This window comes from Thamnophis sirtalis, unplaced genomic scaffold, assembly GCF_051295495.1.
Source record: "Thamnophis sirtalis isolate CommonGarterSnake01/CBP01778 unplaced genomic scaffold, rThaSir2_p1.2 scaffold_4, whole genome shotgun sequence".
Taxonomy (NCBI): Eukaryota; Metazoa; Chordata; class Lepidosauria; order Squamata; family Natricidae; genus Thamnophis; species Thamnophis sirtalis.
In genome coordinates, this window is record NW_028261384.1 from 96,708,954 (window position 1) to 96,781,042 (window position 72,089).

General features: G+C 43.0%; 1 protein-coding gene across 1 annotated transcript; it reads right to left on the minus strand.

Annotated features, from left to right (window-relative positions):
* Nucleotides 1–17,447: 17,447 nt before the first annotated feature.
* LOC106537608 (keratin, type I cytoskeletal 17) lies at nucleotides 17,448–57,646 on the minus strand. The gene is made up of 9 exons (XM_087711873.1): nucleotides 57,407–57,646; nucleotides 54,769–54,897; nucleotides 31,983–32,065; nucleotides 30,252–30,408; nucleotides 28,121–28,282; nucleotides 26,163–26,288; nucleotides 25,390–25,598; nucleotides 22,003–22,025; nucleotides 17,448–18,090 (listed from the first exon to the last, which is right to left on the minus strand). The coding sequence occupies exons 1-9, from the start codon at nucleotides 57,644–57,646 to the stop codon at nucleotides 17,999–18,001; spliced, it is 1,221 nt and encodes a 406-aa protein (XP_087567999.1). The 3' UTR covers nucleotides 17,448–17,998.
* Between the last annotated feature and the right edge of the window lie 14,443 nt (nucleotides 57,647–72,089).

Genomic DNA, 72,089 nt, shown 5'->3' on the forward strand with positions numbered 1-72,089 from the left:
CAAATTGCCTTGCCAACTGTTACTCCTCTTTTGTAGAGCAAAAAGGCTTGGATTGCAATGTGTCAAAAGGACTATTGGACACAGAGATACAAGCAAAACAGAAGTAAATCTATCAGCTGGAAATTAGTTAGGTATAATTTGTCATGCTTTCTACTTTATAGTAAACCTAAGACAAAGCTGAAAAATATATTGCAGCCCATATTTTCTGGTACTTTGATCTCAACAATTCCGCTACCTGCTGGGAGATATAGTCCAGCAATATCTGATAGGCCACAAAATTTCTCAGCCCTGTACCGAGATGACCTATTGATTCATTGCAGAAAAGATCAAATGCCCTCAAAGTTCAACCCTGGTGCAATATAACTAGGATGTAATTCGCAATTCGCAATTTAATGGGTTTATATGCCGCCCAATCCCGGGGGACTCAGGGCGGCTTACAAATATGAATGAAATAAAATAACACACAGGGGGAGAATACAAACAGTACAAACAGTATTAAAAACACAACATACATCCGGTTTAATTGGTGGTTGAACCTGATTTGAATCAGCAACCCCAGGCCTGCCGGAACAGCCAGGTTTTGGTGGCTTTTTGGAAGGCCGCAAGGGTGGGAAGGGTCTGGATCTCTGTTGGTAGCTCATTCCACAGAGCCAGAGCAGCTACAGAAAAGGCTCTCCCCCAAGTGGTTGCCAGTCGGCATTGTCCAGCCGACGGCACCCGGAGGAGGCCTAACCTGTGAGTTCTTATCGGACATTGGGAGGTGTGTAGCAGGAGTATGTACCCCATACTGTTGAAATAACAGAAGAAAAGATTCATGCAAAGAACCTGCTGAGAAAATAGAACTAAGCACAGACCAGTATTAGTCAACTAATCATTATTTTACCCCAAAATAGACATGATTTAAAAGAGAAATGAACCTTAACTACAAGACAGAATGGAGCTCAAATCACTGTTGTATATGCTTAACAAGAGCTCTTTGGTATAGGGCTATTGATGTCATGCTTGGACCTTTGGCCATGAGTTACTAGCCTCTACATGGCTCATACTGTCAACCTAAAAACTTGGCAGCAACCCTGAGAAATGTCTTCATTTCAATGGAGCTGAATGCCATGCACATAGAAGATCTCCCCAACATCTTCTGACACTTACTATATGCCCCTTCTCAAGTAGATACATTTTGGTCCATACCATTCATACACCTACAGACCCTTCAGTTTCTTTGCCTTGTACATAAATCCATTACTAGATGTGGGTATTTAAACTATAGATTAATTAGGTTCAGTACCTAGCTATTTCCAGGAGGAGAAGATGCAATGGTGACTTGTATGCCAGGCAAAAAGATAAGAGATTTTTAGAAAGCTGAAGGCCCTTTACATTGATTGTCAAGAACTTCATTGCCCTACTTTATATTCTGCAAGTGTGCTGAAATTATAACTTCTCAAGTAGCTTAAGTGTGGGGGAAGTAATCTAAGCATCTTAGGTCATTCCTGGAATATCAGGGCAAAACCTGGTGAGAAATGAAACAGGGCAGTTTGGCTAGAGAGTTGTAAAAACAATGCAATCAATTTTTATTTTTTATTTTTTGCAATCCATAATGTTGCAGAGATACACGTTCTCCATGTTCTTGCTACTTTTCTGCTCTAACCTCTATTAGGATTGGCATTTAAGGTGAACTTTGTGCTATGTGCACAATTACCTTGGCTATGGGTTTATCTGATGATGGCAGCTACACCTGAGGAGCTGCTTATCATTTACAGCCTTATGTAGCACTGCTTTAAAGCATTATGGGAAGTTTCCATGGCAGACAGTTTCCAGATCAAACAGCTATTGCAAGAGGCCCAAACCTAGTAGGATCTTGGACTCCAAGATCAGGCATATCTTTAGCTGGTTCCAGATAAAATATTTCTCACATTTTAACAAAGTAGACCACAGTTAGACTATCTGTTGACCTAAATAGTCACCCACAGCTCAGGCTCTTCTTACAAAAATGCCTGCGCTGCAAGTTGCTTCCTTATATGGTTAAAATCATGGTTCATTCTCTAAAGGGTGCGGCACATCACTCAGGTTTATACAATATCGCTTTCCATCTGTCTAATCACCTTGGCAAGACCTGAAAGAGAAGGAACACCCTGGGCAGGGCTCTGGAATCCTCTTCCAGAGAAAGCACCCAACTCTTCCCATTAATCAGTGACTAAGCTGGGGCATTGCTGCAAAAACCAACGTGTCAGCTAAACCTAGAGACTACCTCTTTGCCAGAAATGTGCCATCATTAAAATTCACTGTCCATCTTTGGGAACATGACCGTCTACTTTGGAAATCAATAAATGAGGAGCCATGGTGGTCAGGAATGGTTTGACTGGCAATTCTTCCCTAATGCTGGAACATGTTGTCCCTGCTTATAGAAAACAAGCATGTTGGAAAGAAAGTTGAGTTATGCCTTTCTCTTGTGGAAGGATGATTTCTGGTACATACATTTCTATTTTTTTAAAAATATGAAATTGCAATCAGGTTGCAATTTTATTTTCCTGAATTCTGAAATGATGCAGCAGAAATATAAGTTTACTTCTACAGTGAAAACTAGCGGCCTATCCTGTATTTCCTAAAGCATCAGCATCTTTCAGATCCATGTATTTCTTTTCTTAGAAAGTAGTAGACAACATCGACAAAACAATACATCAATCAAAGGGTTTTTTTTTCTTTTCCTTTCTTCCTTCTTTTCTTCCCAGCTTCCTTTTGTATTGTTGTTAATTCTCAACAGGCTCTTGATATTTTACTCTTTGTAATTTGCCTGTTAAATCTGCATATAGACAGTTTCTGCACTTTAAAGAAAATAGATGCTTAAATTCCCCAGAAAGTTATTTCCTTTTCTAAATCCTCCAAACTGAAATAAAAAAAAGATCACTCCACTTCCTCTGGATGTTAACTATCTTGTAAATGTTGCATGCAGAATCCTTTGCCCAGTAATGGTATCCTCTTATCTTCACTGCCGGTTCGGTAGCAGGAACGCATATGCAGAATCTCCTTGATGAAATCTGAGTGGGTGGGCGGATCCTAGTGCCACTGCCACTACCGGTTCGGCTGAACCGGTGCGAACCGGCAAAATACCACCTCTGCCTTTGCCACAACTGGAGGTCTTCTATGATTCTGCAGTGCAATGAGCAACTCTATAAAATCAGGCCCATTCCTAATAATCTACTGGGTTTAGAGAATGGGGCTAGCAATTAGTTTAAAGAATGGTCATGTCTCTGCACAGGTCAACCTCATTACATTACAGTGTGATCTAAGTTGCTCTGCATTAGAGATGGAGATGAAATATCTTTGATGGCAGATTAATCAGATTGACTTCATTTGTATTTCCTCAACTAAAACGTGAACTGGAATGGAATTTTCAGCAATGTTGTCTGGGAGTGGGGAGCACAAAAAGGTACATATTAAGGTTAATTGCATAAAAAGGCCAGGAAAGGTATTGGTTCCTATATATACATGAAAAATCTATGTACAATACTGAATACAATGTTTTTTGCAAACCTAATAGAAATTGCAAACTGCCAAGGAAGTAGGAATGAACTATTGGTTTTAAAGACTTGAAATCTTATAGAAAGTTAAAGATGCATTCAAGCTGACTACTCAAATATTGCCTTGGCACAATGTTTTGTTTCTATTCTCCACAAACCTGAGTTGGAGATATTTAAACCACAGATATCACCTTCATCTATTAATCTTTAACAGAATTTGCACTTTCATTCTTCACATCTGAAGAGGGGGAAGTATTTATTTCTTTATTGCTAAATTTATACCTGGACTTTTCCCTGGAAGTTCAAAGAAGCATATGTGGGAACTCTCCTCATTTTCTCTCCATCCAAGAATACTGGGTGTAGGAAAGGATAGAGTGGCTGGCCCAAAGATACTTTGCAGATTCTGTGATTGAGTAGAAGCGCCTTCAGTCCATGGGTGAGCTTCTATGGGCTCACCTGGATTCGGGAGAACCTGTAGCTAATGGTTTGGCCAGTTTGAAGAACCTCCAAATGCCATTCCCAGCTGGCCCCTTCCACCCCACCCCACCCTGCCCTCCCAGGAGCATCTCTCATTTTGGATGCAAGATAAGTGCAGGGCCCACACAGAGGCTCAGGGAGGGAGGGAAATGGGCCTCCCATTTCCGTCCTCCGGAGGGCCTCCAGAGCCTGGGGGAAGCAGTTTTCATCCTCCCAGAGGCTCAAGGAAAGCCTTCAGAGCCTGGGGAAGGGAAAAATGTCCCACCCCTACTGTGGTGCAGGAAGTCACCATGGCCATGCCGACCATGGCCACTTCCACCCAGCCACTGGGCAGAGAACCTATTGCTGAAATTTGCTGAAACCCTGTTTCAGTCCAATTTCCAAGCTCCCAATTGAAAGTACTAACTAACTGGTTCTTTGTTACCCTGTTTCCCCGAAAACAAGACCTCCCCAAAAATATTGTAACACAGCAACAGCCATGAGGTGACCACGCTCACTGCCTCCTGCAACTCAAAATTAATAAGACCTCCCCGAAAATAAGGTCAAGTGCTTATTTCAGGGGTCAAAAGAAAACAATACCCTGTCTTATTTTGGGGAAAACATGGTAGATGTGACCAGTACACATCTATTCTTCTTGTCAAGTACAGGCCACCAGGTTCATTGAGAAAATAGATGAGCTTCACTGCAGTACACAAGATCAGTTGCATGGGCCTATTAGCCCTGGTGATCTTGAATATATAAAACTCTGGTGGGATTCCAGGTAAGTTACTTTTGCAGCTGCCTATACTTTAGTTCAAATGAAGTGGATACTTTAAACAGCTGTTTCTGGCACCATGAAATGTGAAATTGAGCCAAGGTGGCGCAGTGGTTAAATGCAGCACTGCAGGCTACTGCTAGATCAGCAGGTCAGCGGTTCAAATCTCACCGGCTCAGGGTTGACTCAGCCTTCCATCCTTCCAAGGTGGGTAAAATGAGGACCCAGATTGTTGGGGGCAATATGCTGACTCTCTGTAAACCGCTTAGAGAGGCCTGAAAGGCCTATGAAGCGGTATATAAGTCTACTGCTATTGCTACTGCTATTGAAATGTCAACAAATGGTTCGTTACCAACAGTTTAGAGGATTTTCCCTGTCTATGGTGCCAAACTAACTTGGGATACTGAGCCTCTTGTCATGGTGCTAGAAGGGAGTATCTACCATTCCAAGCAACACACTCTTTTGAACAGTCCTCTATTGGGAAGAAGAACAATGCTAAAAAAAAAAAAAAGCCTGCTTAGAACAAGAGCTTACATTTTAGCCAGAACCATTTTGCTGCCAAGGCTGAAGAACAAGGTGATATCCTGCCTTCCTATTCATGTACATAAGCCAACCAGTCTGCAACCTATCCTTATCTGTAGTGGGTTGGGAGAATAAGCTTTGGAGACAGAAGGAAGAACCAGAGTCTAGACAATGGTCAGACACAAAAAAGAAAAAAAACCTGAGTCTGGGGCAGGAATGTAACACAAGTAAAGAGCTCAGACAAGACCCTCCCTAGTTCTCCAAGGTAAAGGGGGGGGAGGCAAGAAACACATTCAGACCTGCAAGATTCTGTTACGATAAAAGTAGTATTGACCTATATGACATTGGATTCCTACTACCAGCAACTTGATGGGCTGATAGTTGGTGACATACTAGCATTATCCAAATCCTTTGCCAAAACAAGATAATTTAGGGGAGACGGGGCAAATCACATGGCACAAACCAAACTCTCTTCTAAAGCATTGCCCCTGTCTTCCCCCATCTGCCCTCCTGGCAGCTATTCCCATTATACCTAATGGTAGGACTGCCCCAGGTCTAAAGGAAAGGAAATGTTCTTTTTTCCTTGGCCTGCTCCCTTTGTACAACTTATAGCCATTGTGGACAAGGGGCCCAGGAGAGATAAAAGCAATGGGGCTACCTCTTGACCTTATAAACAAGAAGGAGCCTGTACCTCCAAAGGCTTTGTCTCTTTGTTCTTTGTCTCCAGTGAGATATTTCACTGACAAAGCAGAATCCAGGGTGTGTCTCAGTCTGCAGCTTTGGTTCCAACCCTCACCGGTTCCTGCAGGGCTTGGCAAAGAGGGTGGAAAACAGGGAGAGCGAGAAACTGATTCTGCTCCCACCCACAGTGCTTAGGCGCCCTCGGGGCTAAACAGCAGCAGCTTTTCAAACATAGACTTTGGGCGAGTTGTGTGCAAACAGCAACCGTGCCCAACGCCCAGAGGAACCTTGCCACACCCCGCCCTTTTCTTAAGGGCCCTTTCAAAGGGTTTAATCCACTGGAAACCTGTCAAGGAGGCTCCATTACCTGTTTCCCTCCTGCATTTTCTGTGCACAGCACTTGAATTTTGCAAAACAACAGCTCCATAGGGCAGTTATAATGAGGGTCGGGAAGATGGCAGAATTCACTAAATCAGAATCAGAGGACTGTGTTTTCTATCATTTAAAGTTTGGTTACTTTCAGCATAGCTTTGTTCAATCATTAGAACATATCCTTATAATTAGCAATATTAATAGCATTATTCATTAATTATATAGCAGTATAGACTTTGGGTCATATTAAACTTGTTGACAGGAGACCTCTTTGTATTATACTGTATGTTATAGTAAAGGTCTCCAAAGATCTTCTGAAAGGCATCTTCCTAGGGTTTTTTTTAATGTGCATAGCAGAATCCATGGCTCATTCTGCTAGGATAGCCCAGGATTTTTGCCCTAAAGTTGGCTACCCTAATAGTACTGCTGCTCAGCCGATCAAAATACCAAGGGATATGCAGTACACCAGAATAAAATAGTACATTTCTCACCATTTTCATGTTCTTTCATTGGCCTAGATTGAACAACATCCTAAACAAATCCAGGTTCATGGAGCCCAATTGCTGTACTCATTTATGTGCAAATGAACTATTTGATTGCTTGATTCATGCAACATGCTGAACATTGGCTGGGTTCCTACAAGTCAATGACCCACAAATTACTAACTGCATTTTAGCTTCATCTAGGATGTGACATGTTTGTGGGTGACTAAAACAGGGTTGTTTGCAGTTAGTACTTGGATGGGATATACCAAAAATGCCAGGACTTTGGGCTATATTAGGACCCCAAAAAATACCCAGAGGAAGGCAGTGGCAAAGTATTTTTGAACTAATGCCCAGAAAAATGCATGCACATATGCTGTTGCCAGAACATAGAATAACAGAGTTGGAAGAGACCTTGGAGGTCTTCTAGTCCAATTATCTGCTGGAGCCAGAAACCCTTACCATATTCCAGGCAAATGACTATTCAATCTCTTCTGGAAAACCTCCAGGGAGGGAGCACCCACATCTTCTAGAGGCAAGCCGTTCCACCAATTATTTGTTCTCACTACCAGGAAATTGATCCTTAATTCTAGGTTTGGTTTTTCTTTAACAATCTTCCACCAATTACTTCTTGTTCTGCCTTCAGGTGCTTTGGAGAATAGGTTGACTTCCTCTTCTCTATAAATCTCTCAAGCATTGGAATATTGCTGTCATATCATCCCTAGTCCTTCTCTTTGTTAGACTAGAGATACCTAATTCCCACAACCACTATTTGGTTTAGTCTCCAGGCCTCTTATCATCTTCGTTGCTCTTCTCTTCATTCTTTCTAGAGTCTCAGCATCTTTTTTGTATTGTGGTGACCACAGAAGGGCACAGTATTCCATGTGTGGCCTCACTAGCACAGTATAAAGTGGTACCATCACTTCACATGATCTTGACACTATCCCTCTGTTTCTGCAGCCTAGGAATGCATTGGGGTTTTTGGCAACTGCAGCACATTATTGGGCTCATACTTAAGTAGTTGTCCATAGGGCACCTAGATCCTTCTTATAATCACTACTGTTGAGTCAGGTACCATCTATTCTACATCTGTGTGCTTGATTTTTATTGTCTAGATACCTTGTCTACCTTGCTTTTTTTTAAAAAAAATAGTAAATTGTCTTTTGTTCAAAAGGACCCAGTGTGGAAGTCTCTCAAGATTCTTATGAATCTTGAGCCTATCTCTAAAATGTTGGCTATTTGTCCCTAACTTAATGTAGCCTGCAAATATGATGAGTTTCCCTTCTATTCCCTCATCTAAACCATTTATGAAGATGTTGAAGAGTACTAGGCCTAAGACAGAATGTTGAGGAATCCTTTTAGAAGTTTGTGCAAAGTCAATCTATGTTTTAGTTTTCCCCAACTTCGTCTCTTCCAAATGTGTAGAACTTCATCACCCGAACAGCATATTCAGTTTATGGGAGTTAAAAACAAATGCAATACAGGGCTTCATGTATGTTCATACAGATTGCATTCAGACTGCCATTCACTTTGCATTCTGCCACATTGGGGATCTCATTACCAGCCAGTGAGGTGGGTAAGAAGTTGGGTGAAAGCAGATAGATAGATGGGTTAAATATCACAAGAATCAACTTGAGATAAATTAGATTTCTGTGAATGTTGCCAAATTTTTCTGAGCCTGTTTCTATCTGGTCTCAGTGGATAATATGGAGAACTAACAATTGTAATCGGGAAAAGAAAGTAGAAGACAATGACCACAGCAAAAACTAAGGAAATGTCAATTTAAATACATTACAGTACTAAACTGCATTGTGTACTTAAGTGATTCATGAATATCTTTTTATTCACTTTTATGTATATTGGTCTGGAAGTATTTAATGTTGGTTTACTTCAATGTCTTCAAGCCATTTTGAAACCATCAATAAACTGTAATATATCAAAGTTTGGGAGAAATAAATGATAGGCAAGTTCTGCATTGTTCTCTAAATAGATTCCACACTAGAACAAAACTAGGATGGAAGCCCTTACCCTTTTTGCTGTTAAGCTAGGTTTCAGTGAGCATGCATAATTTTATGGGGAAACATTTAACTATGCACACTCCCAACAGGAATATTCAAACATGCAAAAATCCATCCAGAGTGAAGTAGTACTGTACTTTGTGTGTTGTAAAACATTTTATCTCAGTGTGTAGATCTGCAACCTTAATATGTATTTAGAAATATATTTAGAAATATATTCTGCAATGTGCTGACAATAAAGCAAACTGTCAATGCAAATATTAATTTGCAAGGTTGTTCCTTTCTGCCTAGGAGTTGCAGCTTGGGTCCCACACCCATTACCCGGGTTCCCTGTCCATGTTCAATTGCAAAAGGAAATCCTGGCAAGCAGGAACAAGCCTGCCTTTGGAAATGCCCTCAGCAATTCCCTTTTTTCTGGGTTGGGTTTCTGATGCCAAAGTTTTGTCTCAGAAGCACAAACTGTCAATTATACATTGCACTGGAGATGAAAAGCCTTCACTGTGGTTGATCTGATATTATGCTTTCCTTATGTACCCCATTTCTTTGAAAATAAGTCCTTCCCGGATAATAAGCCCAATCTGGCTTTTGAGCTCATGCTCTAAAATAAGCCCTCCCCTGAAAATAAGCCCTCCCTTGAAAATAAGCCCTCCTCTAAATATTTAAATGCATGTGCAGCTGGTCCCCACCATTTCCTGGAGGAAAAGAGGAGAACATGCCCCATGCGCCCCAAATGCATCTGCCATCCACATGGAATGGCCTCATGGAGTCCGCTCCTCCAAATCCTAGCTATCGTGCCCCTTCTCTTAGTGGAGGCAAGAAAAAGAGCTGCAGGCCCAGTGACTCTAGGGCTGGCAAGAGTACACCAGAAACAGAGACAGAATTTCCAGCTCTCTCTAGATCAGCTGATCCACGGGCCGAGTTAAGAGGCCTGCAGCACCTCAAAAATAATAAGACCTCCCTGAAAATAAGGCCAAATGTTTATTTGGGGGGTCAAAACAAAAAAAAAGACCCAATCTTATTTTTGAGGAAACAGGGTATTTAGCAAAGGCACTCATGAGAACTTCCCTTTCATTCTTGACCAGTGAAGACTGTGTAGAAAATACCACCATTTTTTTAATGAGACCTCCTCCATCCTTCCACATATAGACACATATTTTAAGGTTAAAGATTTCTTGCATCTACAACCAGTTCAGGGGTCATAGCAGAAATAACCACAGATAGTCCTCAACATACAACCATAAATGAACCTGCCCATTATAGTCATATCCCACAAACCAAGACTGAGCCAATTTTACAACCTATTTTGCAGCAGCAATTAAGCAAATGAGATCATTAAGGGAACTAATTGTAAGTCAAGGGCAACCTGTATTTGCAAATATCACAAAATCAGCACAAGGACCTCTGTTTCCAACAGCATCTTTTTACTGGGGTTTCACAAAAGTTGAGAAAAGGGGGGGTTCCTCCTACTTCACTAGATTACATTTATAGAGTGAACTACAGTGCTGGACTGAAGTAGAAATCACAACTCAGTGAGATGTACTCTGTGTACAGAAACTGCAGCTGCTATGGAAAGGTGCAATCCCTTATCTGAGGTAGTAGGATAAAGAACTGCATTGTCTTGGTTCATTGGGGTTTTTCCCCCTTATGGGAGAAGTGCAAACTAGTACAATCATCTGTTCAGGCAAAGAGGGTTCAGCACTTTTCAAGGTTGAGTCTGAAGTCCCACATATTCAGAAATATGGTCTGAGTGCTGAATTGGAGGGGTTTCCCCCGCCCAAACAGGCTACATTCCCAGGTACCTCCATTGCTGGGAATAATTGTGCTTATTTGATTTCACCGATGCAGAAGGATGGTGATTTCCAGAATGTTGGACATCCATTTTAAATGATTAGGGATGAAACAAATAATCTTTTCATATATTTTTTCTGTCTGATTTTAATTTTATGATTCAAGTCAATGTTTGATGCCTGGGGACTTCCTGGACAAGTCCCTGCAATTTTCTTTGCAAAATTTTCAGAAGTGGTTTGCCATTGCCTGCTTTCTAGGCCTGAAAGAGAGTGTCTGGCTCAAGATTACTCAGCTGGGTTGGTGTCTATGATAAGATTCACAGTCTCCTGGTTTCTCACCTCATACCTTAAACCATTATGTTTTTAACTGGCTCCACATGTTTATGATGTTATGTTTATCATCAGGAAATTTGTTTCCTTTATCCTCAAATCCTTGGTGGATTGGAAGTCATAAGGTGATCACCAAAGTTATGGCTTTCATATAAGATGGGCATTCTCCGTTTGCCTTGTATCATCTTTGTACTTTTTAACTTCTTCTCCCTAATTTCTTAGAGCCAAAACAGTAGATATTTGGAACTAGGGGGGCATTCTGTCAAGATATTCTGAAATAGGGTTCTCCAACCTTGGCAACTTTAAGTCTTGTGGACTTCAACTCCCAGAGTTCCGCAGCCAGCTGGCTGAGGAACTTTGGGAGTTAAAGCCCACAAGTCTTAAAGTTGCCAAGGTTGGAGAACCCTGCTCTGGAAGATGCACTCATGAAGGACAATTGGTTGGAAGAGTACATCCCTCCCGGACACATATGTATTGTTCCAGAGTCAGTTCTGTGCTTTCTGATGCCATGATAAGCTGAGCCCATTTATTTCCAGTTCAGTTACGGCACAACCAAAGATCTTGCAAGTCTGTTTTTTTTTTAATCCAAACATTGTAGTTCCACAAAACCTAGAAATAGACCATTTTCTTGCCTCCTGGGAATCTTATTTCACTTCTAAATTGAGATTTAGCCAAGGAGGAATGCTAACAAGGCATTCACATTTCACTATTCTTTTAAACTGTGGGAGTGAAAGTATCAAGGTAAATTTCCCTCATTTTAGCAATGATGATGACCATAATGATGAGCCTGATGACCACAAATAATGAAAGAACAACAGAGATTTAGATGGGACAGTTGCCACTCTTTAATGCTCTCTCACTGGTGAGCTGGAGGATTCATATGCAATTCCCATATTTTCAAGGGACTGGGAGAAACATTGTTGGTTTGTTTGAAAGTGTTCCTCCGAATTTGGGTCATGAAAAAGGTGCAATATGGGAAATGACTATGGATTTACTTGGAATAGGATTCCATCATGTTTAAGGGAGATTACACCCAGGTAGGTATTAATGGGATTCATGAAATTTGTGCTTTCATGGTTCTTGCAGATAATCTATTCCTCTATAAGCCACTAACCTCTCCCTTGCTCCTTTGTGGTTATGGCTGGACTTAGAGGTTATGCTGTTCTGACAAAAGACAAACCTCTTGACTAAGATTAATAAAAAATGAAAGAGAAACCTACAATTTATCCTTGCTTCCTAATACAATTAACATACCATACAAGATCTCTTTTTCTCTGTCAAAAATTAGAATAGCATTAGGGCATCTAAAAATCTCCAAAGTCAATGAATTCTTATCTCCTAGTCATCTCAGATTACACGTACAGGGAGCTGGTGTAATGATTATGGTGTTGGCCTAAAAACCAGGAGCCTGTGAATTCTAGTCCTATCTTAGACATGAAAGCTGGCTGGCTGATTTTTGGCCAGTCACTTTCTCTCAGTGCAACCCATTTCACAGGATTTTGTTGTGGGAAACAGTTATAGAACTTGTTATAGTTATAACAAGTTATAGAAGCAACATAACAATGTAACAAAATATTTTCTACCAGCATCAATGTGATAAATATTAATTGGCTTCTTGAAAGACAAAAAATATTATAAAATGTTTATGAATGGAAAGGGATAACCATGTTCTTATTTAATTACAAGATGGGCAAACTGTCTTTTCAAATGTCTGATTAATTGTAATAATCTCTCCATAGTCTGCAGCCTCTCTGCCTTCTCATTGTCCCTTTGGCTCACAAGGAAAATACTATGAAGGAATATCTAAAATTTAGCTTTTCAAATTACAAACATGGGCAATCAAAGAGACTCCAACATTAATAGAAAGATGTGCAGCTATAACCATCACACCTGCAAGATTCCTGTTGCCTTCTCCAACAATTAAATAAACTCAAGAACACCACCACGGAAAATTCCAAAGAAATTCTCAAAGCACTGTGAATAAAATAAAAAACCACATGTCTTTTGAGCATATGAAAAACATTTCTAAGAAATTGCCAGGCAGATTCATAAAAATCCTAATTCTGCAACAGTTAGAGAGGGGCCTAGAAACAGAAATCTTAAATGTGTAAATCCTCTTTCTCAATATCCCCAGTTAAGGAGATACAAAATTCTAGAGATACCTCACTTTATTTAATGTTTTTTTTTCTGTCAGGACCCCCAGATTGAATTGCAAATGGATAATAGTAAGTAATAATACCCTGTTTCCCCAAAAATAAGATCTCCCTGGATAATAAGCCCAATCAAGCTTTTGAGCGCATGCGCTAAAATAAGCCCTCCCAAAAAAATAAGCCCTCCCCAAAATATTGCAACACAGCAGCAGCCATGAGGAGACCACGCTCACCACCTCCTGTACCTCAAAAATAATAAGACCTCCCCAAAAATAAGGCCAAGTACTTATTTCAGGAGTCAACAGAAAATAAGACCCTGTCTTATATTCGGGGAAACACAGTAATAATGATAATGGTTGAAGAAACTAGGTAATAATTGTTTCTGAATCAGAGCAGACTTTAGTCTAATCTGGCCGTGAATTAATTCACTTCATGCATTGTGACAGTAGTTTGTTAAATATATTCTTAACTATGTTGCTCCCCTAACTGGAGAACAGTGCAAAATGTAGCTTAGGTCATTTCTCCTAATGTATAGGCTGCACTGCCACCTGGTGATGATGCACGGAACGATTTTCAGCCAGACAACACATATTTTTCAGTAGGAACAGGCTATATCAAATTGCATCAAAATGGCTATGGTAGTTGTGTTTCTTGTTCTCACATTGCATGTACTAACTTAGCAATTGATGTGAACCATTTCTAATTTTCCCTCCTGAGATCAGATTCTATTTCATATTTTTGAGAAGAAATAAAAATCCCTGAATACCCTTGCATATGATTATGGTCTTCAAGAATAATTGCCTAGATTTAAGGCTACAAATAAATCCAGAGAAGACTGTACAAGTGCAAGGGTTAATTTTAACAATTTAAATTATCCTTTCTGATATTTAAAGCATCAGCATTTAAGTACCAACGATGATCTGATAATACAGCCTCTACCGCCATCTTGTGGCTGGAAGTGGTTAGATGTAAGCAAGTTTATATCAGTTGATTTGCTCAGTTTAAAAGACAACTATATCTGACTCTACCTCAAACCTAATTTGACAGTAAAACACATTCAACATTCAATGCCTTCCTGGAAGTGTTCATTGCACAATCAAAAAATTGTTTTCATAATTTTGTCCTTTGAAGATATAAAAGGTGAATAGATATATGGAAAATACCAAATCAGACAATCTATCCAATCTAATATCATGTATTATATTGTTTTTTAACCTCATGCCCTCCATATATAGTGAAAACACAATTCCCAGAATTACCAGCAAGCAGCTGTAATTCAATTGCAATAGGTAGTAGCCATTTGAAAAGTCTGGTGTAGTCAGAATGCAGTGACTTACTTACCATGAGGCAATCCATATTTCCTGTCACCTACAAACTGAGACCCTTTTAGCCAAGGATTAAAGCTGGGATCTTCTGCATGCAAAGATGCACCTAACTCCTGAGCTACAGACCTCCCAAATAAATGCACAGTGGCAATCTACATAGAGTCAATGGGTTAAAATACCAATTGTCAGCACTTCTTCATTGAGTAATTAGGAAAGAAAACCACGAGACTCCATTGATAGAAATCAAATGTACTTTTACTAATTATAAATGATCAGAAGTGTAGCAAAGCGAAGACTGATTATTTAGGCGCGAAAGCGAGTGATATATAGAATAACCCATTCCCCACCCCTTGGCATCCCAGTTGCAGTCCAATCATAATTCTCCCAAGTGTCAGGTGTGAGATAACGTCGAAAGGCATCACCAAGATGGAATGTAAGTGCCGTTGGCCTTGGCGGGAACCTCCTCCGCATGCGCAGTCAGACAGGCAGCAGAACTCCAGAACCTTCCTCCAGCACAATTAGTAATCCCCTCCCAAATCCCATGCCCCCCCTCCCCGTTTCAATGGCAGCTGAAGCAGCAGCAAAGCAGAGGCTGACACCAATTGTTCAATAGGTAGAAAACCATGACAGATGCTACTCAAGTTTACAGGCTTGTGAGAGGCCCTATTCTTAGAGCTCTACTAGTTGATTTCCATGACTTCCTTTCCCACATAGCATCACCCAGTTAGTCAGAAAAACAACCACCTTTTACATTAACAGAAGGAGAGAGTTGGAAGGGACCTTAGTCGTCTTCTAGTCCAACTTCCTGTCCAAGCAGAAACCCTACACCAGGGGTGTCAAACTTGTGACCCACAGGCCGGATGCGTCATGTGCTGGTCACACCCATCCTCCATTTAGCGAGGGGAATTGCGATATGTCACACAACATGTCATCGCGATTTTGACACTCGAGCCCTATATCATTTCAGACAAACGATTGTCCAATCTCTTCTCTAAAACTTCCAGTGTTGGAGCAGCCAAACCTCATTCCATTGTTCCATCAGGAAATTTCTCCTTATTTCTAGATTGCTTCTCTGCTTCTACCCTCTCTTCTTGTGTGGAAAGTTTGGGCTTAGGCAAGGATGTGTGAATTTTATTCGTATTGCCCAGAAGACAGGTTGCTGATAAACTATTAGTTGAGCTATTACTGAACACAGGTCTACTGGTCTTCTGGAAGTCTGTCAGACTTGTATCGAATCTTAACCCAACTGACATTATATGAGGTAGAGAACTAACATTTCACCCTGGCCCATCCCATTTTTAAGTGAGATGTATTCATCTCCTGGTCTCTTGATTTAGCCAGGGATACTAGCAAAACTTTGTCACTTTTACCTTAGCTCCCAATTAAAGGTAGCAAGAAAATGGCAGCGAATGGCTGTAATCAGCAATACATGGATGCACTCCACAGAGTATACAGCATTGTCCAGTGGTGGGTTCCAGATCCCGTTGAAACCAGTACGGTGCAACGGAGCCCGGCGTCCTCCACATAAACGCAGCATGCGCATGCGTCCTTACCTCCTGCGACGCTCCGCGATGCTCCAACTGCTCAGCAGAGCGTCGTGCAGGTGCCATACACTCTGTGCGCGGAAGCCCCGAAGAGCTCAAATACAGGCAAGGATGACTGGCAGATGGGCGGGTAGGCCCTCCGGAGCACCATATTGGGATGGTATCTGGTTCCCCCGTGCAGGCACCTGTAACCCACCACTGGTTAGAGTAGGAAAAGTCAGACTGCCTCTCTCCCAAAGTAACAAAAAAAAGCAGAAAGCAGAACCATGCAAAACTCCTTGTTGGTAGAAGCAGCAGAAAATTGGCAAACCATCATTTGGAACATTTTTCCCAGTTTTAAAAAAACACTAGCAGGTTAGTTTTTTCCAGACGAGACAAGTCAGTTGGTTTTTGAAGACAATTGTTTTAAACAATTTATTTTTAGAGTGAAATAAAAAATAATCATACTGTACATCACCAACAGAAGAAAAAACTTAATTAAGACAAAAAACCTAAATCATGGGCTGTAGTGACTAAAATTGACTAAATATGACAAAATAGAGTGGGGGGGAAGGGACAAATAACTGAAAAAAGATCCATATAATTGCTGTAAATAATATAAAATTAATCCTTAAACTAATCATTAAATTGTTAAATCATTATCGTTAAATCTACATAATGCAGCAATTCCTGTGTCATTGTCTCATTTTTAGACTTTTCAAAATGAAGCTCATATCCTGGAGCCACTTTTTAAAATCAGGAAAGTAAAATACTTTCCAAACATGTAAAATTATCCACCTTGCCATAACTCAGACTTGGTAAACCAAAGCTTTTCATGAAACAATAAAATCTGTTTTAGGAATATACTTCAGAATATAATGATGTTCTTAACTATAATATATTTTCCCATAATTATAATAACATACAGTATATAGTAATTTGAAGGCAAAGCAAAGATACAAGTAGAGAAGACCAAATCATTGATTTTCAAACTTCTTATAACACCATTATAAAAATTTAATGTCCGTCCCTTTTTAAGCATTTTTAGTGTATCGAATAAACAGGAAATAATGTTTTCTGATTATTTCATTTCATTTTTAAATCATACCTTTTATTTCTTAATACCTGAATTCATTGATTCTCCAAAAGTAAATATTCCAATGTTTCATGATTCAGATTATGTAGATAGGTCTCCACTTACGACCACAATTGAATCCAAAATTTCTGTTGCTAAGCAAGACAGTTATTTAGTGACTTTATTTTGCCACAGTTGTTAAATGAATGACTGCAAGTGATAAATTAGTAACACAATTGTTAAGTGATTCTGGATTCCCCCTGACCTCAGAAGGTCACAAAAGATGATCACATGACCCCAGAACACTGCAACCATCATAAACATAAGTAGCTTCCAAGGGTCTAATTTTTTAATCATGTGACCATGGTGATGCTGTAAGGGTCATAAGCAGAGGTGGGTTCCTACCAATTCGGTCCAGTTTGGCAAATAGGTAGTAACCCCAGTGGACACGTAACCATACCAGTTCTATGATCGGCGGTGCCATCTTGATTTTCTGTTCTGCACATGCTCAGAACAATCTTCATTTTAAAAATGTAATTTTTATTCAATGGTGTGCGCATGCACAGATCATTTTAAATGAAAATGCGTACGCACCCGGAGAAATTCCTTTTACTACCGAACTTGTAGTAATGGTGGCTGGAACCCACCCCTGGTCATAAGAGTGAAAAAATGATCATTGATCAATTTTTTCAGTGCCATCATAAGAAGGCACGTCATGGTGCATTGTGGTTTTTAGTGTGATCCAAGACATAGTTAGCAGATTATGCAACAGAATCTGAGGGAGGGTGTGGAAATTAAACTTTAAAGACTTCAAATAATTCCAAAAGTCACAATCAATAGATACCTAGGCAAAAAAAATATGAAAGTCTCATCTATTTGCAGGCCAACAAAAAAAACCTCATCCAGAGCTTCTATTCTCTTCCCCTCTTCCTCATCATCGCCATCATCATTGTGCTGCCAACATTGCTAAAGGGAAGGCAGCATCTTTCAAAGCTGGTGCTCCTCCACACGGGATGACACCACCTTGCCATCCACCCGTTCTTCAATGATCATCTTCTCCCATCGGCTTACCAAAGGTTCTGCAAGGAGTGACAAAAGGCACTGTATGAGGGATGGAGGGCCGGGAGAGAGAGAGCATGGAGTAGCTAAGGTGCTAGGGAATGGATAAATCACAAAAGGGCACCTTTTAGATTGCTATTATATATACAAATACGAACCAGAGCTGTCAAATGACATTTCAGTTAAATAATTGTTTTATTTTTTTATATTTCACATTTTTGAACTACCCATCCCACTCAGAGAGTTAGTGTTTATGTCTTCAACTTGAACTACTGGAATTTTTACGTATTAAGAATCACACTTCATACAGGGTCTGCTTTACACTGTTTCAATCTTGTTGAATTTAACCATAGTATATCACACCTTTATTCTGCCAGAGAGGCTTAACCTTTATGGAACCAAATCTATTTCAAATGTTCACCGTCTAGAGAACGGCTGTCAAACTTGTAGCCCACAGGCTGGATGAGTCATGCTCTGGCCATACCCACTATTGGTTTAGCAAAGGGAGGAAGTCGCAATACGTCATGTGACGACACCATGACGATGCAAGTTTGACACTCCCGAACTAGAGCCACCCTATTTATCCTATTGAATTTCCCCATTACTAACTCTGTATTCTCAACCCAGTTGAAATGAAACACCAGCCTCTTTCCCAATGAATCTATATAGCTGTACATGCTATGGAGCCCCAACTTTTTCCATATAGCTGTCAATCCATATTTATGATATCAGGATGCAAAAACTACATTGTACAGGTAAGAGGTGATAGCATTACTAGCTATCGATTTGCTGGATATTAGACTAGATTTTCTCTAGTTCTAATGCAAAGAATCCCTTATTTTTTCATTGAATAAAATGCATCCTCAACATATAATCTGTATCAAAGGTAGATACAAATCTTTTGATATATCCCTAAGGGAATTTGCAATGATTTCTGACTATTATTTTTTTATTTAGACATATCATTTTCTATAACAACAACAATAACAAGCCTTAGCCACAAACTGCATGAAGGCGAAAATTCAACATGTTATCACCAACAGCAAATGTTGCCTCTGTAATGAGAAAGACGAGACAATCGACCACTTGATCAGTGGGTGCAGCAAAATTTCACAAACCGACTACCTACAACGCCATGACCGTATTGCTAAGATCATTCACTGGAAATTGTGCCAAAAGTTTGGATTTGAGTAAAGCAAAAACTACTGGGACCATCAGGTTGAGACGGTTTTAGAGAATGAGAAAGTCAAGATCTTGTGGGACTTCAGAATTCAGACTGACAGGCACTTGGCCCACAACACACAACAATAGTTGAAAAGAAAAAAGTATGGTTCGTTGACATTGCAATACCTGGGGTTGCACAAATTGAAGATAAACAGCAAGAAAAAATCACAAAGTACCGGGACTTGCAAATTGAAGTTGAGCAACTGTGGAAAAAGAAATTGTGTGTTGTCCCGATTGTAATTGGAGCCCTTGGAGCAATACCTAAAGGGCTACCTCGCTATTTGGAAATTCTAAATTTATCAGACTTGAACATTCTGATTCTACAAAAAAACACCTTACTTGGAACAACTTATATTCTCCGATGTTACCTTAACAGTTCCTAGGTCCTTGGTTAGGACTCGAGCTGTTGAGCTACCAACCAGCCCCAAAGGCTGTGAATCTCACCAAAGATTAACCACATATAATTACTACTACTACTACTACTACTACTACTACTACTACTACTACTACTACTACTACATATTCTCATCTAAATTAGAAAAAAAGGAATTTTAATACAGGGTTAATAATTGAACTTTGAACTTTAATAAGATTTGTATGCTGTCACTCCCTTGGGACTCTGGGTGGCTCACAACAAAGTAAAAAACATTTAAAATATTTAAAATATTTTAAAAATACAATGTTAAAAAATTAATACAACATCCATTCCATCAGGTGGGGCTAGAAATTAATCAACAGCCCCAGGCCTGCCGGAACAGCCAGGTCTTGGTCGCTTTACGGAAGCCCGGGAGAGTGGTGAGGGTCCGGATCTCTGCGGGTAGCTCATTCCTCAAGGCCAGTGCAGCTACAGAGAAGGCCCTCCCTCGGGGAGCCGCCAGCCAGCACTGTGTGATCTTATTGGTCGTTGGGAGGTGAATGGCAGGAGGCGGTCTCTCAGGTAGCCAGGTCCAATACCATGTAGGGCTTTAAAAGTAACAACTAGCACCTTGAAGCGGGTCCGGAGACCAATGGGAAGCCAGTGCAGCTCGCGGAAGATAGATGCAACATGGGTGTATCTAGGTACACCCATTATCGCTCACGCAGCTGCATTCTGGACCAGCTGTAGTCTTCGGACACTCTTCAGGGGCAGCCCCATGTAGAGTGTGTTACAGTAATCCAGTCTTGAGGTGACGAGGGCGTGAGTGACCATTCGAAGTGCCTCCCGGTCCAGATAGGGCCGCAACTGGTGCACCAGGCGAATCTGGGCAAAGCTGACAAATGGTGTTCTAACATCAGCTGTGGATCCAGGAGGACACCCAAATTGCAAGCCCAATTGACAGACTCCAAGTTAAAAAAAAATGTAGACAGTGGTTGTAGTACTCCAATAAATGTTGTCATCAAAACTCTTTAATTCTATACCCGTGCCTTTTGCACCCGGTTCTATTTTTTTTAAAAAAAAACTACAAATTGAAATTTGTTATCTTTGTTATCTTTATCCTCATAACGATGGCTCTACTTCTTGGCAATTATAATAACTCTATGATGGTCAAAGACAATATGATAATAGAAAAGTTTTAAAAGCTATAGTCTCTGAAGACTATATCCCACAGTTAAAATTATCCCATTATAATGTTTTTGAAGACTGACACAGAGATGCTTTATTTATGTCCCCTACTGATTTTTCCCCCAGTCGTTTGAAGAACGTGTTTCATTACTCCACATATATCATACATACTAATTTTTACCACTTATTTAGTATATTTCAATTTAGACTCCTTTCAAAGATGGTGCCTGCCCTGCACTTCATTGAGAATTGAATCATAATCCATACAAGATGTGTTCACATTGCAGTTTATCAAACAAATACTGTGTCTATCAAATTATTTGTTAAAATAACAATATCACATATTTATATACCACTTCACTGCCCTCTTTAAGCTGTTTACAGAGTCAGCATATTGTCCCCAATAATCTGGGTCCGCATTTTACCAATCCCAGAAGGGTGGAAGTATGAGTCAATCCTGAGCCTGTAAGAATCAAACTGCTGGCAGTTAGCAGAATTAGCTTGCAATACTGCATTTTTAATCAGTGAGCCTCTACAACTAATAATCATCATCAGTAGCAAATAATCATAGGAAGTACAATTTTGTGTCAATGCTGAGATCTTTAGAGGATTCTTTCTATAGGAGACATGATAATTAAGTAAGACTGAAACTAATTTAAATTTAGAATGTAAGTATACCCACTAATGCAGGATCTGCTAAAGATGAGTTGAGCATAACAATGTCCAGTAAAAAGTCATTGTTAATTTTTTTACAGTGTGTGATGTAAAAGCAATACTGAATAAAACTTGAAGTCCAACACATCTGGAGGACACCAAGTTAAGGAATGCTGAGAAACGCAGAAGTGGAAACTGAAAGTATAACTTGCACCATTGACCATGCTAACTGGGTTTGATGGGAACTTGAGTACAACTTTGGAAAACCATAGGTTTCCTGCCACTGGTTAAGGAGAGGTAAACTGAGACATCCAAACCATTGCAAGACTCATTCAACTCTAGAGAAGATTCAGTGAATAAATGAAGTTTTCTTGTTAATGTTTTTCTTGTTATAGGCCTGTAGAAGAGTCTCTGTCTAAAACTGCTGCACAATTATGCACTGATTTTCATTTTGCATGTATGAATGTAGATTCCCTAAAGAGAAGCCTGAATATCAAATTAGTTAGCATACCTGGAGAAGTCGGTGGTTCAAACCTAAAAAAGAAACAAAAGAACACCAGGTCTATAAACAAGATTCTGATTTACCAAATTGTCTAATAAAGAGTTCAGGTATAATGTTCAGTTCCTACTTGAATCCCCTTCCATTTTACAAAGAAATAGTTCATGTTGGCCTAGTATTTTGGAAGTTGCAGTTTCAATATAAGTGAAAGGCTCCAAGCTAGAAAAAGTTGGCTTACATTCACATTACAATCAGTAACAATCTTTTTACAGGATGCCTCTAGAAAACCTTAATTCTTTGCATCGTCCCTTAGTATGTCTAGAAAATACACATTTCTTTTATTGCAAGATTTTTTTTATTTTTATTTTATTTTGCTAATGAACTCAATATGCACCAATGTAGTTACAGAGCAATAATCACTTATTTTCATGGTCTGGTATTATGTAAGATACTAATGATTTGCACAGTGTTTTCTTTAGCTAAAAAAAAAAAACATGCACTGAATGTAAAAGAAGGCCAGGAATGCATGTATCTAAATCAAGCAACAGTTCTACACTTACATCAGATCCCAAGGACATACTGTGCAGCATCTCATAAGAGTGTTAGCCATGTTCAAGCAGAGCTGTGAGAGAGCAGGCTGCTTAGAAAAATGAATGGCACCTGTGCTGCTTTCGTCTCTTCCCATTAAGCCCTCCCACCACCACCAGCAGCACAGAAAATTATCTATAAAAGCTGTGCTGTGAAACAGCTGAAGATACACGGGGGCGGGGAGAGAAGGAGGAGCATTTGTGTGCGTGGAAATAAAGCAACCTAAAGCAGTCAGAAAGGAATGTTCTTATCTAGCAGCATGTACAAAGAGTAATAGCAGGAACTGCAATAGCAGAAGGAAGAGTAGCGGTGGGAAAGATAGTGAGTAATGAATGTGAGAGCTTGTATGGGTTGTCTAGGGTTGCCTATTCTTTTGGTGTTTGAGCCAACCAAATTAGGTATAGATTAAAAGAATTTGTCATAGGGACGATAAAAGTTGGATGTCCAAAACAAGATGAGATATCCAACATAAGAGGGTATCCTCACCGGTGGAATTGGCTCAAACTCAAGGAGTTAATTAAGTACTCTGTACCAAAAGAAAATAAACCTTAACTACAAAAGGAAGAGAGTTTGGTCCTTGCAGACCTCAGACTTTGCAGATAATAACTAACATCCTGACTTCAGAAACCAGACTCCTCACTAGAATCTACTACACCAAACTAAGATTGGGGTGGGGGGGAATAGACCAACAAAAGTTCTCCCTTAGGCACAGAAGAGGCTACTGCTTTGGTAGGGAAATGTATCTACTTCATGAAATTAAGCAAAGAAGAAATTAGGCCAGCCAGAAAAGGGGTTAGGCTCAGATATTTGAAACAACAGAAAGAGGAAAAGTTTGTTAATTAAAAAAGAGAAAGAAGAGCAGCTTTGGAGTGAGAAAGAGGAAAAGTTGACAAAAATGGGAAGAGTGAGAGGCAAGAAAATAATTTAGAGAACTGATAAACTTAAAGGAATCCAGTCACTAGAAGGGCATGTTCATATCTAGAATTTTCAGAACATGCTGAGAGGGAAAGTGGTCACAAAGATATAAAAATCCCTAATTTAAGAGAGGAAGAAGACATAGAAGCCTGTTTTACTATATTTTGTTATATATAAAAGTTGCTACCTCCTACAAATGACATTGAAACTGAGATTGACTGAGTGACCAGGTTTAACAGGAAAAGTTATAAAGGCCTATAATAGTCTTTCAGCTAGGGAAGTAATTGATTTGAGGTATGTAGGTGCAATATAATTCTTTATAGGTGAGGTTTAGGAGCTACGCATATGAAAAACATGAAGGATCTGTAAATTGTGAGCAAGATTGGAAGAAAGTATTTGAAGCCAGATGAAAGGTGCAAAGAATAAAAGAGTAAAAAGTTATTTTAGAACAGTTTCTATATGTGCAAGGTCCATATTTTCTTGCATTATATTTTACTTTTATTTATTTATTAGATTGATATCCTGACTTTTTCAAAGAGCTCAAGGCTTTCATTGCGGATAACATTTCCTCTCCAAGCTTTTCCCATAAAAATAATTCTCCCAGTGGCAACTGAACTGAACAATGTGATGGTTCAAAACTATCCACTGGGTTTCCATGGATGAGAGGTGATCTTGAAGCTGGGTTTTCCCAATCCTAGTTCAGCAATTGAACCACATTGTCTGGCATGCTAATCTTACAGTAGCCAACCAGATTTCATGGAGAAGCTCAGAGAAAACATGAATATCATACTTTCCAGTTTAATTTCTCTAGTCACTCATATGTTGAAGACTATACTTGAAACAATATGTAATTATCATGACTAGTAGCCATCAATGGTTTGTTTTCCAGGAATTTATCTAATTCCCCTTTGAAGTTACTCATAACTATTATCCAGCTCTGTTGCCTCCCCATTGCTTGGTCTTTAAAAAAAAATCTAAAGTCTCTCAAACTTCCAGCTCTTCTTCATAGGGGACTTAATCCAGCCTATAATTACTTCGGAAGCCTTATTTATGTATTTGTCATTTAATTATGTATTGACAAATAGTCAACTACAGTGGGACCTCGGGTCACGAATGCTTCTGACTATGGTCAAATCAGGTGCCAAAGAAAAAAATCCACTAAATGTTTTACTCTGGTCACAAACACATCCTCGGGTAACGATCAAACACAGCCACAGCGATTTCCCCTTCTGCACCTTTTCTTGTGTGTGATCGCGCAAGTGCAATCACTCTTGCTTCCAGTCACGACCAAATCGGATGCTGACTGAACAGATTACGGTCATGACTGGAGGTCCCACTGTACTTAGGAATCTGGTTTAGAAAATAGAAAAATAATGCAACAATTAAATATACTATTCAAATAACTTGAACAAAAATATGTTCCATCATTTCCAGCTTTCTCTTTCTAAGTTGCATTCCATGTGGGTTCAAATAATAAATTTATACAACACATACAGTAAGGACTTTAATACCATGTAGGGTCAACTACTGATCAAAGTTGAGCAAAGATATTTTTCTGTTCCATGCCACATTCAGACAACTAGTTTTCCTCCAGGAAATTCTACTTCATCCCTCTAACTCACCACCAAGTTTCCTTACTCATTCAGCTGTCAACCAGCAATCCATGGCTGTCAGTGAATGGAGGAGAAAAAGATCCCTCTTAGACATCATTTGTTTAAAAATCAATTCTTCGTATTCATTCAGTCCTTTCCAAATCTCCTGATATTTTCCAGTTGAGTGCAAATGTCGCTGTTTGAGTTATATAAATATCAGCACTCCCCTCCCCCTAAACTGTGGGAATAGAAATAAATGGATCAACAAGCTGAACAGATGGCACTCATCCTCCCCACTCCTTACCCTTCAAGAAGACAGTGGTAGGTTGCTATCTCCTGTTTCAGTCTGTTTTTAATATCCATCAGTCGCTTGTAATCCTCATCTTGGTTCTGGGCATCCGACTTCAGTTGCAGCAGCTCTGCCTCCCGGGCAGCCACAAGGTTACGTAACTGTGACAACTCCAACCCATAATGGGATTGCACCTCAGCCAGGGTCCCCTCAAGAGCTCCTTTCTAGGAACAAAAGAAAGGTTTCTGTTTTCATTTTTCTGAAGATGTTAAATCTAAATATGCTCTGCAGGACCCAGGAAAAGCAGAGGGTATATGGAGAGAATAGAAACTTGAGTCCAGCTTGCAAACATGACTTGCCTTCAAGGAGCCTACACAAAATGTTTCAATGAGGATACTGGCTGATGGTGTCCAGAGTAACCTGTCTTAGTTTGTTTTTAATAAAATAATTTGGAAGCTTGCCTATTACAAGGAAAGTATCTTGCACATAATCTTTATTTAAAGGAACCTTTCAAGGCATCTTAAAATACAAAAAGGGGAAGCCTGCCAGTGTCATGCTTGGAGAAATGACAGACAGCACCTTATGCCTTCTAAGTGGTAAAGTTTATGAAAATGTTCATAACCTGCTGTAAAACGTCCAAATATGTCAATCAGTCCCCAATATTGAGGCATTCCTTCTTTGGCCCATGAGGCTACTAAGTTCATACTAATCTTTAGGTCAGTAAAACTCCTTCTGCATTTGAGGCTTTTAGCATCTAATCCACAAATTTGAAAATGACTGGAACCGACCATGCTCCAAAGAGATTGCAGCTCAATCTCCAAAGCCTGGCTCAGCCGCTTCAGCTCCACCATCTTCATCTGAGCACTCTGTAGAGCTTCAGTGCTGACAGAAACCTCCCGATTGAGTGCATCGCACTGTGAAAAAGAGAAGTTACCCATTAGATATCCAGACCACATTATCTCCCATAGGGAGAATGGGAAATTGCTATTATCATTTGTGTATGAACAGGTGTGGATATGCTCACATTGCTCACTTGTTCAGCGGTTTCACTCTAACAATTAAAAAACTTTTAACCAGGATTCATATAGGTTATATTTGATCAGAGACCTCTGTTGACTTTCAATAAAACAGAATCCAATATCATGTGCAGACCTTGGCTAGTGACATTTATTCATTCAATTATCTTGAATTATAAGCTCTCTTTCTATTCAAACTAGACTAGCATCTGAAAAAGATGTGGATATGCATGTGTCCATAATTACAATGAGTCAGATCAAATTCTCTACTAAGGTCATTCATTTTTTTTTGAGGCAATCTGTCCAACATTTTTATGGTTTAAATAATCTAGCCTAATGCTGATGAATGCTGTCCTTGTTTATGGTATCATTTGTTTGGCTTCTGTTGGCTATGAAGCAGCACAAGGAGTAAATGAAGAGCATTGATTGCAAGACACTTAATCTTGCTGTCATTTATTGCCAATTTCCCCCAAACTGGTTTCTGAAATTTCATAAGTCTTTATTACAGCCCAAAAATGTTTGAAGCCTAATCTTAACAGAAACTAGAACTAGAAACATGAGGTTTTTTGTTGTTTGAATGGAAATATTTTTGCATTTCTGGGTTTGCAAAGTAGAACTGGAGATGTTGCAAAGACAGCTCTTCCTGGAAGCTGCATGTAAAATATTTGTTGTCCTAAAAGAGAAACAGATATATGGCTTGGATCTCAGGGTGGTTTTCTTCCTTGTGGGTACCTCTGCCCAAACTTAACAATGAAATACACCTGAATTGGTATTTGTATTTGATATGTTCTTCATCTTCATTATTTTCATCATCATTTCAATTCTTATCCTCAACCTGTATGGGTGAAATAGATACTTGAATCTGAGTGAAAGAGTAACTGGAAGAATTACACACAAGTGTGTATGGGCTCTCCATGGTGTCAGGGCCATTATCATGACCTAATGCTGCCTGAAGCAAGACAGCGAAGCTTCCCCTTCCATTCCATATACCTAAACACAGTGTTTGGGCATAGCAGAAGGCAACAGGCTGAATAGAGTGTGAGGTGGAGTGTATTCTGGAGTCCCAGAAAGGATGGGCTCTTTCCTAGATAGCAAAGACAGCACAACTTGCTAGCAAGAAGAGGGCAACCATGGTCTCTCCTTAGCAATTCACAGAATATATCTACAGTTATGCAGATAATTGATTTAATCTGACAAGATTCTATCTGTACACTTATCTGTAAGTGAACAACAATAAACTTTTTAGAAGTCATTTCAGGTATTTTTTTGATACTGGCTAGACCATTACATGGCACATAGCAGTATCAACCAAAATCTCATTGCTACCTCCTCACATCTAGCATCAGAGGAAATTGTGCATGCCTTTTAGGCACAAACACATATGCTTAAAAACAGAAACTTGTATCTTCCCTTATTTCTATCAACCATATCCTCTCCTTCTGAGGACACATTTCATGGTGGTGATTATGTAAATGTAGCAACACACACAAAGGGGGAAATGAAAGTATTTAGGGTGAAGGCCTAAAAATGGCATAAATAAAAAGCCTTTAACTATATCAAAGAAGGGGAATACTTGAGAACAGCTTGTTACTATGACCTGAGAATTCTTCTATTTTTACATTGTGCTCTTCCTAGCTCCTACAGACATATATGAGCTCATATAATGTTCGCATCCTCTCTCTTCTGAAAATATACATTTTAGTATTTTACTTTGCCAAATCTTTCCTCACCTGGGATTGGTGCAAAGCTTCTGCTTCCTCGCGGTTCTTCTCCATGACGCCCTCATACTGGTCACGGATCTCATTCAGAGTTTTTTGTAAATCAATGCCAGGCATGGAGTCAACTTCCACGTTGACAGTGGCCCCCAGATGCCCCTGGAGAGGAGCCATCTCCTATGGAGTGAAAAAAGAGCTCAGAATTTATTAGTTCACATGTCTAGGAAATCAGCCAAATATCATTTGGGGAAGAGCAATGGACAGCAACCAGCAATGTCGCAACAAAGTATTAATTACATGAAATTAAATTGTCATAGGTGGGCCCTGGGGGGGGGGGGGGACCGTTGCACTTGGAAATTAAGCAGTGCAACAGCCTGATTCTTGAAGTCACCTCCAACTGAAAGTTTTCAAAGACTGGATGTTGCGAAGTCATGTCTGACGCATCGTGACCTCATGGACAATGTTCCTCCAGGCCTTCCTGTCCTCTATCATCCTCTGGAATCCATTTAAGCTTTGGTGACTCCATCCAGCCACTTCTGTCATCCTCTTCTTCTTTTGCCCTCAGTCTTTCTTAGCATTAGGCGAGTGACAGTGAGTCCTTCCTTCTCATTAGGTGGCCAAAGTATTTGAGTTTCATCTTCAGGATCTGGCCTTTTAAAGAGCTGTCAGGGTTGCCTTATTTCAGCTTGACCCTCTGGTTCTTATCAGCTTCTTCCTCCATTTGTGACAAATTTGTATGTCCATCCCCCCTTTCCACACACACACACCCGCTACCATCCTGTAGTTTATGGCAGGATGCCAGCGAAGCAAAGAAGCTGAAGATGGCAGATCTGCCACTGGCTTTAAAAGTCTCTTTCCAGATTTCAACACTTTCTTCTACTTTGGCCATCATGGTCCAATGTCATGACATATTCCATGGCCCCTAATTGCTGGATTCCTCTGCTTCTTTACCCACCCACCAGATCAATAAAACATCCCATTATTTGTCCCATCACTTGGACTATAAAAGGAAAGTGATAGTCTCATCAATTTCAGCTAGTTAAAAAAGGAGAAAAAATACACCCGAAGAGTTTCACAATTCTATCAGTGAAATTGTTTTAAAAGTCCAGCTTTTTACAGTCACACTGATTTTTAAAAATGGTAGAGGAAGCCAACAATCAATGAAAGTAGGGAAGGCAATGTTTTAACCATAGGCCAAAATAACTAATTAGATAGAAATGTTTGTCTACATTGAAATGAAGGACAAGTGAGGCAGACAGTAACATATCCCACAGCAGAAAAGAGTCAGCAGAGGTGTCTCCAATGGTGGATCAGGAAAGGACAATATCACACATTCCTATTCTCAAGATACAGTCTGTGGCCCTTGTATTACAATATGTGGATCACCGTTATGACTCTCTTGGGTTCAAAGATTAAAATTCAAGTCATGTCAGCATAGTTTACTTTCATTGCTTTTTAATTCCATTTTCCCTCCCATCCATTCTTCCAGTCCTACCTCTGAAAAAAAAAGGCTCTATTTTTCGGCTGTTGAGCATGTTAGTCTTATTGTATCAATTTGGCCCTGCCTAAATAATATAGAGGGGAATTTTTTCAGTAAGCAGCAAGTAAATAGAATGTTCAAGCTATTTTCATAAGGCCCTTCAACAAACCTTATGGAAGGATCTTAAAAGTGCCATTCCTTATTATTTAGAAAGTCGGGCTGTGCAAAAGATAGAAGATGCCTGGAGCACACAGAGGCATCAAGCCACACCTTTCAACAACTCCTTAAAGCAACTGCTTCGTTTCCTAGAATGATGTGGTTGCTTTCTGCAATAACAGTCCCATCATGGAAAATATTGTATTTGTTTTAAAGAATTGCCAATAGATGCAATTCTTACATATATTCTGAAGCATCTTTTTTCCTTCAAATTGAACTTTTTGTAGGCCCAGTAGGGAAAAAAAGAGATTATTTTAATCTGTGTTCCTTATTATTTAGATTCCAAACTCAGCCTAACAAAAGAAACAGCATGATAAACATTTGTATTCCAGCAGCCATGTAATTAAAAGAACTTCTATTGAAACATTGTGTGGCAACATTGATCCAGGAAGTGTAACGCAACTTGCATAATATCATGGACAAATTTCACACAGCTATATCCATATTTACCTCCTTGTGGTTTCTTTTGAGACAGGCCAACTCTTCTCGGAGATTTTCAGCTTGCACCTGCAAACTAGCTCGACTTGCATTCAATTCTTCTAGGGTCTTACGCAGACCCCCAAGGTCTCCCTCCACAGACAGGCGCATGGCTACCTCAGATTCCAGCCTACAAAGGCAAAAGGGTCCACTCAGCACATTTTTAGCTATGATTCTTGATCGCTACATAACTGAGAACATCAAATGCTTCTGTATGCATTTTGTATATTAGTCCTTTTGAGTTAACTTGGTTGAAAAGGTTTTGCCCTGTGATGCAGCGTTTCACCCAGTTACAAACAAGAGAGCTTAGTATATAGATCATGCAAGCCAGCCATGGGGGACTTCAGTCCATCATTTATGAACAGGCTAGAATTAAATGGATATGAAGTCCCAAACATGGCACAGGATCACCTATGTGCTTATGCACACTCTGTACCTACAATAGTGGCCAAAATTGTGGAAACCTTTTGGGAAAAGTATATTTTTGAGGTTTGATGGCTAATAACAATACTTTTTTTAAAAAAATTCAAGACAATCATATTCCACTGCTGGAATTGAAAATTTATGGAGCCGACTAGAGAAACTTGTTAGTCAGAAGCGACCCAGCAATAAAACCCAGTAAATAGAAACACTCATTCAATCTTGGTTTCACATTGTAACAGCTGCAGAATTAAAAAGCTTGGTTCACTTCATAGGAAGACATTGTAAGGCCGTAATTCATGCTTTTAAAGGTTACCCAACTAAGTATTAATTGACATGGTGATAATTTTTGTATATCTCATTTTTTCTATGGTGATCAATTTTGTATATCTTGTTTCGCTTTTCTTCTTTATAACTGCTATTCTAATAGCAAATCCCTCATAAACATTATTGCATTACGTTCTTGATTAAATTATCTTTCCATTGATATATAATTTTATGGTAGTACTCCAGAAAAAAGGTGGTAAAAAGGTCAGTTTTAGAAAATATACTTTTCCCAAAAGGTTTCCACAATTTTGGCCACTACTGTAGGCTTTATCTAATTAATGCTTTATGATCTCTCAATACACATTTTTGTACATCTTCTCTTACCTTTCTTTTTTCTGAAAAGTATGTACAGTGCTGAAGCCCAAGGATAACTACATTGTGACCAACATATAAAAGAGGTGTGAAACTGGCTGATTTGTTTTCAAATGTAGATCAGATTAAAATACGAGCATCTCCGCATAGAATTGTAATCAGTTGTTTGAGTGAGTCATCCTAATTTTAATTCTTTCCTGTTGGTGATAGCTTTTCAATATTAAATGTTTCTTTAAGGGCACAGCTAATCTATCACATTAATGTGCTGACCTCTAGTCTGTGAGTTGGTAGAAAAGTATGTCACCATCAATGATAAATGGTAATTGAATAAGGAAAAAAATCCTATCTAGTTATCATTTCACAAATTCCTTTTTGCAGCCTATATAGCCAACAACCCAGGTTTTTGCTTGCTATCAGCTATAATAGCTGCTCACACAGAGAGGGGGAAATTAATCATGTTTTTTACCTTGTACCTGTTACCTAAATTGCTGATTTAAAGAATCATTAAATATTTGCATAATATCAGGATGCGAACAAAAACACAGGTACATGGCTAACATTTTTGTTTTTTAAAATCAAGAAACCTACTGTGAAACAAAATGTGTGTGATGAAAAAGTAAAGGACAACTGATTAATTAAACTTACTTCACCCTGAAATCATCAGAAGCAAGTCTGGCATTATCAATCTGTAAGAGCAGTCCAGCATTTTTCAAAGTCTCCTCCTGAATCTATGAAAAAAAGGGGGGTAGATTTCAAAACATCATCATAGAGAATACCATTTAGCAAGAAAAGTCTTAAATATACTAATTATTCAATTCTGAATAATGTCAGTGCAGGACTCCAAGATAAGAGGTGGGCCCAATATTTGATTCCTGTTTTGTTTATTTAATTTAGGATATGGTATTTATAGAGGTCATGCAATCACTGATGTACAACACTAATAAAATAGATATGTACAAATGCAAATAAAAGTTTAAGTAAAGTACTAGCATAGAGGTGAAGAGGAAGGTTTCCTTGAAGAGAGAGACAGGGAGGGGGAGGGAGGGAGAGAGAGAGGGAGGGAGACTGACTGACTGTCTTTCTGACTGACTCTCTGTCTGTCTGTCTGTCTATCTGTCTGTCTGTCTGTCTGTCTGTCTGTCTGTCTGTCTGTCTAGCTGGGTTCCAAGTAACACCCCCAACAAAAGAAGACTCTGAGGCTTGAGATTCCTCAAAGTCCCATTTTGTTAGAGATGTCATATTGGCACCTCTGGGAAAACCTGAATCTCAAAGTTTCCAGGTTTTCCCCACCCGAATGAAAGTCCAAGTCCCTTCCCAGCACCCACATGTCCATCACATGGCCCAATCAGGCACCATCCCACTGGAGATACCTCCTAGTCATGCCCTTCCTGGTGCAGAGCAAGATGTCCTTGACTTTTTGTCCAATATTTTTGTGTTTCCGGGCAGGTCCACCATACGTGATAAAAAGTCCCTTGTACTTTTTTACACTTCCAGCAGGTTGGCTTCATGTTTGAGTACATTTTAGCCAATCTTGTTGGTGGTAAATGCCAACAATAAAACATTTTGTACATATTTTCTTTAAGTGCTGCTGATAGTGTTAGTTTATAATTTGTGTTCCAAATTCTTTCCCAATCCACTAGATTTATGTTGTAACCAAAGTTTTTGGCCCACGCCATCGTGCAACCTTTAACTTTTTCTTCTTCTAATGTTACTTCTAATAAATATTTGTAAATTTTCATTATGAATTTATTTTCCAGGCTAATTAAAATTTTATCTATTGTAATTCTGTGTATATTCCATATTCTTTTACATCTTTTTTGTATCTCGGTTGTAGTTGGAGATATGGCCACCAATCTATATTTATATTTTGCTCCTTTAATTCTGGATTTGTTTTCAAATTCCCTTGGCTGTCTAAAATTTCACTATATCTAACCATTTTCGATAGATCTAGTGTATTGGAATGTGTCATGGCTTCCATAGTGGAAAGTCATGTCAGTATTTTCATGTAATGTTTTTCTCTAATTTTATTCCAGATGCACCTGTATCAGTGCATCTCTAATATAATGTCTGCGATAGTATTTTTGTTTCTTTTTACCCTCTTCCCATAGGAAAAAATGCCATCCCATTTGCAAATCGTGGCCCTCTAATGTTAGTATTCTTTTATTTTTTAAATTGATCCAATCCCTGATCCATGTTAGTGCTGCTGCTTTGTAATAAAGCTCCCAGTCAGGGAGTCCCATATCACCTCCGCTTCTGTCATCCTGTAGAGCTTTCAACTTTATCCTGGCTTTCTTCCCTTGCCATATAAATTTTAATATCATCTTATTCAATTCAGTTAAAAAAAAATCCTAATTTTATGGGGATTGTTTGAAATAAGTATAATAGTCTGGATAGTACATTCATTTTTATTGCTGCTAGACGTTCAGGATCTCGGAAGAGGAGAAGTCCTTGGTGTGTGACTCGCCCAGGTCGTCGTAGCTCTCTGTGTCTTCGGCGATGCTGTTGTTGGAGCTGAGGCTGGCCAATATCTGCACTGGGATCACACTGGTGATCTGGAAGCCGCTCTTCTTCTTCAACTGGGCACCCACCGGACCCCGGATGGCTCCTCCTCCCAGCGAGAGCAGTGCCAGGCTCTGCAGAGGAGGCAGCCCAGGAGGGCAGGAGGAGACTGAGGCGGAGGCGGAGGCAGGGGGAGACTGCATCAGGTGGGCCAGCAGGCCAGGCAGGAAGTCCTCCAAGCTGGCACCACTGTTGCTGCATTTAAAAAGGAGGATAACCACTGTCCAAAACCATTCCAAGTTTAATTCTATAATGAATATCAAATCATCTGCAAAGGCCTGAATTTTATACTACTCTTTTTTTAATTTTAGTTCCTCTTATCTCTGAATTTTGTCTAATTCTTATTAAAAGACTTTCAAGCATCAGGATAAAGAGCAGAGGTGATAGTGGCCTCATAGTACTCTAAAATATTTGCTATTATTCTAGTGTTATTCCTGATTTGTCTTGTTGGGGGGAGAAGCTGCGCTCAGGCTCCCCCAAGACGGTGGCCCGGGAGAGCAAGACGTTCAGGATCTCGGAGGAGGAGAAGTCCTTGGTGTGCGACTCGCCCAGGTCATTGTAGCTCTCTGTGTCTTCGGCGATGCTGTTGTTGGAGCTGAGGCTGGGCAATATCTGCACTGGGATCACACTGGTGATTTGGAAGCCGCTCTTCTTCTTCAACTGGGCACCCACCGGACCCCGGATGCCTCCTCCTCCCAGCGAGAGCAGTGCCAGGCTCTGCAGAGGAGGCACCCCAGGAGGGCAGGAGGAGACTGAGGCGGAGGCAGAGGCAGGGGGAGACTGTATCAGGTGGGCCAGCAGACCAGGCAGGAAGTCCTCCAAGTTGGCACCACTGTTGCTGCATTTAAAAAGGAGGATAACCACTGTCCAAAACCATTCCAAATTTAATTCCACCGCTTGATTCTTCTGTAGCCTTGGCTGGATTTTTTGTCACTGGCTTGAAAAACTTCTCTTGCATCGATCAGGGACTTTGCATTATCCCTGAGGTCAGCAAGATGTATTCTTCCTGTTCACTGTCTCTTCGGGATGCTTTAGGTCCAATTGGACCACCTAGCGGCAAAAGTATCGGCTGTGTTCTCGGAGCATCAAGACCACACGTCCGTATCATCACAACGTTGACTACTACTCCTAATCTGTATATCTTTTCTTATTGTTCTTGTTAGTACTTCCAAAGACAATATAAATGGCATTTGGGATATGGATACCCTTGTGTAGTACCTTTCCGGATGTTAAAATTTTGTGTCACCACTCCATTCACTAATACTTTGGCCTCCTATTTGGAATATATAGCCATGAACATATTTAAAAATTTCCTGGTGCAGAGCAAGATGTCCTTGACTCTCTGAGAAAAGAATGTTATTTTGACTATACGTCTCACATACTTTATATAATCCCCGTTCCCATTTTCTCAAAGCATTAAATGTGACTCATCAGAAGATTGTGATTGTATAATGAGATTAACACAGGGAGTTAACAGCAAAATCCTAACCAAGCAACCCCCCTTCCACTCAGAGCTACACTTTGGCTTATCAGGGTATTTATCATGGAATGGTTTTACTAATCTATCTGTCTTTACATCCCAACACTTTATCCAGGTAGGTTCAGACAAAGGGTACCCTTTCCAATGAACTAAATATTGCAATCAACCGATCTAGAGTGTACAATCTTTTTTTAGTTTATAATGGGTTTCTCCTTACATTACTATAGGTCTGGGAGGTGGCTGAGTCTGCAGTCTTAATCTCGACCATAGAGCTGGCTTCAGCAGACTACAATCCAAAACAGGATGCACTTACCCTAGAATTCAGGGGAGGCTAAGATGAACTGTCACTGGGTTAATTACTTTCATTATTGGTAAGGGACCTAAAAATTTAGGACCCAGCTTTTTGCTAGACAGCTTTAACCGTATGTATTTGGTTGATAGAAAAACTTGATCTCCCACACGGGAGGGGGTTTGAGACCAGTGTTTGTCTGCTTGCCTTTTATACTCCTCAGTGGCTTTTGATAGCACTTTTTCCGTATTCTCCCACCCCTTCCTTAACAACTCCATCCACTCGGTCAAAGTCATGGAGGAAGGGGGTTCTCTGGGCAGTTCAGGCATGGGGACAAACTCCATGTTGCTGGTGACCTGAAAAGGGGTTAATCCAATGCTGCTATACACGGCATTGTTGTAACTTACGTCTGCAAATGGCAACAGTTTTGCTAGTATTCTTGTTGGTAATCCATATAGTATCTTATATATTACTCCACCATTGCGTTTGTATGTTCTGCTGTGCCATTACGCCACGACGATCATACTGATATGGAAAGCTGAGCTGAGTCCTTGTGTGGATTTGATGGGTCTCAGGAACTCTCTCCAAAACCTGGTCATGAATTGGCCATGAGATGACCTGCCATCTATTTAATGAACATCTAAGCCAGCTTCTTTGCAGAAGGCAGTCCTAAGTAAACAATGAAGTGGGCTTGCTTAGGAAATAAACCGATTACTGTCCAAATCACTGTGTTTCCCCCACTGTTTGGAAGTTTGACAATAAAATCCATTGCAATTTCTTCCCAAGGTCTGCTGGGGCTTGCTACTTGTTGAAGGAGTCCAGGGGGGGGGGGGTTTCCTGGTCTCATTTTCATAGCAGTACAAGTGGCACAGCTTTTCACGTAGTCCTCCACATCTGCTTTCATCATTGGCCATTAGAATTGCCTTTCAGCCAGGTGTAGGGGTTTCAGGAATCCGAAATGGTCAGCCATCCTTGAGTAGTGGTTGCACTGTAGCACCTCCAGTCTCAAGCTTGCAGGGACATATAGCTTGGATTCCTTCCCTGTTAGCCCATCCCTCATAGTCAGAACGTCATTATTATCTGTGAGCCAGAGGTCATCTGGAAGCATGGTTCTTAGTGCAGCTGTCAGCATGTCCGGTCGGAGTTGGATAGCCATCTGGTGTGGCCTCTGGTGGTGACCTGTGTAGCTTGTTGTACGGTGGGAATGATGGCATGGATGACTTCTTCCTTGCTGCTGTCAAACTGCAGCTTTCTTGACAAGGCATCAGCAAGCAGATTCTCTCCCGCTGGGATGTACTTCAGCTTGAAGTTAAATCATCTGAAGTATTGTGCCCAGCAGGTCTGTTTAGGATATAATTTTCTAGGGGTTTTTAGGGCCTTGAGGTTTTTATGATCAGTCCAAACCTCAAAAGGTGCCTTACCCCCTTCAAGAAAATGCCTCCAAGAGAGGAGAGCCCAATGGACTGTGTAGGTTTCCCTCAACTTCATTGGGAAGGAGTGGAACCTCTACAGCAATTTTCCCCTTCCCTTCACAGGGTCACCCTCCTGGCCAAGGGTGTGGCTGGTGTCCGAACTTGAGGGACAGGAGCTGGAGCCAGGCATTCTGATGCCCTGTAGCCATGCTGTCCATACTGGTAGCATTTGGCAGTCTCAGAGGGTGTGAGCAGCAGCAGTTTGGGCAGTTTAGTTGGGGTTCGGTGGCCCAAGGGCTTCTCGCTGGCCTCTCAATAGTCAGCTTCCTGTGGGGGATGATCTCTAGATCCATGGCCATTGCGGTGTTGTACCAGTTTTTTATGTATTCTGGAACCCCTTGAATGCTGCAAGATTTCCAGAGCTTTGGGTCAAGGGCCTCTTTGAAGTGGTGAATAAGGAGGCGCTCCGGCCAGTTTCTCAGTTTCCTGGTCAGTCCCAGATTAGCTCTTGGGGAGGTCAGCCCGCTTGTTTCTTTTCTTTTTTTATGAAAAATTTTATTGTTAAAAAAAATAATAAAACTTTGGACATGGTGAAACTCCGATCGCTCTGCCATACAGAGTATAACACATATCTCTTGTGATTCAATACCCATTTCTACTAACTAATTATATACATACTTAACCTCTTCTACACTGGACTTACTTGGACTTAATCTTCATAAATGTCAACGACCATAAGGCAGTGACCGTTGCATTGTGAAGGCCAGGGGCAGGACGTCACAGATTACAGCACGCCATTGCTTCTGATTTAGGGCGGCTTGTTGGGCATCGGTTATCGAGAAATGGAGTGGTTGAAGATCGTGAGCCACTTGGGATATCCACGTTTTCTTTGGGGCATTTCGTGCGATTTTCCATCCATCCGGTCGCAGCGAGTTAATCGATCGGTAAGGTAATCGGCTATTGTCCATACGGCAAACGTGTCCAAACCATCTATGTCGTTGTCTTCTTAGGTAAAGTTCGGTTGTAGTTTGGTTTTTACACAGCTGCAATACCGTTTCGTTTTTCCTTCGGTCCCGTAGAGTTATGTGCAGAATGTTGCGCAGGCATCTTAGCTGGAATCGTTCTAATAGGTTCAGGTCGCTTTTAAGTAAAGTCCACGATTCCGAGCCGTACAGTAAGATTGTGCGGATGGAAGCATTAAATATCCTCATCTTGGTCGCAATCGTCACGTCATTTTGGCTCCACAGGCACTTCCTTAAAGAGGCGAATGCGGCTGTAGCATTGTCAATGCGGCTTTTGATGTCATTTGTAGCCACTACACGTTGGCTGTCGATGATCGACCCCAAATATTTAAACGTGTCTACTCTTTCGATAGGGTTGCCTTCGAGGTGCAATTGAGCTGGTTGAGTGCCCGTGAAAATGAATTTGGTTTTTGTACCATTTATCACCAGGCCGAGCTTGTTAGCATTTGCTTGTAATGCATCCAGCGTATTTTGGGCGGTTTGGGCTGTTTCAGCAAAGAAGACAATGTCATCAGCATACACCAAGTCTGTGAGAGACAGCTGAGCCCCGATTTGAACGCCTGGTGTGTCTTTAAAAGTTTGTCTGAGGATCCAATCCATGGTTATATTGAAGAGCATTGGTGAAATAATACAGCCTTGTTTGACGCTGGTAGTTATTGAGAATGGTGGGGACACATTTCCCAAGTATTTTGTCCAGCTCATTCCACCTTCGTAAAAAGCTTTAAGCACGTTGAGTGTAGCATAGGGGATTGATTCAGCTTTAAGGGCGCACCACAACGATGAATGATCTATGCTATCGAAGGCGCATGAAAAATCCACAAATACTAAAAAAGTGTCTTTTTTGTGATGCAGGCGTGATTCGGCTAGTTGTCTCAGGGTAAATATTTGGTCTGTGCAACCTCTTCCTGGTCTGAAACCGGCTTGCTCTTCTCTGCAATTAGTTTCTCTGACTTTCAGTAGTCTGGATCGGATTATAGAGGTTAAGAGCTTGCTGGATGTTGATAGCAAACTTATTCCTCTATAGTTTTTGCAATCGGCTGAGTCTCCCTTTTTGTGGATTGGTACAATAATCGAGTCTTTGAAGTCTTGAGGCATGACTCTTTGGTCCCAGATGGCAGAGTATATACATTTCAATTGTTTTACTATCAGTTCTCCTCCCGCTTTCAAAGCTTCAGCAGGGATATTGTCTACCCCAGGTGCCTTCCGGTTCTTACAGTTACAATTACATAATATATTATCTATATTGACTCTTATTTCAATCTATGCATCCTTGTGCTTATTCATTCTGACTTTCCTTCCTTAAATCCAACCACTGATAAAATCTATCCCAAATCTCATAGTATTCTGCCTGTCCTTTATTCTTCAGTTCAAGCATCAGTCTATCACATTCTGCACAGTCAAGTATTTTCTTTGTAATTTCTCTTTCTTTAGGTATGTTTCCACCTTTCCATTGCTGGGCGTAAACTATTCTTGCAGCTGTTAAGATATGCAGTGTTAAATATGTTAACCCTTTGCTTAAATCCTCTTTGATAATTCCTAATAGGAATATTTCTGGTTTGAATTCCAATCTCTGTCCGATCATTTCTTCCAACCATCTCCAAATCCTTTGCCAATATTCTTTTGCTTTGCTACATGAATACCACATGTGGTAGTAGGTGTCTGGTGTTTGATCACATTTCCAGCATTTAGGTGGTACATTTTTATACATTTTGGCTAGCTTGGCTGGAGCCGAGGTGGTGCAGTGGTTAAATGCAGCACTGCAGGCTACTTCAGCTGACTGCAGTTCTGCAGTTCAGCTGTTCAAATCTCACCGGCTCAGGGTTGACTCAGCCTTCCATCCTTCTGAGGTGGGTAAAATGAGGACCTGTATTGTTGTTGAGGGCAATATGCTGACTCTGTAAACCGCTTAGAGAGGGCTGAAAGCCCTATGAAGCGGTATATAAGTCTAACTGCTATTGGAGGTAGGTGCCACCCATAGAACATTTTATATAGGTTCCACCAAGTCGGTGGCCCGGGAGAGCAAGACGTTCAGGATCTCGGAGGAAGAGAAATCCTTGGTGTGCGACTCACCCAGGTCGTCGTAGCTCTCTGTGTCTTCGGCGATGCTGTTGTTGGAGCTGAGGCTGGCCAATATCTGCACTGGGATCACACTGGTGATCTGGAAGCCGCTCTTCTTCTTCAACTGGGCACCCACCGGACCCCGGATGGCTCCTCCTCCCAGCGAGAGCAGTGCCAGGCTCTGCAGAGGAGGCACCCCAGGAGGGCAGGAGGAGACTGAGGCGGAGGTGGAGGCAGGGGGAGACTGCATCAGGTGGGCCAGCAGGCCAGGCAGGAAGTCCTCCAAGCTGGCACCACTGTTGCTGCATTTAAAAAGGAGGATAACCACTGTCCAAAACCATTCCAAGTTTAAGTCTATAATGAATATCAAATCATCTGCAAAGGCCTGAATTTTATACTACTCTTTTTTTAATTTTAGTTCCTCTTATCTCTGAATTTTGTCTAATTCTTATTAAAAGACTTTCAAGCATCAGGATAAAGAGCAGAGGTGATAGTGGACAACCCTGCCTTACTCCTTTCATTATTTTAAAGGTCTCTGTACTTTCCCCATTTAATAATATATTTGCCCTTTTGGTGGAGTACATCGTTTCTATTAATCTTTCAAATTGGTCCCCTAATTTGATATTCTTAATTTGTTGTATCATGAATTCCCAATTAAAATTGTCAAATGCCTTCTGTGCATCCAGAAAGACAAGTGCCACTTGTTTCTCTGGATGCGCCTCATAGTACTCTAAAATATTTGCTATTATTCTAGTGTTATTCCTGATTTGTCTTGTTGGGGGAAGAAGCTGCGCTCAGGCTCCCCCAAGTCAGTGGCCCAGGAGAGCAAGACGTTCAGGATCTCGGAGGAGGAGAAGTCCTTGGTGTGTGACTCGCCCAGGTCGTTGTAGCTCTCTGTGTCTTCGGTGATGCTGTTGTTGGAGCTGAGGCTGGCCAATATTTGCCCTTTTGGTGGAGTACATCGTTTCTATTAATCTTTCAAATTGGTCCCCTAATTTGATGTTCTTAATTTGTTGTATCATGAATTCCCAATTAAAATTGTCAAATGCCTTCTGTGCATCCAGAAAGACAAGTGCCACTTGTTTCTCTGGATGCGCCTCATAGTACTCTAAAATATTTGCTATTATTCTAGTGTTATTCCTGATTTGTCTTGTTGGGGGAAGAAGCTGCGCTCAGGCTCCCCCAAGTGGGTGGCCCAGGAGAGCAAGACGTTCAGGATCTCGGAGGAGGAGAAGTCTTTAGTCTTTAGTCTTTAAGTTTATTTATATGCCGCCCTTTTCCCTGGGGGGACTCAGGGCGGCTTACAACTCAAAAGGGGGGGGAAACAAACATTTAACACATAGGACAATACGTCATTAAAAAACACAACATTCATACCATTCGGGTGGGTTACAGTCTTTAGCCCCAGGCCTGACGGGATAGCCAGATTTTGAGGGCTGTGCGGAAGGTCTGGAGGGTGGTGAGGGTACGAATCTCCACGGGGAGATCGTTCCATAGGGTCGGAGCTGCCACCGAGAAGGCTCTCCTCTGCATGGTTGCCAGTCGACATTGACCGGCAGATGGGACTCGGAGGAGGCCTAATCTATGGGATCTAATAGGTCGAGTGGAGGTGATTGGCAGTAGGCGGTCTCTCAAGTACCCAGATCCACTACCATGAAGGGCTTTATGGGTGATAAGTAGCACCTTGAAGCGTACCCGGAGATCGACAGGTAGCCAGTGCAGCTCACGGAGGATAGGTGTTATGTGGGTGAAGCGAGGTGCACCCACAATCGCTCGCGCGGCCGCATTCTGGACTAGCTGAAGTCGCCGAATACTCTTCAAGGGCAGTCCCATGTAGAGCACATTGCAATACTCCAGCCTAGAGGTCACAAGGGCACGAGTGACTGTTGTGAGAGCCTCCCAGTTCAGGTAGGGGCGCAACTGGTGCACCAGGCGAACCGGGGCAAATGCCCCCCTGGTCACAGCTGACAAATGGTGTTCAAAAGTCAGCTGTGGGTCCAGGAGGACTCCCAAGTTGCGGACCCTGTCTGAGGGGCGTAGTGTTTGACCCCCCAGCCTGAGAGATGGAATACTTGCCGAATTAGTGGGAGGGAAACACAACAGCCACTCGGTCTTATCTGGGTTGAGCACGAGTTTGTTAGCCCTCATCCAGTCCCTAACAGCTTCAAGGCCCTGGCTCATCACGTCCACCGCTTCATTGAGTTGGCACGGGGCGGACAGATACAACTGAGTATCGTCCGCGTACTGGTGGTATTTTATCCCGTGCCGCTGAATGATCTCGCCCAGCGGTTTCATGTAGATGTTGAAAAGTAGGGGGGACAAGACCGAACCCTGCGGCACCCCATATGTTAGGGGTCTAGGGGTCGATCTCTGCCCTCCGACTAACACCGACTGCGACCTGTCCGAGAGGTAAGAGGAGAACCACTGCAAAACAGTGCCTCCCACCCCCACCTCCCGCAGTCGTCGCAGAAGGATACCATGGTCGATGGTATCGAAAGCCGCTGAGAGGTCAAGGAAAACCAGGATGGAGGCGTAGCCTCCGTCCCTGGCTCTCCAGAGGTCATCGGTCAATGCGACCAAAGCGGTTTCTGTGCTGTAGCCAGGCCTGAAGCTGGACTGGAATGGGTCAAGATAACTAGCTTCCTCCAAGGACCATTGGAGCTGAAAGGCCACCACCTTCTCAACAACCTTCCCCACAAAGAGGAGGTTGGAGACTGGACGATAATTGTTAAGAACGGCTGGATCCAAAGATGGTTTCTTCAGGAGGGGTCTCACCACCGCCGCTTTAAGTTTGGGGGAAAAGACCCCCTCCTGAAGGGAGGCGGTAACAACTGCCTGGATCCAGCCCCGTGTCACCTCCTTGCTGTTAGCAACCAGCCAGGAGGGGCACGGGTCCAGCACACATGTGGAGGCACTCACAGCTCTCATGGCCTTGTCCACGTCCTCAGGGGCAACATCCTGAAACTCAACCCAGCGATGGTCTACCAGATTATCCCCTTGTGCCTCGGCTGGATCTGCGGAATCGGAGTCCATGTCCGACCCAAACCGAGCAACTTTGTCCACTAAGAACTGGACATAATCCTCAGCCCTACCCTGAAGGGGATCCCCCGTATCCCTCCTATTTAGGAGGGAACGGGTTATGCTAAACAGGGCGGCTGGGCGCGACTCAGCGGAGGCAATCAAGGTGGCAATATAAGTTCTTTTCGCCATCCTGATTGCCCTGATGTATTCCTTGATGCAAGATGTTAGAAGTGCTCGGTTCGATTCGGATTTATTGGATCTCCATAAGTGCTCTAGGCATCTCTTCCGGCGCTTCCTCTCCCGGAGTACCTCGGTGAACCAAGGAGGCCTCCTGGATCCACTGCCTCAGAGCGGCCGTAGTGGCCCAATCCGGTTAAGAGACTCCGTCGCTGCCGAGTTCCAGGCAGCAACCAGAGTCTCCACCGGACTGTGGGCAAGGGTATCAGGAATAACCCCAAGCTCCGTCTGGAACCTCAAGGGGTCCATAAGTCGCCTAGGGCAGAACCATCTGGTCGGTTCCTCCTCCCTACAGTGGGGGTTTGGTCTCCGAAAGTCAAGCCTCAGTAGGCAGTGGTCTGACCACGACAGGGGTATGAACTCACTACCCCTCAAACCAAGATCACAAGTCCACTGCTCCGAGAGAAATATGAGGTCGAGCATGTGACCCGCTGAGTGGGTTGGGCCCCGAATTACTTGGGTCAAGCCCATGGCTGTCATGGAAGCCATGAACTCCTGCGCCCCATCAGAGTGTTCACCGAGCGAAGGCAAATTGAAATCCCCCAGAACCATAAGCCTGGGGAACTCAATCGCCAGCTCGGCTATTGACTCCAGGAGCGAGGGGAGGGCTGCTGCAAGTCCTTGGTGTGCGACTCGCCCAGGTCGTCGTAACTCTCTGTGTCTTCGGCGATGCTGTTGTTGGACCTGAGGCTGGCCAATATCTGCACTGGGATCACACTGGTGATCTGGAAGCCGCTCTTCTTCTTCAACTGGGCACCCACCGGACCCCGGATGGCTCCTCCTCCCAGCGAGAGCAGTGCCAGGCTCTGCAGAGGAGGCACCCCAGGAGGGCAGGAGGAGACTGAGGCGGAGGCGGAGGCAGGGGAAGACTGCATCAGGGGATCCCCCGTATCCCTCCTATTTAGGAGGGAACGGGTTATCCTGAACAGGGCGGCTGGGCGCGACTCAGCGGAGGCAATCAAGGTGGCAATATAAGTTCTTTTCGCCGTCCTGATTGCCCTGATGTATTCCTTGATGCAAGATGTTAGAAGTGCTCGGTTCGATTCGGATTTATTGGATCTCCATAAGTGCTCTAGGCGTCTCTTCCGGCACTTCCTCTCCCGGAGTTCCTCGGTGAACCAAGGAGGCCTCCTGGATCCACTGCCTCAGAGCGGCCGTAGTGGCCCAATCCGGTTAAGAGACTCCGTCGCTGCCGAGTTCCAGGCAGCAACCAGAGTCTCCACCGGACTGTGGGCAAGGGTATCAGGAATAACCCCAAGCTCCGTCTGGAACCTCAAGGGGTCCATAAGTCGCCTGGGGCGGAACCATCTAGTCGGTTCCTCCTCCCTACAGTGGGGGTTTGGTCTCCGAAAGTCAAGCCTCAGTAGGCAGTGGTCTGACCACGACAGGGGTATGAACTCACTACCCCTCAAACCAAGATCACAAGTCCACTGCTCCGAGAGAAATACGAGGTCGAGCATGTGACCCGCTGAGTGGGTTGGGCCCCGAATTACTTGGGTCAAGCCCATGGCTGTCATGGAAGCCATGAACTCCTGCGCCCCATCAGAGTGTTCACCGAGCGAAGGCAAATTGAAATCCCCCAGAACCATAAGCCTGGAGAACTCAATCGCCAGCTCGGCTATTGATTCCAGGAGCGAGGGGAGGGCTGCTGCAAGTCCTTGGTGTGCGACTCGCCCAGGTCGTCGTAGCTCTCTGTGTCTTCGGTGATGCTGTTGTTGGACCTGAGGCTGGCCAATATCTGCACTGGGATCACACTGGTGATCTGGAAGCCGCTCTTCTTCTTCAACTGGGCACCCACCGGACCCCGGATGGCTCCTCCTCCCAGCGAGAACAGTGCCAGGCTCTGCAGAGGAGGCACCCCAGGAGGGCAGGAGGAGACTGAGGCGGAGGCGGAGGCAGGGGGAGGCTGCATCAGGGGATCCCCCGTATCCCTCCTATTTAGGAGGGAACGGGTTATCCTGAACAGGGCGGCTGGGCGCGACTCAGCGGAGGAAATCAAGGTGGCAATATAAGTTCTTTTCGCCGTCCTGATTGCCCTGATGTATTCCTTGATGCAAGATGTTAGAAGTGCTCGGTTCGATTCGGATTTATTGGATCTCCATAAGTGCTCTAGGCGTCTCTTCCGGCGCTTCCTCTCCCGGAGTTCCTCGGTGAACCAAGGAGGCCTCCTGGATCCACTGCCTCAGAGCGGCCGTAGTGGCCCAATCCGGTTAAGAGACTCCGTCGCTGCCGAGTTCCAGGCAGCAACCAGAGTCTCCACCGGACTGTGGGCAAGGGTATCAGGAATAACCCCAAGCTCCGTCTGGAACCTCAAGGGGTCCATAAGTCGCCTGGGGCGGAACCATCTGGTCAGTTCCTCCTCCCTACAGTGGGGGTTTGGTCTCCAAAAGTCAAGCCTCAGTAGGCAGTGGTCTGACCACGACAGGGGTATGAACTAACTACCCCTCAAACCAAGATCACAAGTCCACTGCTCCGAGAGAAATACGAGGTCGAGCATGTGACCCGCTGAGTGGGTTGGGCCCCGAATTACTTGGGTCAAGCCCATGGCTGTCATGGAAGCCATGAACTCCTGCGCCCCATCAGAGTGTTCACCGAGCGAAGGCAAATTGAAATCCCCCAGAACCATAAGCCTGGGGAACTCAATCGCCAGCTCGGCTATTGACTCCAGGAGCGAGGGGAGGGCTGCTGCAAGTCCTTGGTGTGCGACTCGCCCAGGTCGTCGTAACTCTCTGTGTCTTCAGCGATGCTGTTGTTGGACCTGAGGCTGGCCAATATCTGCACTGGGATCACACTGGTGATCTGGAAGCCGCTCTTCTTCTTCAACTGGGCACCCACCGGACCCCGGATGGCTCCTCCTCCCAGCGAGAGCAGTGCCAGGCTCTGCAGAGGAGGCACCCCAGGAGGGCAGGAGGAGACTGAGGTGGAGGCGGAGGCAGGGGGAGACTGCATCAGGGGATCCCCCGTATCCCTCCTATTTAGGAGGGAACGGGTTATCCTGAACAGGGCGGCTGGGCGCGACTCAGCGGAGGCAATCAAGGTGGCAATATAAGTTCTTTTCGCCGTCCTGATTGCCCTGATGTATTCCTTGATGCAAGATGTTAGAAGTGCTCGGTTCGATTCGGATTTATTGGATCTCCATAAGTCCTCTAGGCGTCTCTTCCGGCGCTTCCTCTCCCAGAGTTCCTCGGTGAACCAAGGAGGCCTCCTGGATCCACTGCCTCAGAGTGGCCGTAGTGGCCCAATCCGGTTAAGAGACTCTGTCGCTGCCGAGTTCAAGGCAGCAACCAGAGTCTCCACCGGACTGTGGGCAAGGGTATCAGGAATAACCCCAAGCTCCGTCTGGAACCTCAAGGGGTCCATAAGTTGCCTGGGGCGGAACCATCTGGTCGGTTCCTCCTCCCTACAGTGGGGGTTTGGTCTCCAAAAGTCAAGCCTCAGTAGGCAGTGGTCTGACCACGACAGGGGTATGAACTAACTACCCCTCAAACCAAGATCACAAGTCCACTGCTCCGAGAGAAATACGAGGTCGAGCATGTGACCCGCTGAGTGGGTTGGGCCCCGAATTACTTGGGTCAAGCCCATGGCTGTCATGGAAGCCATGAACTCCTGCGCCCCATCAGAGTGTTCACCGAGCGAAGGCAAATTGAAATCCCCCAGAACCATAAGCCTGGGGAACTCAATCGCCAGCTCGGCTATTGACTCCAGGAGCGAGGGGAGGGCTGCTGCAAGTCCTTGGTGTGCGACTCGCCCAGGTCGTCGTAACTCTCTGTGTCTTCAGCGATGCTGTTGTTGGACCTGAGGCTGGCCAATATCTGCACTGGGATCACACTGGTGATCTGGAAGCCGCTCTTCTTCTTCAACTGGGCACCCACCGGACCCCGGATGGCTCCTCCTCCCAGCGAGAGCAGTGCCAGGCTCTGCAGAGGAGGCACCCCAGGAGGGCAGGAGGAGACTGAGGTGGAGGCGGAGGCAGGGGGAGACTGCATCAGGGGATCCCCCGTATCCCTCCTATTTAGGAGGGAACGGGTTATCCTGAACAGGGCGGCTGGGCGCGACTCAGCGGAGGCAATCAAGGTGGCAATATAAGTTCTTTTCGCCGTCCTGATTGCCCTGATGTATTCCTTGATGCAAGATGTTAGAAGTGTTCGGTTCGATTCGGATTTATTGGATCTCCATAAGTCCTCTAGGCGTCTCTTCCGGCGCTTCCTCTCCCAGAGTTCCTCGGTGAACCAAGGAGGCCTCCTGGATCCACTGCCTCAGAGCGGCCGTAGTGGCCCAATCCGGTTAAGAGACTCTGTCGCTGCCGAGTTCAAGGCAGCAACCAGAGTCTCCACCGGACTGTGGGCAAGGGTATCAGGAATAACCCCAAACTCCGTCTGGAACCTCAAGGGGTCCATAAGTCGCCTGGGGCGGAACCATCTGGTCGGTTCCTCCTCCCTACAGTGGGGGTTTGGTCTCCGAAAGTCAAGCCTCAGTAGGCAGTGGTCTGACCACGACAGGGGTATGAACTAACTACCCCTCAAACCAAGATCACAAGTCCACTGCTCCGAGAGAAATACGAGGTCGAGCATGTGACCCGCTGAGTGGGTTGGGCCCCGAATTACTTGGGTCAAGCCCATGGCTGTCATGGAAGCCATGAACTCCTGCGCCCCATCAGAGTGTTCACCGAGCGAAGGCAAATTGAAATCCCCCAGAACCATAAGCCTGGGGAACTCAATCGCCAGCTCGGCTATTGACTCCAGGAGCGAGGGGAGGGCTGCTGCAAGTCCTTGGTGTGCGACTCGCCCAGGTCGTCGTAACTCTCTGTGTCTTCAGCGATGCTGTTGTTGGACCTGAGGCTGGCCAATATCTGCACTGGGATCACACTGGTGATCTGGAAGCCGCTCTTCTTCTTCAACTGGGCACCCACCGGACCCCGGATGGCTCCTCCTCCCAGCGAGAGCAGTGCCAGGCTCTGCAGAGGAGGCACCCCAGGAGGGCAGGAGGAGACTGAGGTGGAGGCGGAGGCAGGGGGAGACTGCATCAGGGGATCCCCCGTATCCCTCCTATTTAGGAGGGAACGGGTTATCCTGAACAGGGCGGCTGGGCGCGACTCAGCGGAGGCAATCAAGGTGGCAATATAAGTTCTTTTCGCCGTCCTGATTGCCCTGATGTATTCCTTGATGCAAGATGTTAGAAGTGTTCGGTTCGATTCGGATTTATTGGATCTCCATAAGTCCTCTAGGCGTCTCTTCCGGCGCTTCCTCTCCCGGAGTTCCTCGGTGAACCAAGGAGGCCTCCTGGATCCACTGCCTCAGAGCGGCCGTAGTGGCCCAATCCGATTAAGAGACTCTGTCGCTGCCGAGTTCAAGGCAGCAACCAGAGTCTCCACCGGACTGTGGGCAAGGGTATCAGGAATAACCCCAAACTCCGTCTGGAACCTCAAGGGGTCCATAAGTCGCCTGGGGCGGAACCATCTGGTCGGTTCCTCCTCCCTACAGTGGGGGTTTGGTCTCCGAAAGTCAAGCCTCAGTAGGCAGTGGTCTGACCACGACAGGGGTATGAACTAACTACCCCTCAAACCAAGATCACAAGTCCACTGCTCCGAGAGAAATACGAGGTCGAGCATGTGACCCGCTGAGTGGGTTGGGCCCCGAATTACTTGGGTCAAGCCCATGGCTGTCATGGAAGCCATGAACTCCTGCGCCCCATCAGAGTGTTCACCGAGCGAAGGCAAATTGAAATCCCCCAGAACCATAAGCCTGGGGAACTCAATCGCCAGCTCGGCTATTGACTCCAGGAGCGAGGGGAGGGCTGCTGCAAGTCCTTGGTGTGCGACTCGCCCAGGTCGTCGTAACTCTCTGTGTCTTCAGCGATGCTGTTGTTGGACCTGAGGCTGGCCAATATCTGCACTGGGATCACACTGGTGATCTGGAAGCCGCTCTTCTTCTTCAACTGGGCACCCACCGGACCCCGGATGGCTCCTCCTCCCAGCGAGAGCAGTGCCAGGCTCTGCAGAGGAGGCACCCCAGGAGGGCAGGAAGAGACTGAGGCGGAGGCGGAGGCAGGGGGAGACTGCATCAGGGGATCCCCCGTATCCCTCCTATTTAGGAGGGAACGGGTTATCCTGAACAGGGCGGCTGGGCGCGACTCAGCGGAGGCAATCAAGATGGCAATATAAATTCTTTTCGCCGTCCTGATTGCCCTGATGTATTCCTTGATGCAAGATGTTAGAAGTGCTCGGTTCGATTCGGATTTATTGGATCTCCATAAGTGCTCTAGGCGTCTCTTCCGGCGCTTCCTCTCCCGGAGTTTATCGGTGAACCAAGGAGGCCTCCTGGATCCACTGCCTCAGAGCGGCCGTAGTGGCCCAATCCGGTTAAGAGACTCCGTCGCTGCCGAGTTCCAGGCAGCAACCAGAGTCTCCACCGGACTGTGGGCAAGGGTATCAGGAATAACCCCAAGCTCCGTCTGGAACCTCAAGGGGTCTATAAGTCGCCTGGGGCGGAACCATCTGGTCGGTTCCTCCTCCCTACAGTGGGGGTTTGGTCTCCGAAAGTCAAGCCTCAGTAGGCAGTGGTCTGACCACGACAGGGGTATGAACTCACTACCCCTCAAACCAAGATCACAAGTCCACTGCTCCGAGAGAAATACGAGGTCAAGCATGTGACCCGCTGAGTGGGTTGGGCCCCGAATTACTTGGGTCAAGCCCATGGCTGTCATGGAAGCCATGAACTCCTGCGCCCCATCAGAGTGTTCACCGAGCGAAGGCAAATTGAAATCCCCCAGAACCATAAGCCTGGAGAACTCAATCGCCAGCTCGGCTATTGACTCCAGGAGCGAGGGGAGGGCTGCTGCAAGTCCTTGGTGTGCGACTCGCCCAGGTCGTCGTAACTCTCTGTGTCTTCGGTGATGCTGTTGTTGGACCTGAGGCTGGCCAATATCTGCACTGGGATCACACTGGTGATCTGGAAGCCGCTCTTCTTCTTCAACTGGGCACCCACCGGACCCCGGATGGCTCCTCCTCCCAGTGAGAGCAGTGCCAGGCTCTGCAGAGGAGGCACCCCAGGAGGGCAGGAGGAGACTGAGGCGGAGGCGGAGGCAGGGGGAGACTGCATCAGGTGGGCCAGCAGGCCAGGCAGGAAGTCTTCCAAGCTGGCACCACTGCTGCTGCATTTAAAAAGGAGGATATCCACTGTCCAAAACCATTCCAAATTTAATTCCACCGCTTGATTCTTCTGTAGCCTTGGCTGTATTTTTTGTCACTGGCTTGAAAAGCTTCTCTTGCATCGATCAGGGACTTTGCATTATCCCTGAGGTCAGCAAGATGTATTCTTCCTGTTCACTGTCTCTTCGGGACGCTTTAGGTCCAATTGGACCACCTAGCGGCAAAAGTATCGGCTGTGTTCTCGGAGCATCAAGACCACACGTCCGTATCATCACAACATTGACTCCTCCTCCTAATCTGTATATCTTTTCTTATTGTTCTTGTTAGTACTTCCAAAGACAATATAAATGGCATTTGGGATATGGATACCCTTGTGTAGTACCTTTCCGGATGTTAAAATTTTGTGTCACCACTCCATTCACTAATACTTTGGCCTCCTGTTTGGAATATATAGCCATGAACATATTTAAGAATTTATCCCTGAAATCCATTAGTTGTTCAAAGTTCCATTTGACATTATCAATAGCTTTGGGGGCATTAGAAACATCAATACTGCTTGTGTCTCACTATGTATTTCATAATATTCTAGCGTATCAAGTATTATTCTCATATTGTTCCTAATTTGTCTTTTAGGCAAGAACCCATTTTGATCCACATGTATAAACTCATTTAAAACCCTTTTCCATCTTTCAGCTATTATTACCATAAATATTTTATAATCTGTATTCATCAATGAGATAGACCTATAGTTTTTAATTAACATTAAATCAGTATTTTCTTTTGGAATCAATATAATATTTGCCTCTATAGTGGAATCTTTGTCTCATTTAATTCTGCATTGTATATCTCAATCAACACTTGTCCAAACGTATCCTGTAGGCTCTTTATACATTTCTACTAGCAACCCATCCGGACCTTGTGCTTTATTATTCTTTTGTTTTTTTTATTGCCTCAATTAATTCTGGCAACCTTATTTCTTCATTTAACATATTTTTGTTTGTTCTGAAATTTTAGGCAGTGTGACTTTCTTTAAACATTTTATTGCTTTATCTTCCGAATATCTGTCTGTCATCATCATATCATCATACAGTTTCTTATAATAATCCTGCACTATATTCTTTTTCTGCTCATTCTGATAGCACATCTCTCTTTCCTCATCTAGTTTAATAATTTGTAGTTTCTAATTCATCTTTTCCAACTTTCCATCCCTCTTTCTCTTTATATTTCTTCAATTTATATGCTAACCACCTCCCTGGTTTGTTTGCATTTTCAAAGAAGTTTTGGTTAGTTTTTTTTTTAAATGTCTCTTGCCAACGCCTCCTTCTTAAGCTTGTTTCAATTCCTCGATTTGAGCCTTGGCCTCCATTTGATGGGCCATGTGCTTGAAGCAGCCTCAGAGCAGCTAGACAAATTCATCTGCATCGTCTGGCTCAGGGGCTTCTTCATGAAGCTCAGCTATTCATTCCACCACTTCTCCCTGATTCATGTCATTTGCAATCACCAAAATTAACTCCTGGTTGGTTGGGATGGATCTCCATAATAATCAATGTACATCCAGACTTGGTTGAGGAAATAGACTAGCTGGCCCATCAAAGGTCGCTCTAATTCTTGGAGAAGAAGTGGCTGGCGGGATAGTCTGTTGGGCTGGCACCAGCTGCTGGGCAGCTGCCAATGGTTGGACTGCATGGGTGGTTGAGCAGGCACTTGTGGCTGGGACATAGCCAGCAGTGGATCTTACACTGGCTGCTGACCTGGTATTTGTGGCGGAACCATGACTGGTGGCTGGAACAGCGGTGGTTGCTGGATGAGCATGGGCTGCAACATCCACATCCACTGATATTGCACCCACCCCTGGCCAGGGGAGAATGCCCACCCAGGTGGGATCTTGTTGATTGGAGACAGTCTAAAGACAGGCTGCTGGGGCAGCACACTAAGTCCCACCAGCCTCGATTGTGGCCCTGGTATTGCCAAATTGAGTTGAGCCATTGGGCCCTGCTGCTGTCATGTTCCAAACTCCACATGGGTTACTGTCTTGGTAGACTGGGCCCAACACTGGAGGCTGTGGCATGATCCACTTCATGTTGAATAGAATGAGGCTGATGCTCCACTTGGTGGTGCTGTGCCTTGAGGTTTGGAAAAGTAAATGTGGGTTGAGCAGGGCCCACTGGGATTGCCCAGTTCCAAGGAGTGGAGAGCCGCTGCCCACATGGAGTTGGCTGAACTGCTCTGGGAGGCCCACCAATGACTGGCTGTGTGATGGTAGCGGAAGTCCCCATTCCCAAGAGCATCTGGGGTCTGCCGTTCCCGATGCCCTCCACTTATAGGCTGGGGTCTGTTCCAATCTATCCTTTATCTGTCGGCTCGACAGCATCTCTTTGGCCATTGCTTCTTGGGTTAGCTTGGCTCCTGTAGCCTCATCCTGCAGAGTCCAAATCTGGCTGTGTGGCTTGCCCAGGTACTGGCTCTTTGGGCCAGGTACCCAGCTGACACTCTGCTTCCACAGCCATTTCCGCTTCCACTATGGCTTGGAAAGGGGAGTAGATGGTCTCGACATAAATTGCCAAGCCAGCCCCTGTGGCTCCCTCTGTGGCTGTCTTGCCTTCCTCCACCTTCTGAGTCTTCACACTGCCCAGTATTGGGTTGGCATTTGAAGCTCAGCACCCTGAGGCTTGGGGAAATCCACATTCACCCCTTTTTTTAATTTTTAGATTTCTTGAAAATAAAGTTAGAATTCAACATTTCTAGAAACCACGGGAAGTTCACATCTCTTGGTACTTTCCTCTGAGCACTGCTTTATGACATGCTTTATGACACTGCAAGTAATTGTGTGAGAAAGATAAAGCCACTAACTTAAGAAACAAACATTGAGGGACAGAAATTGATATAACCTCACATGCCATATGCCAGAGTTCTTTGCTCTGAAGTTTCCACCTTAAGCTGTAGTGCAGGACAAAATAGTGTGACTGATGTAAAATAAAATATGTGTTTAACTTTTATATATAAAATGGGGAGACATCATCTTGATCTCTTCCTCAAAAACAAAATATTTTGGGACAGTCTTGTTTCAGGTCACTAACAATGTTCCCTCTAATTTTTTTTCAGTGTGTGCAGAAAAGTATAGTGTTTGAGTGGCACATTTTCATGCCTAAGCACCTGCATTTTTTTAGCCGTAACTGCTATCAGAGCAGATGTTGGGGAGAGGGGCAAGGAGGAAAAGGGTCCCCTTCCTCTCCCTCAGACTTCCAGGAAGGAAGGAACGTGTGGGGGAGGGAAAGGAAATGGGAAAGAAGAAAAGGAAAGCAAAAAGGAATGAAAATGGGGAAAAAAGGAAAGAAAAAGAGAAAGGAAAGGAAATGGAAAAGAGGGAAAGGAAAAGGAAAGAAAATGGGAAAGAAGAAAGGAAAGAATGAAGAGGGGAGATAAAGGGAAGGGAAGGGAAAAGAAAAAGGGGAAAGGAAATAAGGAAAGGAAAAGAGAAAGGAAAGGAAAAAGGAAAGGAAATTGGAAAGGGAAAGGAAAAGAAAAAGGAAAGGAAATGGAAAAGAAGGAAAGGAAAAAGGAAAGGAAATGGAAAAGAAGGAAAGGAAAAAGGAAAGGAAATGGAAAAGAAGAAAGGAAAGGATGAAGAAAAGGAAAAGGAAAGGAAGATAAAAGAAGGACATAAAGGGAAAGAAAAGAGTGGAAAGGATTGGTACTGCTCAAAATTCAAGTCTCAAAATCCAATGGACCCCTTTGGCTTAGGCATTCCAATTCCACACTGGTTCCCTCTCTCCCTGAAGCAAAGGGATCGCAGAAAGACTGCCCAGTCCAGAACGGAACTTCAGACGACACAGTGCCTAAGAAACCCTGGATGTGCAGAGAAACGCAGGCTACAACCAGCGAATCATGTTTCCCCAGGAATTGATGAAGCCCCATAGGACTAATGGGAATTCTCCCTTCTGCAGCGTCATTGGTTGCCAGGCAGAGCCTTCCTTGATTTCACCAATCACCAGATAGAGGAGAGAGTTCGGTGCAGAGAGAGAAGGGAGGGAGGGGGGATATTTTCAGTCACATTTAAAGAATCATTGCGCTGCAGTTTGAAACTTATGTGCGGTGTTTTCTTTTTTTGTGCGCAGCCGCACAGACGTGCAGCTTAGAGGAAACATTGGTCACTAATACATTCTATGTCGAACAGGAAAAAAGAGAAAAAACATTTCAACATAATACCTCAGACTTTAGCTGGGTCATCTCATTGAAATAAGCATTCATATCAGGGGTACCAGTTGATGCTTGTTTTGTGTAGTACTCTTGGATGTTCTGCTCCAGTTGCATGTTAGATTTTTCAAGGGACAGCACCTTGTTTTAAGGAAAATAAAGTAAAATTGAATTAGAATATCAGAATAAAGAGCAGCTGGCAGAATCTTAAACTCTCTAGATTTGCTTTGCTATTTGACTTTAAGTATCATCATCAGGCGGAACTACTGTCAGCTTTGGACATAGATAAATGAATAATTCGACAGACACATAGACTGTCTTGAATGAGTAATTGACTTCCCTAACTGGTGCCCTCAGACTTCCAGAATCTCTCATTCATGTAGCCAATGTCAATAATTAGATTGGAAAGATTGAATGAAAGGCAGAAGAAAACCAGCCCCTCTTTCCTCCTGCAATTCCTTCCTTCCTTCCTTGATCACATCTTTAACCGACTATACATTCTTAAAACTGCCATAGGTATACTTGGCCAGTTCCTTACTGCATAGCATCTTCTTCTCAAGTCATTGAACTATTGTTGTGTTGCTGTAGTTGTGAAAAGAACAGGCTTTATTTTCCCTCACCAATGCCTGAATGATGCCATTGGAAGTCCTCAGTGTGGAAATGGCTTTACTCAGGTTGGTAGGAATACAGAGTGCAGAGACAGAGGGGGAAAGTAAGAGAAATAGACCTTAATCCTACACTTATCTATTGATCAATCCCTGATTGGCTCCATCCTGAAATTTGGATGAAGAATGATAAAGAGAATACTTCTGTCTTTTTAAAATCACCAGAGAAAACAGAATAGTGGAGCATGAAAACTAGATGTCTTCAAAAGTTATATTGGCAGAATCCACTATGACATTTCCTAAATGAAATTTCCTAGTGTATCTAGAAAAATACAATCTGAAAATCTTTAGAAAGTACTAAATGGGGGGAAATTATTGGAAGCTTATTTGCATAGTTGCATATATATTGTATTTAAATTAATGAAAGTGGTGTAATACCACTATTGACTAAACACATGGTCCCTGCCACGGAAGGAATTCGAACTATTTCTGTTCTGCTCTGTTATGTCTTGCTTTGTCTCAAGTCTGAAAAGAAAAGTCATTTTAATCTATCCTTACAAATATGATTCCATGTTCTCATACTGAGACGGTGGATTACAATCTATTTAGTTGTTTCTGTGCTGGAGGATTAGCTATACTTCAAAATCCTCTATTTTCTCTATTCAACATTCTGGGTTAATTATTGTCTCTTCTAAACATGTGTTTAGAATTACAGCTCTTAAAGAGGCTCATAAATTGAGAGAAATGTCAAGAGATAAAGACAGAAATTTTAATTTGTGTAGGCAGGGAATATCATCTCCATGGTGAGAGGACAATTCCATCCTGGGTGTTGTCGTGCTAATGACACATTGCATCAAAGTGTAATCAAACAATATTTCTGTGGTACCAAACATATGGAGTTCAGGGGAAATTATACCTACCCCACTTCCATCCCATAAAAAGATAGTGTATCAAGACATTTAAAACAGCAACCACTGACCATTGCAAATAACCTACAATTATTGCAAATAACCTACAATTAATCTTTCCTTGCTAACTTCCAAATTGTTTGAATTCAGTGTCTCACTTATAACTTTCTGCAATATAAAACAAAGAAAATAAATCTTACATAACCAAAGCATTTTTACCACAAAAACCAGTAAAACACAGACCACAATCACTTATAGAAATGTATTTATTTTTTGTTAATCCATAAGCTCAAATCATTATCACTGTGCTGTGTTCTGGAGTACCTCTGTTGCACTGTGAAAACTATTTCACACAAGATGAGTTTTTCTAATGGAAGGTAGAAGGTTTGAGGTTGACGGCCGATGTATTGGGGGGGGGGGGTTGTTGCCTTACAACACCATAAAATATGATTTTACTGTTAAAACTCCTATCTTCTTTTTCTGTTTATTTTTTATGTTGTAAGCTTCCCAGGGTTATATGCCCCCCAATCTAATATAAAAACAAGTCTCCTCAATAAATAAAACCCATTAAAAAAAGTAGATCAGAATGTTTCAAGAAAAAACGACCTCCTATGCCCTGCCAGTGTAGATCAGGTAGTTTTTTTTAGTAATATATTTCAAAACAAAATATAAAGTACACTCAAAAAATCTTGTCCCTTAGCTTTACAAGATTAATCCCACAAGCATATTTGAAAGCCATGAACAGATAGAATACCGATGACAGAAACAAAGAAAAATTATTGGCTTTTGACTCCATTATTTTCTTCCTCTTATCCTCTCAAATCATACTCTTCCATAATTTTCTATCAAACATTGTCTTTCTTGGGTAGAGGAAGGGACATGATCTAATAATTCATCTAAACATTTATCAACATCATTCCTTTAACACTGAATAATTGGAAAGATGCCACATGTATCTTTCTTCCAGAAAAAAATGCTAGAATGTTTGTCACTTAGACAAACATCTTCCTTGTCAAGTAGCTGTCTTATATTCTCCCATATTCCACAAAAATGCCCGAAAGACAAAGATAGACATACCTTTATAGTATTACTTTTTCCCTGACATTGCCACTAGGAAAACATTATCTGATTACTCACTTTGTCTAGGTAGGCAGCCAGGCGGTCATTCAGATTTTTCATGGTGCCCTTTTCATTCATGTGCAGAATATTTGTGTCCATAAATGCCTGCCCATCACCATATGACAGTTTAGCCATGTCCCCTCTAGCCCTGTGGATACTTGGCACTGCCTGAGAACTGCTTAAGGCAAGCAGGCGTCTTCCCCTGGGTCCTTGCATGCTTCCAGAGGACATGCTGTGGGTGGAAAAAGTAGTAGGCATGGTTTCACCTGCAGAAGCAGTGCAAAACGGAAGAGTGAAAACAAAGTAAACCTTTGAAAGTCTCCTTATATAGGCAAGTTAAGGGCAAAACTAATCTTCAGCCTTCCCCTTACTGGACTGTCTGGTTGTACCTCATGATAACATGAGGCCCAAGGTCGTTTCCCCCCTCCCCCTCATCCTTGAGGCTAGTTTGCTGTGCCATTGCAAAATTCTCTGATCAGATCTCAATCCACTTCGTCAAAATAACACCAAACTGAATGTTCACACTGGCCTTACAGTTCCCAAGCCAAATAAGCACAATGATTCAAAAAAATAATAGAAGGAAAAGAAATGGTCCAAATAGGTGGGGAATGATTCCATAAAAATGAAAGAGGTTTAGTAAGAAACACAGGGGGCAGGGGTTTCATGTGAGCTGTTGTTATGAAATTGCTATGATTCAGTCACTCACATTTTATGGAAGAACCACATGATACTGGCATGCATCTGTAGTACTCCCACATTTTCTCACTGCTGCTACCACAGTTTCCTTACTAGAGAAAATTCCACCCTTTTGCAGAACTAATACTGTTTACAAGTATACTTGGCCTTAATGGTGCTTTTCCTATGTCCCTAATGTAGGCAAGTTAAAATTCTTAAATTATTGTGCCAGCATCTTAACCCAGTAGATTTTTATACTTTCTCGTCCAGTTGCCTCTTCAAAAAGCACATTTGATCATCATGACCTGATGACTGAGAATCACCATAGACATTTAGTCCTATAATCCTAATTAACTAATTTTCTCTCCCCCGCCCCCATCCCCATATACATAAAATATATTGAATTAATAGCTTGGCAATCTATTTATATGCACTGAAATACTACTTATGGGACTGGTCCTTAAATGGTGCTATGCAAACATCATTTTTAAATTCTATGCAAAAATAATTTACAGTTCACCCATCCTGGTGAACATTTTTGATGATCCCCCATTCCTCTTCACGTTGAAAGCACCAAGGGCACTTCCAGATTGAAATGATTATTGTGACATCATTGTTGCCCAGGGAATGCCCAAGTAAGGGTTCTTTTCATGACTCCATTAATGAGCCCATCAAAGTGGTCCCTACCAACTTATAGTTACTCACTTTCGGCCTGCCAGGTTGGCAGAAGCTGGAGGACAGGAGCTCAAAGCATTAGATGCAAGCATTTTACTCCTTAAGACCCCTTCAGTAAACCTCCACCTTGAGACATTTTCTATTAAATGAGTTCTAGGGAATCATGATTCCCATTCAGCTATGCCTATAAAACAATGATTTATTATCATACTGTATGAGGCAGTAAGTCATATAATAATCATTTGTATGGAGCAAAGTCTATGGAGAACTGTGTATGAATTTCAATAATATTTAGAATTTAATAATACATTCATCATCAAACTTTAGATGACTCAAATGTTGGAATGTAGTATATAAAAGGAATATCTTACAACATGTTTCAGTTGCACCAAATTTAATATAATTTTATCCAATATTACAGAGATATTGCTGTTATCTTTTGATTTAAACTCAGGATTTTGTGAAAATTGTCTTTGGATATGCTTGGTTTAAAAAATAGAAGGAAAAATGATAAGCAAGGTGACTTCACATGAAGTATGTGGATATTCCAGTAAGTAAATCATAGTGGATCAATGCAATAGGGGAAACTTCTAAAAACAAAAGCAAAAGAATGTGAAATCTTCAAACGCCTGGAATTTTCCATGGCTTTTCCCCCTACAAATTGTATTTTACAAGCAAAAGAATTGAGATGGAAAATCCCTAGTAATACATTAATAGTTTCAACAAGAGATTCCAAAGTAAATCTCTGAAAATACATTAAGCTTACAATGAAGTATATGACATTGGTCAATACAACAATCACCATCTGAGGCTTACAGACCAAAAGCAAGGTAGTAAATTTCAGTGAGATTTGGTGACTCAAAACCCAGCTGCTCTTATACTGTGTCACACATATTGCTGCTTTTCACATTATTTCTGGCATGCTTTAAGATAGATGTGTGGGAAGGAAAAAGGCTGTCCTACATTGTGTTATGCCATGGGTCAGAAAGGCAGCTAGGTAATGGATGAACCTCATGGGGGAAAAATTAGGCTGTACATGTGAAATGGAAATAGGATAAGGAATAGCAACAGTAAAGTGAAAGCCATGGAACAAAGGACCCTTCAAAGATTTTGGGCACAGGTAAGCATGCTGTAACTAAGAAAGTGAGCCATACATTGGAGCCAGAAAAAAACTTAGCTACATGGGCCTTGAATTTTTTATACAGGATCCTCATTTATTCCTGGTCTGCTGCAACCCTTTAAAATACACAGCTATGTTGACAAGTATGGCTTTGCTGGTATATATATATATATATATATATATATATATATATATATATTCTCTTCTCCCCTCCCAGCTCACATAGAAAGCAAAGGTATCCATAATGAAAAGCTCCTGAGAACTTGTTATTTACAATTTTATAGTATTGCCAGCTTTACAGTTGGATTTATTTTATTTTTTTTAGTGTGCTAGGTCAGACTATGTAGGAGTAGATTGTACATTGTACAGACTATGCAGGAGGAAGGAGAGAGGGATGACAAGCCGATTGAGACAATGGTGGGATTAAAAAAAATTGCTACCAGTTCTGTGAGCATGGCTTGGAGGGCGGGGCATGGCTTGGTGGGTGTGGCTTGGTGGCAAGGGAAGAATATTGTAAAATATCCATTCTCTCCCCACTCCAGGGGAAGGTTACTGCAAAATCCCCATTTCCTCCTGATCAGCTGGGACTCGGGAGGCAGAGAATAGATGAGGGCAGGGCCAATCGGAGGTGGTATTTATTGGTTCTCTGAACTACTCAAAATTTCTGCTACTGGTTCTCCAGAACTGGTCAGAACCTGCTGAATACCACCTCTGGACTGAGAAAATCCATTTCAAATAATAAAATAGATGTTTCTATTTTGTAGGATTTGTAATCCCTTTATGATGAGAACAATTCAAATTAACATCGTAATTTGATAGTGTTATACCTTCCTTATTCTATTTCTCTTGATTTCTTGCAATTTTGCATTATTCCTTCCTGCTTGGTTTATAATATCATGTACAGTATTATCTTTTTCCTGATCAAGGGGATTGGTGTTTGAATAGCTGCCTGATTGACAATCATTCTGGGCACAGATTTATAATACAAGATGGTCCAGAAAGCCATGTCTATAAATTTGTGCCTTTTAAAAAGGTAAATGATGAACTGAATTCCTGGTGACCATATGAATATATAAATGTTTTATTAATATTTAAATATATGCTGCCTGATCCTTAAAAACTCTGTATGTCAGTGTAGGCTTTTTTGGCATCACTATACAAGTAGTTGTGGTTGTTTTCCTTTGCTTTTTTATTGTTTGTTTATCAAGTCAGTGCTGACTCCTATGCAGGACTAGATCCTGCAATTTCCCTGGTAGCTTTTTTGGAAGAGGATTGCCATTGCTTTCTTCCTAGGACCAAAAGAAAGTGGCTAGCCCAAAGTTTCCCAACTGATTTTGTGTCTAAGGAAAACATGCATGGTCCTTTGGTTTTCTAGACAGATGTCATAACTATCACACCAAATTCATGGGTTTATTACTACATTTTCAGGATTTTTTAAAATATTCCAATCTGGGCTAAAGTGTCGCCATGATATTCCCTGGTGGTCTCTTGTCCAATGTTTAAATTTGACTCAATTTAATTTTTAAACTCCTTAAAAGGCCAACCAGATGCTGCCATCCATTGAGACATTGACACATTAAAAAGTCTTGAAAAAGAAAACATCCAACAGACCAGAATTAACAGATCTGCCAAAAACAAAATAAGAGCCATATTTATATGACTTTCTGATTGTGTGAATTCACAATGCAGTACATTTTAATCTAGCCAAGTAACTTGGCTTTTCAGAACACACTATTCAATGAAAAAACCAAAATTTATCAAGACTGATGTATTGTAGTGAGTCCATGTGTTAAAGTCTCTGCCTGGTCTTATTAAAATATGTGGGGGGGGGGATTGTGCATGTTAGGCAGATTTCTTGAATTGTGTCCTAACTAAAAAGACTTCACTTGCAAACCCTGGGTGTGATTTCAAGAAAACCTGCTTTTATTGGGAAGCCTAATTTAAAGGACTCCTCCATTTTAGCTACCCAAGATAGATTCCAAATAGAAAATGAATAGCTTCATAGTATAGATCTGGATGTCAGCATTCCAACTAACTCTTCATTGCAATTCAGAACTCAGGCAAAGTCCATCAAAGTAAGATTTCATTAGAGAAGTCATATTGGCACATCTGGGGAAAACCCGAATTTGATATCCCGCATTTTCCCCACCCATACTAAAACTCACATTCTGCTCTGTCCAGTGACATTCACATCACATGGCCCAATCAATCCCATCTCAGCTGCCTCCAAACTTCATTCACTCCCCTCCAGGTGCCAGCAGCCTGACCTTGATCTCATGTGAAAGAATGTTATGATTTACTCCCTTTGCTATTCTCCCGTTCCCACTGTGGCAGCCCTGTAAAGTCTGATCAAAGATGGATCCAGGACTGGCAGGTTGCATCCTCTCAAGCGATGAGAACATCCAGAAAATAGACAAGTAATGGGGTAAGGATCAAGGGTCTAAAGTCTCTCTGACCACCCTTTGGCTTACCAGTGAATTTTTCATGAAACTGTTTCACCAATCTATCCATTTTCATATCCCAGCTTTTCATCTGTGGCCTCAGACAAAGGTTACCCCTTCTGATGGATTAAATACTGTAAATGACCTTTTTGCATTCTAGAGTCCAATATTTTCTGCACTTCATAATGTGTTTTCCCTTGTACTACACTTGACCTGGGAGTTGGTTGATCTCTTGGTCTTATCTCCAAGCTAGTTGCTAGTTTCAGCAAACTGCTATGAAACACCAGATGCACCTTCTTTAACAAGTGCGGAAGGTTAAGCTGCACAGTTACTGGATTTATTACTTTCATTATGGGAAACAGTCCTAGGAATTTTGGACCTAGTTTCTTGGTAGGTAATCTTAGCCTAAGATAAAGTGGACAGATAGACCCAGTCTCCCACTTTAAAGGGGGCTTGAAGAGATCAGTGTTTGTCTGCCTGCCATGGGTATTTCTCTGCAGCTTGGGTGAGGACTCACTTGATATTTTCCCACTCGTTTGAGTGAGTCCATCCATTCAGTTAGGGTCATTGAGGATGGAGGCTCTCTGGGTAACTCAGGCATGGGCACAAAGTCCATTCTGCTAGTGATTTGGAAAGGGGTTAGACCAGTGCTGCTGTGTACCGCATTGTTGTACTCTACTTCTGTGAACAGTAGCAAATCTGCCCAATTGTCTTGTTGATAATATACATAGCATGTCAAGTACTGCTCCACCATTGCATTTGCTCGTTCTGAAGCTCCATTCATGCTCAGATGAAAAGCCGAGCTCAGTTCTTGAGAGAATTCAATGGCTCATAGGAACACCTTCCAGAAGGAGTTGTGAATTGGACTCCCTGGTCGGAAATGACTCAGCAAGGCATTCCATGCAGTCTATAGATATGCTTGTTGAACATTTATGCCAGTTTTTTAGCTGAGGGTAATCTGGAGTAAGCAATGAAATGAGCTTGCTTAGAGAATAGATCTATCAATTCTCCAAATGACAGTGCTCCCACCATTCTTAGGGAGCTTAACTATAAAATCCATGGTGATCCTTCTCATGGTCAGCTGGGGTCAGCTATCAGTTGAATAAACCAGGCTTTTTTCTGTTCTCATTTTCATGCTGCACAAGTGGAGCAGCTTTTTACATTGTCCTCCACATCTGCTTTCATTTTTGGCCACCAAAATTGTCTCCTTGCTAAGTGAAGGATTTTCAAAAACCCAAAGTGACAAGGCAACCGGGAGTCGTCTCTGTGCTGTAGTACCTGTAGCCCTAGGCTGGCTAGGATATACAGTTTAGATCCCTTCCAAACTAAGCCATCCCGCAAGGTTAGGGTGACTTTGTTGTCCTTAATCCATTGGTCAGTGGGGAGGGCAGACTTAACGATCGCAGTCACGGGTCTCCTTTTGGGTCATCTCAATTCCAGGCTTGACTTCTAAGTAGTGACTTCTGGTTGCGAAAAGGGTATGGCTCCATGCACTATTTCCTCTTGTCAGCTGTTGAACTGGGGTTTTCTTGTTAAAGCATCAGCTAGCTTGTTTTTTTCTCCTAGAATGTGTTTTGTTTTGTTCGCAAACCGAGGTAACACCAGACGCCAAGTTGCAGTTGAACCATTTATTAACAAGCTAACATAGAACTACAACAGACAAAAAGAGAGCCCATCTGATGGCTATTTGTAAGACTGATATCGGGCGGCCAGCCAATCCACGGCTACGTTTGGCATGCCTGTCCCCTGGCGCGCTGGAACCAATCAGTGAAACTCAGCTCAGCCCAGGTCGGAAGTTCAAGGACTTAACATGTTTTACCACAAAGTTGACCACTTGAAGTATTACATCCAGCAGACTTGTTTAGGGGACAACTTCCTAGAAGTTTCTAATGCCTCTAGGTTCTTGTGGTAGGTCCAGACATCAAAGGTACACTGCTGCCTTCTGAAAAGTGTTGCCAAGTAAGGAGAGCCCATTTAACCACCTAGGCCTCTTTCTCCCATATGGCCTATCACCATTCTGTGTCTGTAAGCTTTTTCGACATGTAGGTGCAAGGCTGCAGTTGGCCCTGAGGATTTTCTTGTAGAAGCACTACGGCAGCTGTGATATCACTGGCATCGGCCTGTACCACAAATAGCCATTTGGAGTCCGGGTGTCATAAGGTTAGCTCCTTGGAAAATAGTCCCTTTAACTTTTCAAATGCCCGTTGACAATCAAGGGTCCAATTTAAGGGTTGGTTGTGCCGGGCCTTTGGGCTGATTCCCTTCATCTTTAATAGTTCTGTAAGTGGCAGAGCTATCTCAGCAAATGTGGGAATTAACTTCCAATAAAAATTTGTAAAGCCTAAAAAGCTTTGAAGTTGCTTGCAGGTGTGAAGGGACTATCAATCCAGTACTGCCTTAACTTTTCCTGAGTCCATTTCAAGTCCCTTGTTTGACACTCAGAAGCCCAGGTAGTCTAGAGAGGTCTTGTAGAACTCACATTTTGACAGCTTAGCGTAGAGCTTAATGGCTAGGAGTTTTCATGTGTGTGTGTGTGTATGTGTGTGTGTGTGTGTGTCATTTTAAATATACACCCATATTGTGTGTGAACAGAGTTTGTTCTGAGTATCATTCACTTTAATCCAATTCACAATAATAATATTAGTAATCTCTATAACACTTATCAAATTTATATAATTCTCATTATATTATTTAAACATACTTAAAAGGAGAATGTCTAATGTCATCTCCTTTTTGTGCTTGAATTGTTATCCATTTTTTCATATTAATCCAATTCACAATAACAGTATTAGTGATCTCTATCACATTTATCAAATTTAGATAATCCTCATTATATTGTTCAAACATACAAAAACAAAAAATGCCTAACTCCTCATCTTCATCTCTATCTTCATCTCTATCTTTCTTGTTCAATTTAAACATTTTTCTATTGTGAACAAATTTAATCCTCTTTATATTATTTAAATGTACATAAAAGAAAAATGCCTAACATCTGTAAACTTATATTCTTTCTATTATTTTTATTCATTCTATAAACAATTTATATTCTAATATATCCCCTATCTAATTTTATTTCTGCCTCTTTCAATTTACAATCAGACTACTTTAATAGCAATAAGAGTAGAATAAACAATCATGCCTCAATCGAATTCAGAGAATCCAAAACCCTAGAAGTATGGTTTATTAAATGGGGCTCTCTCTTTCAAATTTCCATACTGCCTTTTTTTCCAGCAGATATTTGTTTCATTCAATCTCCATTTCTTTCAAAACAAGGTGAATTGTTTAAATTTAAACAATTAATTGTTAATTGTTTAAATAAAGTATTGAGTAAATGCTGGAATGCCAATTCCAGCATTTACTCAATACTCTTATAATCTGATATTTTTCAAGTTCTTTAAGTCTACTCTGTAGTTTTAGTCTTTTATTCTAGCTTCCTACCCTCTCTTTTATAAAGTGTCTTTCATAAGGCAATAAATAGCTAGAAATCACAGCCACCAAATATCAAGTATTTTCTGTAAATTTCCAGGTTTCTAGGAGTCACTTTTCCTTTCATCAGTAGATAGCAGTCTCAACTAACTTTTCAGCATAGATCTCTTTAAAAATATTTTCTCCTACTTAAACAGTTACATTTTTAGAGTCTCTTCTTTAGGATTTTTTTTTTAATCCTTGGGGTAATGTGTAAAGAAAGAGAATCATCTCACCCAGAAACACAGTCTCTATTCACTGCTCTTTTCATTCCTACACTTTCTTAGGTGTTGTCGCTGCCCCCAGCTTCATGGTAGCCATGTTCACTGCTGCTGCTCTTCGCAGGGGGATTTTCCAAGCCAGGGAGAAGAGATGCAGCTCTCCTCAACCTGCAAGCCCCCCCCCCCTTTACTTGACCACCCCTACAGGATGACTATGGCTCCTTTCAGAGCCCTCCAACAGGGACAGCTCAGAGTGGGACTGTGGAGCTTGCAGTCCTTGTCTCCAATGGCACTGGAAATACAGCCGGAAGTCATCTAGGAGTTTTTTCAAGATTTGCCGTACTAGTTTCATGTGTTCTTTCATAGTTTTGCTAAAGATAAGAATATCGTCCAAATACACTAGAACTCCTTTGTATAGGTGCTCATCAGATCATTAATGAGTTGCATGGAAACTGCAGGGGCTCCCTTTAGCCCAAACGGTATGACTTTAAACTGGAAGCTGCCTAATGGGCAATTGAATGCTGTTTTCCATTCATCACCCTCCTTGATCCACAAGTGGTAGTAAGCTTCTCTGCGGTCTAGCTTGTAAACACCTTTCCCTTTGCCAGGTGGTTGAGCATGTCATTCATGAGGAGTGGGGGTAGGTGTTTTCCACACACACTGCATTTATTCTGCAGAAATCAATGCAAAGCCTCCCCCATCTTTTTTCTCTTTAAAAAGTACTGGGAGTACAACCTTAGATTTAGCAAGCTGGATAAATCCTCTCGCTAAGTTTGCATCAATGTATTTTCTCAATTCGCGCATCTCCTTAGGGGGGCATGGAATACATTTTTGGCTTAGGGAGCTTTGCCCCTGGCACAGATTCTATTATGCAAACCATGGGTCAATATGGAGGGAGTACATTGCATTTGTCTTTGCTGAAAACTCCTACTAAGTTTCTGTACTCTTTGGGTATTTTCAGACAGTCTAGCAGCCCCTCCATGGCAGAGGCTATTCCTTCTCTCTGGCTGAGGCTGTGTGGTCCTAAAGAGGACCAATTCTCAGTTTGCAGAATGGGGGAAGTGGTCCAATGCCCACTTTTAGCTTCCGTTAGCCATCTTTCCATGTGATGATCAGGGCCCACTTGTCTAACCAGGACAGACTGAGGATGAATAATTCAGTCATTTTTGGGGCAACTATGAATCGTATGATTTCCCAGTGGCACCCCATTTCCAGTCTTACAGGTTCGGTGACTAAGATTGCAGGTGCACCACTCACTAGTTATCTATCCATCTGCTCAACCAAGATGGGATGGCTCAAATTTCTCATCTCTATCCCTAGATCCTGCACAGTTTGGGAGCTGATCAAGCACCTGGTGCAACTTGTGTCTATTATGGCCTCTAGGTTCCCATGGGTGCCTGTCGTGGGTAATATTATGTGAGACTTTATGGCAAAGGGATTAATGGCTTCACTTACCATTGGGTCCTCCCTGCCACTTCCACTGGTGTTGGTGGTTCTGGAACCAGAGTTCCCCTCTACTGATACAGTGGAGGGAGAACCTCCATGGCTTACCAAACAAATTTGCCTTTGTCTTGAAGCTTTCTGGGAGTTCTCCTGAATTTTGCAGCCGCTGGTGTTCACACCTGAGGGACCAGAGCTGGTGAGTGGCATTTGGAGACTCAGTGGCCCAGTTGGCCACATTTGAAGCACTTTATAATGGGCGTGGCTGCCTGCCTCATTTCCACTGCCTACTTAGTGGCAAATAAAACATCCCAATGGTCATTTGGGGGCCTTTTCTGGCATGGATCTTCAATGGGGTGAATCTTTAAATCCACAGTTACTACTATCCGATACCAGTCTTGGACCCAGTTTGGTACTACCCTGTAGGTGCATGCTTGCCTAAGGTCCTAGTCCAGGGTCTCTTTGAAGTAGTGGGTGAAGTCATTCAGGCCAGTTCTGTAGTTTGCTGGCTACTGTTATAAACTCCCATGCAAAGTCCTTGGGGGGGGGGCACTTCACTGCTTCAATCTCTTGATTTTTGCTTCAGCTTCCTCTCAGTTGGCTGTGTCCTCGAACCGAGCCCTTAGTGACTGCATGAATTCGTCCGCATCTTCTAACTCGGATGCTCCATTGTGGAGTTGGGCAATCCAGTCTGCTGCTTACCCCTCCATCATATTGTCCACAATGGCTGAGATTGTCTCCTGATCTCATCGGTATTGAGCTCCATAATGATTGATGCGGGCCCAGATGTGATTTAAAAAGTAAGGTAGATTCCCCAGAGTGCCATTGAAGGTACCCATGAGCAATGGTGGGGCAGCTGCAGGCAGTGCCATTGCAGCTGGTGGAATCAGTGCTTGGGCTGGAGTCAGTATCCACTGGCATTAAATCTACCCCTGGGCTGGATAGAAGGCCCATTCCAGTGGAATTTGATTGACTGGCAGCGGTCTGAGGGGTGCTAGTAGAAGAGGATGGGTGGGCTTGGTAACCTCATCATTCCTCCCCAGTTGCCTAGGCTTGAGTGACCCTGGCACCCAGGGTGTTGACCAGCCGCTGCACCCTGCTGGTCTGCTACACTGATGGATCAGATTTGAGGGAGAAGTGAATCTTTGTTCATTCAGGACTGAGTGGAATGAAGCCAAGATCCCAATTTGAATCACCATGCTCCCTTGGCCTGGAAAAAGGATAGGAGCCAGGGCTAGGCTCCAACCTGGCTGGATCAAGTGTGGGGGACATTGGGCAGTGGTCTCCACACTCAGCTGGGTGAATTTCTCAGGTAGCCCAGCAAGCGACTAGCTTCATGAAGATGGTTGTGTCACATTCTGGCATTCACCAAGGAATTCAGACAGACCCAAAGTTGGTTAACTAATATACTTTATCTTACCCAAGAAGTTGTGATAATCGCACAGAGTGACAAACAATAAATAAGCAAAGTTAGTCCTAACATGGTTACTTCCTCTATCCCTTACATAGCTTCTGCCCCACCCATATGGATCCACCCATGGACCCCATCTCTCCTCATCCCACCCCTCATGTGGTGTCCTCCTTGTCACAAAGCACGTGTCAAGATCCAGCTGCCCAATTGGTCATGGTAGCATCTGTGCAGCCCATGAAGGGGAACATTTCAGTATGTTGTCCCCGGTCTGTGTATTCCCCAGGCTGCAGGGGAAGACACACCAGCCAGCTGGAGGCTCCTGGAGCGGTGCGCTAGTGATGATGACATGTCGGCCAGCTGGAGGCTCCCAGGCAGCATGCTAGCGATGATGTGCCAGCCAGCTGGAAGCTCCTGCAGCAGCATGCCAGTGAAGATGGGAGGCCCCCGATATGACAAGCCAGTAGAAACGAACCCTGCTGTGATGGACCCCATCCGATTGGCAGCTCTGGTGACCCGAGGGCTGACATGCTGTTCCCCTATCACTGAGATGACATCTAGAAGGCAAAACACACCATTAGCACCATCCCCCCTGGTTTGCCTGGATTACGGCAATGGAACTGGGTCACCAAGTTGGGTGTGCTCACATCTATGGATCACACCCATGAGGCCTCTGACAGGGGGTAACCCTTTCATAATACCAGATACTGTAGGAGGCCCCTGTGCTGATGAGAGTCTAAAATGTAGTTTAGCTCATAGTGCTGTTCCCCTCCCCCCCCCCATACTGGTTGATGTGTCTGGGATGGGGGGACCCCTTAAGGTTGCTGTGTTAACTGGCCAGAGGAGGCTACTATGGAACACTGGGTGGGTTTTGCCCAACAGTGGAGGGAGTTTGAGTTCCACAGTAATTGGGTTAATAACAAACAATCGGGAATGGTCTGAGGAACTTAGGGGCTAATTTCCGGCAAGGCTCCTTGAATTGGAGGTATTTGGTGGATAGATAAACCCTATGTGAAATGGAGCTTGTGGCCTCTGTTTCATATCAACCTGAGCCTTTTAAGTGTCTTCCAGTGCCCGTAAAGCTGTTCAAACACCTGTTCCCACACTAGTTGCATGTTAGCAACCCATTCTTGTAAGTTTATGACAGTTTATGGCTCCCGTGAGCATTCAGGGATTGGTACAAAGTCAATTCCATTCACCACCCGGCAAGGGGTGAACTACTGAGTACCATGTTGTTATATGTGACTTCGGCAAATGACAGTAACTCAGGCCAGTCTGTTTGTTGATATCACACATAACAGCGGAGATACTGTTCCACCAGTGCATTAGTTCTTTCAGAGGCTCCATTAGTTGCCAGGTGGAATGCAGAACTCAGACCACCTCTGTCTTCAGGCTTACCTCCCTCCAGTGGCTGATGGCAGAGGGCTGAGGCTCCTCACCAGCCTGTATCTCTCCTGCCTTGTCATAAGATGCCTATAGCCACCACCTCTTTTTTTGGTGTGAGAAGCCTCCCAGCCACTGTCTCTTTCCCAGGCAGAACCGAACCAACAGCTGCAAGTCATGGCTGCAAAAGTGGTGCAACATTTCACGTAATCCTCTATTTCCACCTTTATCTTAGGCCACCAAAACTGCCTCCTGGCCAAATGCTGGGGTTTCAAGAATCCAAAATGGCCACCCAGCTTGGAATTGTGGCCGTTTTGCAGTATTTTCAGTTTCATGCTTCCATGACAGCCCCTTTTTCTTGGTCAAGATGTTTTCATTATCTATGAACCATGGGCCAGTTGGGAATGCTGCCATCAAGACTGCCAACATCTTATCTCTGTTGGCGTCTGGTTGTTGTCTGGTTTGGCCCCTGGTGGTGACTTGTGCAGCTGTCTGCAAGGGAGAATGACAATATGGATGACTTCTTCCTTGCAGCTGTCAAATTGGGGTTTTCTTGATAGGGCATCTGCTAGGAAATTTTTTCCCACTGGTATGTACTTCAGTTCAAATTTGAATCATTTGAAGTATTGTGCCCAGCAGACCTGTTTAGGAGATAGTCTCCTAGGAGTTTTTAGAGCTTTGAGGTTTTTGTGATCAGTCCATACCTCAAAGGGCATCTTACTCCCTTTTAGAAAATGTCTCTAAGAGAGGAGAGCCCAGTGGCTTCTCTCTCCCTAATGGCCCACCTCCTTTCCATGTCAGTGAGTTTCTTTGACAGAAGTTGCCCCTATGGGTCTTTCTGTTGGAGTATGACTGCTACTGCCACATCACTGGCATCTGTCTGGATGAATTGCCGCTCTGGGTCTGGGTGTTGGAGAATCGGCTCTTCTGTAAAGAGCCATTTCAATCTCTCAAAAGCCTTTTGACAGTCATTGACCAGGGGAACGATTGGTTTGGTCATGGTTTTACAGGACTTCGCCCCATTTTTAACAGTTCTGTTAGGGGCAATGCAACTTCTGCAAATGCCAGTATGAACTGTCTGTAAAAGTTTGCAAATCCCAGGAAGCTTTGGAGTTGTTTGCAGGTACATGGGGGCTGCCAGTCTAGTACCACTTTTACTCTCCCTGGGTTTATTTCCACTCCTCCCCTGTATATCCGGTATCCTAAGTAGTCAAGGGAGGTGGAATTAACACTTTGACAGCTTTGTGTAGAGCTTAGCTGCAAGATGTTTTTTTCAGCACCTGTCACACCAATTTATGTGCTCCTCAAGAGTCTCACTGAACATGAGAATATCATCCAGGTACACAAGCCCCCCCCCCTTGTGTTCATGTAGGACTTCATTGACTAGTTGCATGAGGACTGCTGGAGCTCCTTGCAGGCTGAATGGCATGATTTTGAACTGGAAGCTGCCAAGTGGGCATTAAAAGCTGTTTTCTACTTGTCTCCCTCTTTGATTCCAATACTGTAACAGGCCTCCCTTGGTGAACACCTTCCCTTTGGCTAAATAGCTTAGCATGTCCTTCATGATTGGAAGGGAATAAGTGTTTTCCATACACACAGCATTAATTCCACGGAAATCCACGCAAAGCCTCAACACCACCAACCCCAATCCCCATCTTTCTTTCTCTTTAATCAGTACTGGGGCTACCACTCTGGATTTTGCAGGTTGGATAAAACCATGTGCTAAGTTGGCCTTGATGTACTTTCTCAGCTCTTCTGTATCCATGGGAGTCATGGAGTACATCTTTGACTTGGGCACTTTGGCCCCCAACATGAGCTCTATAGCGCAATCAGTCGGGCAGTGCTTCCCTTGACTAGGTCTGGTAAGCTTTCC

What these genes read in the sequence shown, in the direction of transcription:
- LOC106537608 (XM_087711873.1), bottom strand. Translation starts at nt 57,646, where the DNA reads ATGCCTACTACTTTTTCCACCCACAGCATGTCCTCTGGAAGCATGCAA. An exon ending in TACCACTGTCTTCTTGAAGG is followed by an intron (nt 22,026 to 25,389) that starts GTAAGGAGTGGG and finishes TTTCTTTTTTAG; the next exon opens with GTTTGAACCACCGACTTCTC. An exon ending in TGAACCACCGACTTCTCCAG is followed by an intron (nt 18,091 to 22,002) that starts GTATGCTAACTA and finishes CACTCCTTGCAG; the next exon opens with AACCTTTGGTAAGCCGATGG.